This window comes from Pan troglodytes, chromosome 18, assembly GCF_028858775.2.
Source record: "Pan troglodytes isolate AG18354 chromosome 18, NHGRI_mPanTro3-v2.0_pri, whole genome shotgun sequence".
Classification (NCBI taxonomy): Eukaryota; Metazoa; Chordata; class Mammalia; order Primates; family Hominidae; genus Pan; species Pan troglodytes.
This window is the reverse complement of record NC_072416.2, coordinates 11,174,602-11,235,549: the sequence shown is the minus strand read 5'-3', so window position 1 is coordinate 11,235,549 and position 60,948 is coordinate 11,174,602. Positions and strand designations below refer to the sequence as shown.

The following is a 60,948-nucleotide window of genomic DNA, read 5'->3' as shown; positions in this document are numbered from 1 at the left end:
GACTACACTCGAAGGTGGATTTTGGAGGAAGGGTACTTGGAGCTGGAGGGGCTCTTGGAGATGATTTGCAAATCCTGGCGGGACTGTGAGGCCCGCCACACCCCTCCTTCTTTCTGCCCCAGGTGGTCCCAAGGCCGCCTGCCCTTCCACACCGGCAGCCTCCAGCGCTCCAGGGCTTGGGACCGCCCCCGTCCATGCTGCGTGCGCACTCCGAGCTTTTCCTCGGCGACGAGGAGGGCGCAGAGGGTCAGCTGCGCCCCGGCCAGAGCAGGAGCTGCGGGAAGACCCTGGAGAGCAGGGCTGGGAGTGGGGAACTGGCAGTGTGGGGCCAAGAAAAAGGGCTGGGGCGGAAAGCCAGAGACAGAGGCAGAGAGGGGAGCATCTGGGATCGTGGGGAGGGTTCGTGGAGAGTGAGGCAGGGGAATGGAGGGAGTAGGAGTCTGGGGAAAGTGAGGATTTTGAAGTGAGAGAGTCCGCTTGGGCTGGGCGTGGAGGGCCGAGGGTGGAGTGGGGCTGAGGGACGAGGTGGGTTAAGGTGCTGGTGGGGAAGGACTAGAGCTTCCAGGAGGGTCTGAAGGCGGAGGTGGAGGTCGGACAGCACAAGTGAGAGTGAGGGGGTCTGCAGGTAGAGCTGGCATTGGAGGGCTGGGAACGTGGACGGCGGCTGAGCGGGGCGCGCGTGCAGGTCGGAGCCGGCAGGTGAGGAGCCAGGGTCTAAGCTAGGGCCCGGGGTCCAAAGGAAAGGGTTTCAGATCTGAGCTCCGCGGCTCCGGCGGTGGAGCTGGGAGCCCGCGGTGGCCGGCTGGGGACGGGGGCAGGAGCAGAGGGGTCGCGCCTCGGCCACTGGAACCCGCGGCTGTTGGTCCTGGGCTCGGCGATGCGGGTGCACCTGGGCGGGCTGGCCGGCGCGGCTGCGCTGACCGGGGCGCTCAGCTTTGTGCTCCTGGCGGCCGCCATCGGCACGGACTTCTGGTATATCATTGACACCGAGCGGCTGGAGAGGATTGGCCCGGGGGCGCAGGACCTGCTGGGGTCCATCAATCGCAGCCAGCCCGAGCCTCTGAGCTCCCACTCCGGCCTCTGGCGGACCTGCCGGGGTAAGGGTGCACCCCGTGGCTGGGAGCTGTGGCTGCGAACGCCCCCTGCGCGGTGCCCTGCTCGCTTGGGACCTGTTGCTTGGCGCGCACTCCTCCCCCAAGTCCCTAAAATACAATGTCTAGAGACTCGGGGGGAAGGTGAGCAGAAGGCCGGGGCTGCGAAAACCCTTCCGAGAGGCACCCGGCTGCGATCCCAACTGCTCTAGCTCTCCCCGCGCCCTCCCCGGGTGGGGCACTTAGGGTGAGCTTGGGGGCAAAGCCGCAGACGAGGGTGCTGCACAGAACTCCGGGGTCCTGCGCCCATGGATTCCTCCGTCCTATCCAGTGCAGAGCCCGTGCACACCGCTGATGAACCCCTTCAGGCTGGAGAACGTGACAGTCAGCGAATCGAGCCGGCAACTTCTCAGTGAGTCCGGGGAGGGTGAGGATGGAGGGAGCGCCCCGGTTCTAGCCGTGGGTTCTGGAGCCTTTCCCAAAACAGCCGGGCTTCGGGGCCTGCGGAGGGGGTGGCTGGGGTGGCCTCTGACAGCCCAGCCTGAGAATGGAGTGGGCTTAAGACCGGGGGGCAGGGTCTCTCCTGATCCACCTGTAACATTTTGTGGTTTAGGATTCATTCAGCTCACGTTGACTAATGGCTTTCTTTGCACCGTTTTGATTGATGGTTAAGACACAGGCCATCCCCTCAAGGAGCTCACAGTGGTGATGGGACAAATGTGGAGACGCGCAGTTAGAGTCCAGCAGCGTGAGGAAGGGAAGGTGGGAAGCCCCTGCAGGGACCTAAATTAGCCTCGGGAGGTGAATGGTGAAAGAGAGGTCTCATTCCACAGATTCCATGCCAGCGTTGTTTGTATTCACATTGCCTAGAACAAGGGCTTTGCAGTAGTGGGGTGCGATGAAAATTTGCATATAAATATATGATTGGAGCCAGGCAATTAGGAGGTGGGAACAGCCCCTCCTCTCAGGTCCACTGTGTCCCTCTTATTCCTGGTTGGTTCTTAGTACCCAGCTCAGTGCCTGGAACTCAGTAAAAGTTGTGAGGACTGAAAGCAAGAAAGGAAATGGGATGAATGAGCATTTGTGGAGGGAGGGAAGTAAACCTAAGAGTTCAATTCATTGATGCTTGAGATAAGCCAGACATGGAGCGAACTGCTTTTCATCTGTGTCTTCATTTGATTCCCACAGCCACACCCTATGAAGTTATTAGTATCGTCATTTCTGCCTTCATTTTTCCAATGAGGAGGCCCAGAGAGGTTCTGTAGGAGGATCTGATGAGGAAATGAAGACTGAGTTTCATAGACTTTGAAAATGTGGGCAGGTTTTTTTTTTTGAGACAGGGTCTTGCTCTGTTGCCCAGGCTGGAGTACAGTGGCACAGTCTTGGCTCACTGCAACCTCCTCCTCCCAGGTTCAAGCGATTCTCCTGTCTCAGCCTCCTGAGTAGCTGAAACTACAGGTGCCTGCCTCCACGTCGGGCTAATTTTTCATATTTCTAGTACAAATGGAGTTTCACAATGTTAGCCAGGCTGGTCTCGAACTCCTGACCTCAAGTGATCTGCCCATCTCAGCCTTCCAAAGTGCTGGGATTACAGGTGTGAGCCACTGCATTGGTATCAGTTTTTTTTTTAATAGTGATAGGAAACATAGTTACTATGTTTCCCAGGCTGGTCTTGAACTCCTGGGTCAAGTGATGTTCCTGCCTTGGCCTCCCAAAGTCTTGGGATTTCAGGTGTGAGCCACTGTGCCTGGCCTTCTCCCTCCACTCAACCCTACCCAGAGACAGGGTCTTGTTCTGTTGCCCAGGCTGGAATGCAGTGGCACGGTCTTAGCTCACTGCAGCCTCAAACTCCTAAGCTCAAGCGATCTTCCTGCCTTAGTCTCTCAAAAGTGCTGAGATTATAGGCATGAGCAGTTTTTGATAGACTTACTGAGGCCTGGGGATAAAAAAATAAAGACAAGTGCCTAGCATGGCCCACAAGGCTTGGTAGGGTCCCTCTCCAGCCCCATTCTCCGCTTTACTCCTTTCTTTCCAGCTGTGCTGGCCTTGGCCAGTTCTTGGAACATGCCAAGTTTCCTCCTGCCACAAATATTTTGCACATGCTGTTCCCTCTACCTGGAATCTCCCTGCTTTTATCCCACCAACTTGACTTGGCTAACTCCTAAGTGCAAATTGTATGACTTTTTTGGGGGGGGGGGGTTTAAATCTGACTCCCTCATTAGATTGAAAGCTCCATGGGGACAAGGACCATGTCTATCTTGCCACTGCTGAATTCCCAATATTTAGCATAGAACCTGGCACATAGTAGCCCATGAGTCAAAGTTTGCTGAACAAACATGTTAGTGAATGCAAATTATATTATATTGTAGGTGGAGCTCAATATATGTATTTATTGTATGAATATATGGGTTTATGGTGAACCAGAACTGTTTCTCTAAAGTCCAGAGGCATGCTGGGAAATATTGAACAACTGGATCTCTGCAAAATTAAAAGAAAAAAAAAAGCCCTGGTTTGTAGCATTTGCCTATTTCTGTGGTGCAAATACTTCCACCATGGCCAATTTCAAGATACTAACATGATGTTACCTGGCTCACAAAATTCTCAAAAGCTTAACTGGCTCTTGTGAGTTGATATGAGTCAGCTCCAGCACACCACTGAGTTAAGTTCCACCAAAGGAGACATACCCTAGACACCTGGAATGTGTGGGAGTTGAGGAAAGGTGGAGGTACCGTGTGCTCTGTTCTGAGCCCCAAACTGCACAAGGGGAAACTGTGAGTGTCTCTGAAGCACTGTTTCCAGAATTATAAGAATTCAGCCAGGCGTGGTGGCTCATGTCTGTAATCCCAGCACTTTGGGAGGCTGAGGCAGGCAGATCACCTGAGGTCAGGAGTTTGAGACCAGCCTGGCCAACATGGTGAAACCCCATCTCTACTAAAAATACAAAAATTAGCCCGGTGTGGTGCCACCTGCCTGTAGTCCCAGCTACTCAGGAGGCTGAGTTCTGAGAATCGCTTGAACCTGGGAGGCAGAGGTTGCAGTGAGCTGAGATTGCACCACTGCACTCCAGTCTGGGCAACAGAGTGAGACTCTCTCAAAAAAAAAAAAAAAAAAAAAAAAGAATGATAAGAATTCTGGTCATGGAAGTGAGGGAGAAGAGGGTCATGTCCCAGGTAAAACCCCTACAAAACAGAGGCCTTCCGTGATCCTGGGATAGGTGTCTTAACCTCTCTGAGCCTCAATGTTCACATCCATCAAAATGAGATATGGACACCATCAAGGGATATGGTTAGACTTCCATGAGAGGGAATAAAAATGGATGAACAAAAAAGGACCTTGCCTAGGACCAGTCACAAAGGAATGACCAGACTTGTCAGAAAGGAATGACTTGACATCGAGTTTCCAGACATACGGTAAGTGCTCAGTAAGCATGAGCTCTCCCTTTGCCCTTCCTTCCAGCCTCCTTCTAGAGGTAGTAACATCTATGGACTGCTGATCCTTTGCCAAGCAGGGTGTGCACATTCAGCCGACTTATCACATCCATGGGTCAATTGGATGGCTAACCACAGTAGGCACTGGGCTGGCTTCCTCTTCAATCTTGACAGTGCAACAACCATGCTTGTTTCAGGATTTTGAGAAAGAGCAGAACTCACATCCACAGTCTATTTACTCATTCACCCTCAGTCCTAGGGCTAACCCGCAGTTTCACCACCAAGTAGGCACATGGCCATGGGCCTTTCCTTATTTCCTTATACCTCTCTGAGCCTCAGTTCCCTCCTGTGCAAAATGAGGATAATTGTCATCTCTTTTTCTAAGGTTATTGTGAGGCTAAAACAGGACAGTGTATTTAAAGAGCCTAATGTGGTGTCTGGCCTCCGTAAGTGTGCTGTAAGTGGTAGCTGCTATTATTCCCATTATATCCTCCATGAAAAAGGACAAGCTGCCCCTTCATACCATGTACTCCTTGCAAATCACCCCGAGAAAGAGCTTTTTTTTTTTTCTCCGCATAATCTCTTTTTCTTCCAAAATGAATTTTGAGTTTGGTCCAAGCTCTTCTATTATATGAAGATGTTTCATTCCTTTAAGGACCTGCTGCAGAAGCCATAGAGGAGAAGCTAGCTGACAAGCAGCACGTTCGACAAGCAGCATGTTCTCTAAGTTCAGCCTCCTAGATAAATCCTGGTGGGGGTGTATGGGAAGAAACCTTGATTTTTCCTCTAAGAAAACCCTCACAGAGAGACCACTTCAGTGCCAAGTAATTTGCTGTAATCACCTGGCAGATGGAGGACTGTTAGGGAAGTCCCATGATCTAACTTGCCTCCTGATGTGATTTGGCTGTGCCCCCACCCAAATCTCATCTTGAATTGTAGCTTCCTTAATTCCCATGTGTTGTGGGAGGGATCTGGTGGGAGGTAATTGAATCATTGGGGCGGGTCTTTCCCATACTGTTCTTGTGATAGTGAAGAAGTCTCCCGAGATCTGATGGTTTTATAAAGGGGGTTCCCCTGCGCAAACCCTCCTGCCTGCCGCCATGTAAGACGTGACTTTGCTCCTCATTCACCTTCAGCCAGGATTGTGAGGCCTCCCCAGCCATGTGGAACTGTGAGTCCATTAAACCTCTTTCCTTTATAAATTACCCAGTCTCAGGTGTGTCTTTTTGTTTTTCTTTTCTTTTCTTCTTCTTCTGTTTTTTTTTTTTTTTTTTTTTGAGACGGCGTTTCACTCTTGTAGCCCAGGCTGGAGTGCAATGGCGCGATCTCGGCTCACTGCAACCTCCGCCTCCTGGATTTAAGCAATTCTTCTGCCTCAGTCTCCCAAGTAGGTGGGATTACAGGTGCCCACAACCACACCCGGCTAATTTTTGTATTTTTAGTAGACATGGGGTTTCACCACGTTGGCCAGGCTGATCTCAAACTCCTGACCTCAGGTGATCTGCCTGCCTCGGCCTCCCAAAATGCTGGGATTACAGGGTGGGCCATTACGCCCAGCCAGGTATGTCTTTATTAGCAGCATGAAAACAGACTAACACACCTCCTTAATTCTGCTTAGCTACCTTGGGAGAGTGGAGTTGAGCAGAAATATCAGGTCCTTAAACAGGTACATCCCAATAACCTCCACTCTTTCAGCCACAGAGAGAAGTTTTCAATGAAACAGGTTCCTTGACAGCAAAATCCACTTTGCTGAAGTGTTTCATCTTCCAGGTTAGCTCTGGGGAAGTCGTGGGTTTGTTTCTTGGGCTAGGGACTGGAATTATTTTTGGTGGAAAGGAGGTCTTCGAATTCAGCACAGTGTAGATTAAAGAGCTATGGTCTACAATGATCCAGTCTAGCTGTATCAGCCAGGAACTTTTTGGTGGCAAGTGACAGAAACTCAAATCTTACTGGCTTCAATAAAAAAAGAAATTACTGGTTCATGTAACTGAAAAGCTCATGTCTGCTGGAATCCACTGTTAAACTCAATTTCTTTCCTCTTCTTTTTGGGCTTTGCTTTCTTCTGTTTGGGTTCTGCTTTCAGCTAAATCCTCTCCCACCTTAGCAACCCTAAAAAGGGAGACGTTCTGTTTCTCATGAATTCCACCAAACTTGCAGCTAGGTTTTCCACTGGACCACATTGGGTGACATGCTCAGTCCTGAGCCAATCCCTCCAGCCAAGGGGATGGAATATGCTGGTTGGCCGGGCTGAGTCATGTGCCCACTTGTAACTGGAGTGGGTTGGGATCAGCTCCACAGATAAGGGTGGGAAGGTGGGGAGGATTGGTCACATGATCACAGGCAGCTCAAGGTGCTGTCGTCAGGTGTAGGGGCAGGCAAAACCCACATGTGCCTACATCACTGGGGTTCAAACCCTGGCCTTCTTGCTAGCTGTGTGACTTTTTTTTTTTTTGAGACAAGGTCTTGCTCTGTTGCCCAGGCTGCAGTGTAGTAGCACAATCATAGCTCACTGCAGCCTCGAACTCCCAGGCTCAAGCAATTCTCCTGCCTCAGCCTCCCAAGTAGCTGGGACCACAGATGTGCACCATTACACCCGACTAATTTTGTATTATTTTTTGTAGAGATGGGGGTCTTACTATTCTGCCCAGGCTGGTCTGAAACTCCTGGGCTCCAGCGACCCTCCTGCCTTGGCCTCCCAAAGTGCTGGGATAACAGGCCTGAACCACTGTGCTCGGCCAGCTGTGTGACTTCTGATGAGTCACCTGCATCCACAAATGGGCTGTTCTAAGATGAAATGAGATCACATAAACAAAGCAGCCAGCCCTGGACTCTGCGCATAGTAGGAACTCACTTATTGCCTCCTCTTCCTGCTCTAATTCACATTGACTTCCTGAGCCTCAAGCTTTTCATCTGTGAAATAGAGCTAATCATCGCTGACCCACCAGATGCACTTATTTGCTCAGTACATATTGATTTCATCCCCAGTACTGGGCCAGCTGCCTGGTGTAGAACATGATGAGACAGTTGCTGTGTGCTGGACACCATTCTGAGCTCTTGACTTGTATCTACTCATTTAATCTTCACAACAGCCCAAGAGGCACTATTATTATCATCCTCACTTTGCAGATGAGGCAATGGAGACATAGAGAAGTCAGGTATGATATCTAAGTTTGCACAGTAACTAGAACTTCTAGGATTTGAACCCTAGCAGTTTCCTTTCCTTTCCCTTCCTTTCCCTTCCTTTCCCTGCCTTTCCCTGCCCTTCCCTGCCCTTCCCTGCTCTTCCCTGCCCTTCCTTTCTCTTTTCTTGTCTCACTCTGTTGCCCAGGCTGGAGTGCAGTGCTGAGATCTGAGATCACTGCAGCTTCCACCTCCTGGGTTCAAGCAATTCTCCTGAGCCTCCTGCCTCAGCCTTCTGAGTAGCTGGGACTACAGATGTGCACCACCATGCCCAGATCATTTTTGTATTTTTAGTAGAGATGGGGATTCACCATGTTGGCCAGGCTGGTCTCGAACTCTTGACCTCAAGTGATCCACCCGCCTTGGCCTCCCAAAGTGCTGGGATTACAGGCATGAACCACTGCACCCAGCCTACTCAGCAGTTTGTTTCTACTCCATTGAAGCAATGCAACTCTGGGTATAGTTTCAGTGTGATGTGTGTATATTAAGATTAGAGGACATGGTAGACCAGAGGAGCTCCTAGCCTGTTTCTGGGTTCAGAGTCCTGCTATCCAACATTGCCTCTTTCAGGCAGGAAACCAGAGACCTGCATTACGAGACGGAATAGCAGGTTCAGAGCCATGAGGCAGGAGTGAGCTTGGTATGTTCCAGAAATAGCAGGAAGGCTGGTGTTTCTGGAGGGTGCTGTGGAAAATGCTTCTTCAGGGCACTTCCTGTTTTTTTTTTCTATGTCTTACCTCAGCTGTGTCTCCTAAGAGCCCATGAGAGAGGCCAGGCTGGTCAGATGAGGACACCAGACCCAGAGAGGTCAAATGCCTTGTCCAACACAGCATGCCCGCAGTGGAAGCTGAACTGAGAGGAAGTGGTCTGGCCACGCTGTCCTCTGAGGAGGCGAGGTTGGAAAAATCACAAGATTGGATTTCCAGTTTTTCTGGGTGCTGGGCTGTTGCAGTGACATGGAAAATTAAAACCAGCCATGATGCCTGGTGCAAATTGCAAGAGTGGAGGAGGTGAGGGACAGAGCAAGGATTGGGGACATAAATGCTTGAAGAGGCTGCCTGAGCCCAGGAGGGAGGAACTCTCAGTGTGATTTATGCATAGCTGTGCTGCAGGCAGTCAGGGAAGGAGCAGGTGCCTGTGGATCTTCACTCCTCTGGGCACAAGGGCCTGGGCTTCAGGCTGCCTTTCTGAGGTGCCCATTAAAAAATAAAGGCCACATTTTAAACTAACAAAAGTTCATATTTAAAGTAAGTCCACTTCTGGCTGGGCGCAGTGGCTCACACCTGTAATCCCAGCAATTTGGGAGGCCAAGGTGGGCGGATCACTTGAGGTCAGGAGTTTGAGAGCAGCCTGGCCAACATGGCAAATCCCTGTCTCTACTAAAAATACAAAAATTAGCCAGGTGTGGTGGCATGCGCCTGTAGTCCCAGCTACTTGGGAGGCTGAGGCACGAGAATTGCTTGAGCTCAAGAGGCAGAGGTTTCAGTGGGCCGAGATCACACCATTGCACTCCAGCCTGGGCAATAGAGTGGGACCCTGTCTCTCACACACACACAAGTCCACTTCTTAGTATCGGCCATGTGAGTCTTCTAAAAAGTTCACCATACCAGTTTGAAACAGTGAAAAACAAGGTCTGTATAGCCTCACTGCCCACAGATGGAGAGATGGCTAGACATTGATAGGTGTATATTCATGTTGTGGAATATTATATAGCCTGTAAAAAGAATATACTAATGCATATTAGTGTTAATATTACATAGCCTATAAAAAGAATATATTAAGATGTACTGTGGAATGAAGAAAGCAAGTTACAGAGTGTTATGGGCAGCAGGATGTCATTTATTATCCCCCCTCAAAGAAACTCCCCAGTATTACACCTTTTCTGTGGGTATATAACAAAATTTTAAGATGCACGTTTACCTTATGTGCCATTAAGATAGACAAATATACTGCCAATTATGATTGTGAGGTGCTGTGGATGGTCAAACATACTCTATTTTCAGATCTGTTAAAGTATGATAAAGGCTGGGCATGGTGGCTCACGCCTGTAATCCCAGCACTTTGGGAGGCTGAGGCAGGTGGATCACTTGAGCTCAGGAGTTCTACACTGGTCTGGGCAACATGGTGAAACCCTGTCTCTACCAAGAATACAAAAAATTAGCTGGACATGATGGCATGCGCCTGTGGTCCCAGCTACTTGGGAGGCTGAAGTCGGGGGTTGCTTGAGCCTGGGAGATGGAGGTTGCAGTGAGCCGAGATAAGGCCCATGGCACTTCAGCCTGGGTGTCAGAGTGAGACCCTATCTCAAAAACAAACAACAAAAAAAGTATAATCGAGTGTGCATTGTAGAATTTGAGGAATATGTGAATATATAGAAAAATTATAAATATATGGACAAAAACTGGGAAGATGCATACTGAGTCATTTACAGAGGGTCACTCTGGAAAGGAGAAGAAGACACAGGGCTTGGGGTGGTCAAGAGGGTCTTGTTTCCTTTTTTTTTCTTTTTTTTACCTCTTTTGAGATGGAGTAACTCTCTGTCGCCCAGGCTGGAGTGCCGTGGTGTGATCTCGCCTCACTGCAGCCTCTGCCTCCCAGGTTCAAGTGATTCTCCTGCCTCAGCCTCCCGAGTAGCTGGGATTACAGGTGCACATCACCACGTCCAGCTAATTTTTGTATTTTTAGTAGAGATGGGTTTTCGCCATGTTGGCCACGCTGATCTCAAACTCCTGGCCTCAAGTGATCTGCCTGCCTTGGCCTCCCTAAGTGCTGGGATTACAGGCATGCATCGTGCCGGGCCTTGTTTTAATTTTTTTCTAAGAAGAATGTTATCATGTGTTGATGTAAAGCAAGCTCCAAGAGGGCTGCCTCTGTGGTTGGATTTCTCATTAGTGTGGCTTGTAGGGCTATTTGTGACCCTGGCTCACCTCTCCAGCTGCAAGAGCTGAGATATTGCTACTTTGGGTGTCTCCTACTTCTGGATGTTGGCATTTTCTGTCCCCACTTTTGGAAATCCCTCTCCTACTTCTCAGCCCAGTTAACGCCTCACTGTCTTGCCTCCAGGTCTCAGCTGAGACCTCTCCCCACTCAGGAAGGCTTTAACTTCTCAAGCTGGAGTACGTGTCCATGTCTGCAGTCCCACGACCCCTTTGTCCACTTCTTTTGTAATCTCATTCCAGCTCTGACACTTCATGGCCATTGGCTCTTGGGGTAGTTGATTTGATATAAGTTCCTTGAACCTCAATTTTCCCACCTGTGAAATGGGAATTAAAAACTCCCACCTGGTACGGTCTAAGTTGATGATGAGAAAGAGACAAGTACTCTCATATTCAGTGCCCACAGCTCTGCAAGGTCAGAGTCCAATTGACAGGTGACGAAAACGAGGCTTTTGAGCGATGATGTGGTTTGCTTGGGTAAGAGGCGGAGTCAGGATTTGAACCCACGTCTTTGCTCGGAGATTCCTGCTCTTTCCATATCCTAACAATACCTCTTGGAGACCATGAAGAGGCAGCCCCCATCCTCCAGGACAGACTCAAGGACACACACACACACACACACACACACACACACACACACACACACACATATATATATATATATAAAATTTTAAAAGCTACTGCCTTATCAGGCATAACAGGACTGCATAGCTCTGAGTTCTTCCAGAAGTCTCAAAGTCACACTGACAAGGTTAGGAAATAAAGGTGGTGAAATTTCTTCCTTGTAGTAAGTGGATCCTGAGACCTTCTTCTTTTGCCAGAGCTTTTGATATTCCTGGGGTAACAGACATCCCCTGCTCTGCGTAAGAGCATTGACCGCTCGGGGCTTCCTGACCTCACAAGCATCATGGAAGACTGCTTTCCCCACTGAGCAGCTCTTTGAACAGCATGATAATGGAGCAGTCACAAACACTTTTTCGGTTTGTTTTTGGTGTGAACATCTTTGCTTCTTTCTGGGGTTGCTTTTCCCTTGACTTGTAGCAAAGCATTTTTGCGTCTAAAATATCTCTGCACTTGGGCACACACGTTTACCATTGATGAAACAATGGCCTGCCAATATTTTATTTTATTTTATTTTTTTGAGATGGAGTCTCACCCTGTCACCCAGGCTAGAGTGCAGTGGCACAATCTCAGCTCACTGTGACCTCCGCCTCCCAGGTTCAAGCGATTCTCCTGCCTCAGCCTCCCAAGTAGCAGGGATTAGAGGCCTGTGCCACCAAGCCCAGCTAATTTTTGTGTTTTTAGTAGAGACGGGGTTTCACCATGTTGCCCAGGCTAGTTTTGAACTTCTAACCTCAGGTGATCCACCTGTCTCAGCCTCTCAAAGTGCTGGGATTACAGGTGTGGGCCACTACACCCAGCCAACATTTTAATATTACTAGTAATTCCATGTATTAATCACAGGTATCATCTATTGAGTTCCTACTGTATGCCATCCAAGACGTGGTACTGTGTGGATGGTGTCACTCCTAAAAAGATATGCTCATGTACTAAGCCCCAGTACCTGCGAATGTGACTTATTCGGAAAGAGCATCTTTGCAGGGATAATTCAGACTCTCGAGGTGAGATAATCTTGGACTAACTTGGTGGGCCCTAAATCCTATGACAAGTGTCCTTATGAAAGAGGAGAAGGTGGCCACGTGTGGATGGAGGTAGGGATTGGAGTGACATAGCCACAAGCCAGGGAGCATCACAGATTGCCAACGGCTCCCAGGACATAAGAGAGGTGGGGAAGGATTCTCCCCTAGAACCATCAAAGGGAACACAGTCCTGTTGATATCTTGATTTTGTACTTCTGGCCTGCAGAACTGTAAGAGACTAAATTCCTGTTGCTTGGAAGCCACCCAGTTTGCCTTCATGTGTTACAGTGGCCACAGGAAACACATACCACCACCTGATCTAAGAACAAGGCCCCCCCCCCACCACTGCCCACCTATTTTTCTGCATCATCACACTTATTTCCTTGGTGACACGTCACAGCCTGCAATGATCTTTGTTTCCTTGCTTCCTGGCTACTCGGTCTCCTGTGCCTGTCTGTGAACTCCATGAGGGCAGTGGCCTTATTCAATGAGGTGTCCCCAGGCCCTAGGACAGGGCTTGGCCCTCACTGGGGACCCCAAGGCATTTGTTTCTGAATGAATGCATGCTCAGGATTGAGTTCAGTGCTTTTGAAAACAATGCCGGTGGCATGCCTGTAATCTCAGCACTTTGGGAGTCCAGGGTGGGTGGATCACTTGAGGTCAGGAGTTCAAGAGCAGCCTGACCAATATGGTGAAATGCCGTCTCCACTAAAAAAAATACAAAAATTCGCCAGGATTGATGGTGGGCGCCTATAGTCCCAGCTCCTCAGGAGGCTGAGACAGGAGAATTGCTGGAACCCAGGAAGTGGAGGTTGCAGTGATCTGAGATGGCACCATTGCATTCCAGCCTGGGTGACAGAGCGAGACTCCATCTCAAAAAAAACCAAAAAACAAAAAACAAAATCAAAAAAGAAAAAAGAAAATATTGCCAATCAGGAAAACAACCCTGCAGGGAGGTCTTAGGTCTTAAATATTTTTTACAAATGAGGAAATGAGGGCTCACAGAGGTGAAGGGACTTACCTGAGGTCACATGGTGAATAAGAGTATCTGGCTGGCCTCAGACCCAAGATCCTTCTCTCCCAAGAACATCAACAGGGAATGACAGAACTGAGGTGGAAATCCAAGGTTCAGGAAGTTTGCTTTTGAGTCCAATGCAGTAGCTGTCCCCACATCATCCCTCTCTAGCTGTTAAAGGCAGACACCTTTAACAGCTTCAGGGGCTGTGGGAGAAAGAAAGGGCCAATTAGATCTGCAGAGTAGAGGGAAGGGAAGTGGCTTTCGTTGAGGGCTTGAGCCCAAGTCATCTGCTATGGTCCTCATGTCAAGATGAATATGGTCCATTTCCATTTTTCAAATGAGAAAATTGAAGCTCAGTGAGGCAGCTCCTCTGAAGTCATATGGCTAGTAAGAACCATGCTCAGGTCTGACTCTAAATACTCCATGCTTTCCTTTAAAATTTACTGCCTCAAATGGAAGGTCTATGATCATGTGGACTTAGCCTGGCATCTCTGAATTGACACATGGCTGTCTGAGTCTCTTAAGGCACCACTTTCACCTGACATTACAGCAATTTATGTCTACATGTGAACTTCCTTTCTGAATTATAAGTTCCAAGGAGGTGGGATTTATGTCTGATCCAACTTTGTACCTCTACAATACCCATCCCAAAATAATGCACCTATTATATGCTCAGTAAATGCTCAATTTCCTTCCTTCCTTCCTTCCTTCCTTCCTTCCTTCCTTCCTTCCTTCCTTCCTTCCTGCTCTCATTCATTAACTCAGCCATCCATTGCACAGGGAGCATGTACTACATTCTAGGTTCTGTGTTGCAAGTTATTGGGCATTCAGGGATGTGTAAGAATACATCACAAGAAAGAAGAAATTTTCTAGGTCCTGCTGGCCTTTGATTCCTGCCACCTCTGTCCTGCTCCATCATATCCTTTCCCGCTTGCCAGTGCCTGGGAGAACCCCTGGCCCATGCCAATTCCCTCCAGCCAGAGACCAGTGGGGACACCCCTGCAGTTCAAGTTGGGGTTTATTACTCATTGCAGCAAAGGAGAACACACTCCACGGGGAGCTGTGGGGTGTCTCAGCAAGAGGTTGCTAGGAAGGACTTATGGGATTCGGGCTTTGATGGGGTGTCTTTGGAGGGTCTGAGGATGTGGAGGTTTGTTCTGGACTGGGTAATATCAGGAAGTGGAGACAATTCGGTTACCAAATATCTCCATCTTATCTACAGGGAGGCAGACTGGCTGTGATTGAGAAAGTAGGGACAGTCATATGAGCTGGGAGAAGGAGGCGTTTGATATTTTGTGGGTGGCACAGAGACCTTGTTTACATCTCTGCTTGGGCAGCCTGTGAGGTGCCCTTGCTGGGTCTCATTGTATTGTGATCTCAGATGACCTCGTCTGATATCGGAGTTCCAAGAGATTATATCCAGCAGAACACCGCAGTCTAGCTATGAGCGCCATGCCAGTTCCCAGAAGCTGGAAACTGTTTCTTTCTTTCTCTCCATCACAGGAGTTCATTAGAGGCTTGTTGATGAATGGGAATCAGGTCTCCTGGCCTGAGATATCTGTGTTTGGTTGTAACAGGCTTTCCACATTACCAAAAGGTTTACAAGATTTCATGCATATTATTTCACTTAGATAGCCCAATACCAAGCTGAGAAACAATAACAATGAACACTTGTATTAGGTTTATGATGTGACAAGCACCATTCTAAGAAGTTTGTCCATTTTACCTCTTCCTCAGTACACAATCCTGTAAAGTGCATACTCTTAGTATTCCCATTTAGCTGATGAGAAAACTGAGGCTTGAAGGTTATAAAGTAACTTGCCTACAGACCCTCAGCTGGAAGTGATAGGGCTGACATTGGAACCCTGGTGAGCATAGGTGGCAGGTGTTGCATCATTGTTTACTGAAACAATAAACGGAGAAGTGTGGTGACCAGTTGTCCTGGTTTATCCTGCCTGGTCCCTGTAGACACCTATGGTCATGGTAGATAATTTAATACAGTTGATGATTGTTTGATTCTCAAAAGTGTGATTTGGATGGTCAATCATACGGGTACTCTGTCAACATGCGTGCAAGAGAGGAATTGTCTGCGACTTATTTATTTTTGTCTTCATACCAGTGCTCCGTGTGGAGCTAGACTCACAGCAGACACTCTTAATATGTTTGCTGAATTTAATAAGTTCTAGATCAGTGGGCAGGTGTTTTTACTCTTATTTTGCCAATGAGGCTCAGAGTGGTCCAGTCATTTGTCCAAAGTCACACAGCTTGTATGTCACAGACTCTTTTTCAGTGGTCTTTTGACTGTAACCCCTCACTCTGAAACTACATATCCACCACGTCCCAAGTAACCCAGCCCCCACAAAATTGATGATGATGATTATTTTTATCATATCCACATTCCAAAGGGGACTATCTTCCCCAAGTGCATTCAGAGATGTGGCTAGCGATGGGAACATTTCTAAGTAGAACAGAACTTGGAATCAATATTCATGTTCCAAAACCACAATCCTGGGAAAAAAATGTAGCAAAGAATAGGGCACACACACAAAGAAAGCTAAACCAAATTTCAGCAGGAGATTTTATAGCTCTCTCCTGGGTGGCTTGCTCTTACCCAGGCGTTTAATCGAATGTGGACATCAAGGCAGCTTGCAGCACGACTGGGAAACTCACATGGGGCTGCCACGGCTGCACCAACTCTGGGAAACCTCATTAATTTCTGAACGAGAAATGATTTCCTTTCTCGGCCACAGTCTGAGATGATGGTGTGCGGGGGATGGATTTTAAAGGACTAGGTTTTTGCATGAGCTGTGGTACTTCCCTGCCCAAGACTTTTCCCTGAAAAAGAAAGAAAGAAAGAAAGAAAGAAGGAAGGAAAAAAAGAAAGAAAGAAAGAAGGAAAGACCACAGGTCTCCTCCTCTGTAATCACATTTTATCCCAGGACAGCCTTGGGAGGAAGTTCAGTCTTGTTTTCTTGACTCACCAAAGTTAGTGCCAATTGAGGGACTGAAGGCAAAACATTTTGGTCAGAGTGGAGGTCACGGACCAAGTTATGATTATCACCATCATCTTTATTATTGATAGAGTTATGATTTATTTAGTGCCTGCTCTACGGGACGCAACACTGCACATCTTACTACATTGCCCCGTGTTGCCCAATGATCTTTACAAGTATTATTCTCATGATAATTCTGTGAGCCGTATACTTTTACCTCCATTTCATAAGAAGTGGAAATGGAGGTTCTGAGTAATTAAATGACATGCCCAGGACCCCACAGTCAGCCTGAATTAGAGTGCAAATAATCCGGCTCTGACGTCTATATTTTTCATCGCCATGAGGTCATCTCTTGGGCTCCCTCAGTTTTTTTCTTATTTCCTAGAAACTGACATATTTTCCTGCCTGAGAGCCACACTGTCTAGCTCAAAATTCACTCATTCACTCACTCATTCATTCACTACATTGTCAACACATATCTCTTCAGCACTTACCATGTCCCAGAACAGAACCTCTGCTAGAAACTCAGGGATACAATTGTGCACAGGGAAATAAGATCCTCTTTGCCAAAGAGCTCATGTTCTGTCAGGTGAGACATAAAAGTGACTCAGATGCCCTCAACACTAGGTAATAAATGCCTGTCCCTATGGGGTGCTGAGGGGGCACAGAGGAAGGGCACTTGACTGGGTGGACAGTGGTGAATGCAGTGTAAGGAAAGACTTCCCAGAACAAATGATGCTTAGCCTGCACTGAAGGATAGGAAAGTATTTATTTTCATACCTATCCTATTGCCAAAAGGATTTAAAGATGCTTGGCACCCAGCTCATAGTAAACAACCAATACACATTTGGTAAATGAAGGATGGATAAAAAAATAACTTTGCACTTGTTTCCCTTTTTTCTTTGGCTGCTGGGAAGCTCAGAGTCAAATAGTGACAGAGGTATAGACCCTGAAACCTTAGACTTCCTCCTCCTCCATTCACCCCTCATCATGGGTCTTGACTTTCTTGTCATTTGTCTTTTCCACTTGCTGATTTTACAGGTTGTATTATTATTTATCTTTGACTGTTTGGGCTTGGGAGTTCTCTAGAAATGGCCCCAGATCCTACTAGAGAGGAGGCAAGAGAAATACATTCAATGCAGGACTGTTCTCCAGGTGGATCCGTTTGGCTCTGCAACCCGGGGGCAGCATCTCTCCCTTCACTTTGGTTATCACACACATCACGTGGTCTTCAAGCCCTGAGATTAACAGTGTCCCCGTTAGTTCTCTCAATGCCCAAAGCCCTTCATCCACACAGTCCCTGCTCCCCCAAAAAGCTTTTTCCCATCCAAAAAGCTTGCATGATGCAATCAAGGTGCTGGCAAAAACTTTAAACAAAACAAAACACAGAAAGCTTGCATGAGGCTCCTCCTTGTGGTGACAAATATGTTCTTGTAGAGAATGGGGCCGGCACTCCAATCAGTGAAGCCAGCCTTGGGAGAAGGATAACTTCCAAATGATCAGCAAGTGCTGTCCCCAAAATGCCATGCTAAGGACCACAGGGGTTTTTAGATCTCTTAAGGTCCCACGGCTCTGGAGGCAGAGCCAAGGCCCAAACCACTGCCAGCCATCCCCCAATCCCAAGTTCTTCCTAACACCCCAGCTCTTGTAATGAATAATTAATGATGCGTGTGATCATCTGCATTGCGGCTTCTCTCTTGTTAGAAACCAGCTCTGGCCAGGCACAGTGGCTCACACCTGTAATGCCAGCACTTTGGGAGGCCAAGGCAGGAGGATCGCTTGGGCCCAGGAGTTTCAGACCAGTCTGGGCAACATATCAAGACTTCATCTTTACCAAAAATAAAAAAATTAGCTGGGTGTGGTTGTGCACACCTGCAGTACCAGCTACTCGGGCAGCTTAAGTGAAAGGTTTCCTTAAGCCCAGGAGGTTGAGGCTGCAGTGAGCCATGGCCGTGCCACTGTACTTCAGCCTGGGTGACAGAGCAAGACCCTGTCTCAAAAACAAAACAAACAACAAGAACAAAGCACATAGCCTTGCACGAGATGAGCCTCAACCACTGTTGTCATGGTCATCATCATCATCAGAAACAGTAGAAGTAATCGTCATACGGGCAGTGACAGTGTGGATTTTCCCCAGCTCTAGTAGGTGCTCGGGAAGTGTTTGTTGATTGAATGAAGGATGTTAGTAACTGTCCTCTGCCTGGTATCCTCTCTGTCTCTTCTAAGCCATGCATGGGACATTTGTGATTCTGCTGCCGCTCAGCCTGATCCTGATGGTTTTTGGGGGGATGATGGGGTTTCTGAGCTTCCTCCTCCGAGCCTACCTCCTCCTCCTGCTCACTGGAATTCTCTTCCTCTTTGGAGGTAGGTGCCCACCCTGCCTAGGGCTCTGGCTTGTGGTCTGGGGGTTGGGCAATGGGTACTGTGTATGAACCCTCAGCAAACAAGGGGGATCCCAGGGCCTCGTGGGGTTCAGTTTCCCCTTCTGGGATATCAGTTGGAAGAGATGAGTGGTTTCCAGCCCAGAATCACTTAGTCTCTGGTTCCAAGACAGGAGCAGTGCAGAGGGAGCAGCTTCCAAGAATCCTTTTCATTACTTCACCAAAGAAGCCGCATGTATTACCTTTGCCCAAACTCGTGATAGCTTCAAGCTTTAGGGCTGTGAGCTGGCAGGACACCCTCGCTCCAGCCACCCTCGCTCTATCCTGCTGATCAGCCATTCTGATAGATACTGCTTTGATCGACTAAAAAACGGGCATGACCAGGCACAGAAAGACAAACACCTCATGATCTCCTTTCTATGTAGAATCTGGAAGAGTCAAATTCACAGAAAGAGAGAATGGAACAGGCTGGGGGTGGGGGCAGGGGAGGGTGGGGAGATGTTGGTCAAAGAACACACAATTTCAGCTCAAAAGAAGGAAGTTCAGTGATCTATTGGGCGTCATGGTGACAGCAGTTAACAACAGCCTATTGTGTTCTTGAAAATCGCTGAGAGTAGATTTTAGTTCTCACCACACACAAAAGAAATGCTAAGTATGTGAGGCCGTGCCTGTGTTGAATAGTTTGACTGAGCCACTCCACAGTGTACACACACATATCAAACCCTCATGCTGTGTACCATAAATACATACAATTTTTACTTGTCAATTAAACAGCAGCACACACAAAAACAAGATGAAACAAAACAACAGGTGGACAGACAATGGCTAGGTTAACACCACTGGTTGGTTTAGTGGACCAGAGGTTTTGAAAAATGGGACCTGGCACGTGGCTGGCTGCCTTACAGCCGTCTGTATCCCTGTGTATTTGAAATGTTCCTTTAAAAAAAAAAAAAAAAGCAGTGATGACATGCTCCCTTGGAATCCACAGAGGGAAAAAAACAAAAGGGATGTCTGGAGGTGAAAATATTGCAAAGTTCTCATCTCCTCTAACCACTCACTATTATTATTAATATTAGCATTAATAGTTCACCCAATGACAAATTCTCGAAACCAGCACTGCCTGGTAGAAGTTTCTGTGATGGTGGAGAAGTTCCGTAATCCATGCCGAGCATCGGGAGCTGCAAACCAGGCCAGGGCAGTGAGTGCTGATGGGGGACTGAGCTGTTAACTTTATTTAGATTAGTTAACTTAAATTTAAATAGCCATGTGTAACTGGTCAGTGGCTATCGTACTGGACCATGTGGCTCAAATCTAATATCTGTGGAGAACCACCGTGGGCCAGGCACCGTTCTGGGTGCTGGGGAATTGAAAATGAGCAAAACCAACAGGAGCATGTCTGCCCTCTGGACACTCACAGGCCACTGGGGGAGACAGATGTTAGTTAAATAATTACACAAACATGCCTGCAATCCCAACACGTTAGGAGGCAGAGACAGGCGGATCACTTGAGGTCAGGAGTTTGAGACCAGTCTGGCCAATATGGTGAAACCCTGTCTCTACTAAAAATACAAACATTAGCCGGGCGCGGTGGTGGGCATCTGTAGTCCCAGCTACTCAGGAGGCTGAGGCAGGAGAATAGCTTGAACCCGGGAGGCGGAGGTTGCAGCAAGCTGAGATCGCAGCAAGCTGAGATCGCACCGCTGCACTCCAGCCTGGGCGACAGAGCGAGACTCTGTCTAAAAAAAAATTACACAAAAGAATGCAAAGTTGCAATTGTGACCTGGGCAGTGATGGGCAGCTGTATGGTGCTGTGGAATCACTGCTCAGGCAAGTCCAGGAATCGAAGCGTGAGCTGCCATGTGTGGGAAGGGTAGGAGTTGCCGATGACAGGCAGAGAAGCAGGGGTGAATGCACCCAGCGGGGAGACCAGCACGCGCAAAGGTCCCGCAGCAGGAAGGAGCAAGGACGCTGGACGCTGGGCAGCGTGGCTGGGCAGGGCGAGGAGGAGGAGGGGAGTGCTGGGGCGGGGTGGGGGATTGATCTGCTCTCCCTTTGCCCTCCCTGCAGCCATGGTGACCCTCGCTGGGATCAGCGTCTACATAGCGTATTCAGCCGCCGCCTTCCGGGAGGCGCTGTGTCTCCTGGAGGAGAAGGCCCTTCTGGACCAGGTGGACATCAGCTTCGGCTGGTCCCTGGCCCTGGGCTGGATCAGCTTCATCGCCGAGCTGCTCACCGGGGCAGCCTTCCTGGCAGCAGCCCGCGAGCTCAGCCTGAGACGGAGGCAGGACCAGGCCATATGAGCCTGGGCGCTGGGTCGTGGAGGGGAGGGAGGGGCTTGGCCCCGGAGCTTCACCGACCCATCTCCATCGGCTGCGGCCTCTTCTTCCTCAAAGGCCACTCGGGGAGGCCAGGCACCCCCTCTCCTTCCCCCACAAATCCCCGCGGACTAAGCTTGGGGCCCGGCTGTTATCCTAGTACCTGTGTGCTTATGTCCGTGTGTGTCCGTGTGGCCTGGAGGAGCCTGAGGGAGTGCCAAACCGCTTCGCGAGAAATAAAAACGATCCTTTAATCACACACAGAGCTTTACAGATTGCAAAGTCCTCACGCCCCCTCCGACTTCATTTCCTCCTCACCCGTGTCCCTTGGATCAGCTCCTTGGTGGGTTTGGGAAAGGGAGAGGGTGCCCTACCTCCTGGGCCCTGTAATGCGTTCAGCTCTCTCTGGGGAGCTCTGGCCTGGAGTTCCTTTTGCTCTAAAATAACTCTGGCATGACATTGGCTTTCTACGGGGTCAGGTTAGGTCTACAATATGAAGCTGCGAGACTCCCAAGGGGTTGGCCAATTGATAGAGTACTCTTCAAGACTAATCATACCTTTTCCGTCCTCCCCCAGAAAAATCCATCCCTCCTTTCATCCTGGTGTTCTGCCCCTGGGAATGGGCTCCCCATCCGGGTCCCCTGGGGCAGTGCTGTTCACATTTAGTGGGCCCCAGACTCTATGGGCTTGTTGATACTCTCGGGCTGATGCCACCCCCAGGGTGTCTGAGCCAGGAGGCCTGGGTGAAGCCCAAGAACTCACATTTCTAAGTGGCTTCCAGGCGATGCCGAGGCTTCTGGCCCGGAGCCACTGTTTGCATAAATGCCGAGGTGGGGCGTTTATTAAGTGACAGAGAACAGTTGTCATCTTGCTGCTCTTAGAATCACCTGGGTATCTTCCAAAAATCCTGCTGCTGTCTACATCCTTGATCTGAGATTCTCTAGGGCTGGTGTCCAGGCATCAGTGTTTTTTTAAGAGCTCTCCAGCCTATTCTAACCCAAAACCATGGCTGAGATTCTGTTCCTGTAAGATTCCAAGTCCTGAGATGTAGGGGAGGGCCCGAGGAGCCTTTGGCTTAGGAAACTCTGGGAGGTGCTGATGGTTTGGGGAATACTGGTGTGGATTAAAAGATGACAACACGATTATCAACAATATGGCATCATCGTCTTCATCATGACATCATCATCACCATGACGTCAACACTGTCAGCATCATAGCTGACCCCCACTGAGTACTTTCTATGCACCTGTGCTGTTCTCCATGCCAGTCGGTCAGTCAGTCATTCAACAAACATCATGACATCATCACCACCATGCCATGACATCACCACCACAACGACATGACACCACCACGACATCAGCATTGTCATCATTATAGCTGACATCCACATCTATGCACCTGTGCTATTCTCCACGCCAGTCGGTCAGTCAGTCATTCAACAAACACTCGAAGGCCAGTACACACCAGCAACTGGGGGGGCAATGACTCCTCCAGACCCAGACCTTGCTCTCTGGGGTGCCACGTGATTGAGGAGAGAGAGGCATATGAAATACGTAGCCCGTGGTGAGGACTAGCAGATAAGCAAAGCAGGATACAGATGAGGAAACTGAGGCACTGGCAGGTTAACATAACTGGACTAAGGGCATAAGGAGAGAAAGGGACGCAACTGGGAGTAAACTTCAGAGCTGCCTGATCCCAAGATGGTCCTCCCCCTACTTCCACCAACGCTTGCACTTCTTTACTGGCTGTCTGCTCCTTTCAGGACGTTGCTGCGACGTCCCTGTCTAATCCGGAAAGGCGCAAAAGGAGTGGGTTACTCACACGGCCACATGGGGCTAAATGAGCGCTGTTGGAAAATCAGTTACTATGCTGGGGAAAACAAAGTTTTTGCAAAGTGAGGGCAACCATGCTACCGAAAGGGCGGTCTCTGCTTCCACCTGCTGGTCATACTGTGGAACTGCTCCAGAGGCAGGATTTGATCTCCAAATTCGTCAAAAGACACGTTTTCAGCCCTCCTAGCGCCCAAGTGCTGGATTAAATACTGCAGGGCCAGAGTTCTCAGCTGGGGTGATTCTCTCCCCCACCTGACATTTGGCAGTGTTTGGAGACAGTTTTGGTTGTTCTTAGTGCGTGTGGGGAGTGGTATCACCGGCAGCTCCAGTGGGAAGAGGCCAGGGATGCTCCTCGCATCCTATGATGCTCAGGACATCTGGTCCCACACGTCCACCTTGGGACATGCTGAGACACTCTGCTAAGCGAGCAATAATGGACAATAACACACCAAAACATGTGTGCACCTCAGGAACTGACAACACAGAATGAGCTCATTCATTCGCCCATCCATTCATGCATTTGATAAATGCTTGCCAGATACCTACTGTGTCAGAGACTGTTCCAGGGCCTGGGGACACATTAATGGGGGTGGCCAAGAAAATCTCCACCCTTCCTAGCTCACATGGGAACAGATGATAAACACATGAACCAATAATCTATCTGAGAGATTCAGACAGTGATTAGTGTTATGAAGAAAACAAAACAGGGTGATGAGGCTAGGCGCCATGGCTCATGCCTGTAAACCCAGCACTTTGGGATGCCAAGACAGGCAGGTCACCTGAGGTCAGGAGTTCGAAACTAGCCTGGCCAACATGGTGAAACCCCATCTCTACTAAAAATACAAAAAAAAAAAAAAAATTAGCCAGCTGTGGTAACACACGCCTGTAATCCCAGCTACTTGGGAGGCTAAGGCAGGAGAATCACTTGAACCCAGGAGGTGGAGGTTACAGTGAGCTGAGATCGCACCATTGCGCTCCAGCCTGGGTGACAGAGTGAGACTCCATCTCAAAAAAATAAATAAAAAAAAAAAACGGTGATGGGATGAAAGGTGTCTGGTAGAGATGTGACTCCAGGAAGGACAATTAGAAAGGGCTTCTTGGAGGAGGTGACATTGTGCTGAGACCCGCATGAAGAACCTGTAGGTAGGGAAACTGCAGACCAGGCAGGTGACAGCAGACGCAAAGGCCCTGAGGTGGGAAGAAGCTTCTGTGTTAGAGGGAAATGAAGAGGGAGGGTTGATGGAGAGAAATAGGAGGTGAAGGTAGAGGCAGGGAGAGAGAAGGCAGTGGGCGATGCCCATGGCCCGTGGTAAGGAGGTGCTGACGATTAAGTGGGGTTGGGATGCTGTTCTATTCTGTTCTGTTCTGTTCTATCCTGATCCATTCTGATCTGTTCTATTCTGATCCATTCTGTTGTGTTCTGATCCATTCTGATCTGTTCTCTTCTATTCTGATCCATCATTCTATTCTGACCTGTTCTGTTGTATTCTGATTTTTTTTTTTTTTTTTGAGACTGAGTCTAGCTCTGTCACCCAGGCTGGGGTGCAGTGGCTCAATCTCGGCTCACTGCAACCTCTGCCTCCCAGGTGCAAGTGATTCTCCTGCCTCAGCCTCCCCAGTAGCTGGGACTACAGGCACGCACCACCATGCACCATGCCTGGCTAATTTTTTGTATTTTTAGTAGAGATGGGGTTTTACAGTGTTAGCCAGGATGGTCTCAATCTCCTGAGCTCATGATCCACCTACCTTGGCCTCCCAAACTGCTGGGATTACAGGCGTGAGCCACCTTGCCCGGCCCGATCCATTCTGTTTCGATCTGTCCTGCTGTATTTTAATCCATTTGGATCGGTTCTGTTCTATTCTGATCCATTTTGTTCTGATCTGTTCTGTTCCATTCTGTCTTGTCCTCTCCTCTTCTATTTTCTTATTCCACTTGGACTCTCTCTTGAGAGTGATATGCCTTTAAGACAGTGGTTCTCAACCCTGGCTCTACATTAGCATCACGTGGGGGTCCTATTTAAAAAACAACCAGTTGCTAGTACTGGGGCCCCAATGGAGCCAAATGCAATCAGACCCTCGAGGGCGGACCTGGGCATTGTTATTTTCACAAAGTTCCCCAGGTGATTCTGCTGTGCAGGGGAGGTAAGAACCGCTGCTCTAAGACCCTTAGGTCTGTTGTGTGAACCGACCGGCCTGCAGGGGTGGAGTGGTTGCAGGAAGTACAGGGAGGGGCCTCCCAGGGCCAGATGAGAGGAGAAAGAACTCGGAGCAGGTGGAGGTGTGGTCAGATCCAGGTGTGCTGGACTAACCGGGGGTTAGAGGAGGGGATTTATACTCATGAGAAGGTAAACAGGAGGAGGAATGGGACTACGGTGCCTGTCCCTTTGCTGGGGAGGCTCAGCCAGGATTTGTCCCCTCAGGTCCAGACCTGGCTGGAACCCCTGGCAAACAACTGGCCGCTCTCTTTCTCTCAGAGAAGGCGCACTATCTGGCAAAGAAGATCCATTCATTTGTTCACTCATTCATTTATTCACTTGCCATACACCCATCTATTCATTTACTCACTCATTTCTTCACTTATTTATATATTCATGCATACACTCAGTCTTTGTTCATTCATAAGTTCACTTGCTTATACCTGTCCCATGCTTCATTCATTCACTCACTTATTCATTCATTTATTCATACATTTTCCCATTAATCAATTCACTCATCCATCCATGCATCCATCCACCCATCCATCATCAGCCATCCATTTGATTACCCACTCATTCACTCACTCACTTATTCACTCAGTCATTAATTTACTCATTCACTCACTCCCTCACTCATTCACTCACTCATGTATTCACTCAGTCACTCATTTACTCATTCACTCACTCATTCACTCCCTCACTCACTCACTCATTCACTCCCTCACTCATTCACTCACCCATTCCCTCACTCACTCATTCACTCACCCATTCCCTCACTCACTCATTCCCTCACTCAGTCACTCATTCACTCATTCACTCCCTCACTCACTCATTCACTCCCTCCCTCACTCATTCATTCACTCACTCACTCATTCACTCACTCATTCCCTCCGTCACTCACTCACTCATTCACTCACTCATTTACTCACTAATTCACTCACTCACTCATTTACTCATTCACTCACTCATTTACTCACTAATTCACTCACTCACTCATTTACTCATTCACTCACTCGTTCACTCATTCCCTCCCTCCCTCACTCACTCATTTACTCACTCATTCACTCACTCATTCCCTCCCTCCCTCTCTCACTCATTTCCTCACTCACTCATTCCCTCCCTCCCTCACTCACTCATTTACTCACTCACTCATTCACTCACTCACTCATTCCCTCACTCATTCTCTGACTCATTCATTCACTCACTGACTCATTCATTCACTCACTGACTCATTCATTCACTCACTCATTCGCTAACTACTCATTCCCTCACTCATTCACTGACTCATTCATTCACTCACTGACTCATTCATTCACTCACTGACTCATTCATTCACTCACTCATTCACTAACTCACTCCTTCCCTCACTCATTCACTGACTCATTCATTCACTCACTGACTCATTCATTTGCTCACTGACTCTTTCGCTCACTCACTCATTCACTAACTCACTCATTCCCTCACTCATTCACTAACTCATTCATTCCCTCACTGACTCATTCATTCACTCACTCACTCATTCACTCACTCACTCATTCACTTACTTATTTCCTCACTCATTCACTCACTCATTCAGTCACTCATTTACTCATTCACATACTCATTCACTCACATATTCCCTCCCTCCCTCCCTCACTGATTCACTCATTCCCTCACTCATTCACTTACTCATTCACTCACTCATTTACTCATTCACTCACTCACTCATTCCCTCCCTCCCTCACTCATTTACTCACTCATTCACTCACTCACTCATTCCCTCCCTCCCTCACTCATTTACTCACTCACTCATTCCCTCACTCATTCACTGACTCATTCATTCCCTCACTGACTCATTCATTCACTCACTCACTTATTCACTAACTCACTCATTCACTCACTCATTCACTTACTTATTAGCTCACTCGTTCACTCACTCACTCATTTACTCACTCATTCACTCACTCATTCAGTCACTCATTTAATCATTCACACACTCACTCATTCACTCACTCATTCCCTCCCTCCCTCACTCACTCATTCACTTACTCACTCATTCACTTACTCATTCACTCACTCATTTAGTCATTCCCTCACTCATTCCCTCACTCACTCATTCATTCACTCACTAATTCACTCACTCATTTACTCATTCACTCACTCATTCACTCATTCCCTCCCTCCCTCACTCATTTACTCACTCATTCCTCACTCACTCATTCACTCACTCATTCCCTCCCTCCCTCACTCATTTATTCACTCACTCATTCCCTCACTCATTCACTGACTCATTCATTCACTCACTGACTCATTCATTCACTCACTCACTCATTCACTCACTCATTCACTCACTCATTCACTCACTCATTCACTCACTCATTCACTCATTCAGTCACACATTTACTCATTCACACACTCACTCATTCGCTCATTCCCTCCCTCCCTCACTCATTCACTCATTCACTTACTCATTCACTCACTCATTTACTCATTCACTCACTCATTCCCTCACTCACTCATTCATTCACTCACTCATTCACTCTCTCCTTCACTCACTCATTCACTATTCACTGATTCACTCATTACCTCACTCACTCATTCATTCATTCCCCCACTCATTGCCTTCCTCCCTCATTCATTCACTAATTCATTTATTCACTCACTCACTCATTCATTTATTCACTCGTTCATTCACCTACTCACTCACTTGTTCATATAGTTATTCATTCATTCACTTACTCATTCATATGCTTATCGACTCATTCATTCAACAGTGACTTATCTGATGCCTGATGTGCCAGGTGCTGTTTGAAACACCAAGGATTTAGCAGTGAACAAAAGTGACTCAAAACCTGCCTTTTGAAGCTGACATTCTGGGGTCTGTGCACATCTGTGTATGAGTGCACGGGTATGACAGACAGTAAACATGGCTGGTGGAATGCAGGGTATGCTTCCTGGTAAGAAGTTCTCTAAAGCAGATGGGGAGAAGGTGGCAGGGAAGAGTGTGTTGTACAATGAAAATAATGTCCTGTCCAGTCTTTTGAGAGACCAGCAACTCTTCCGTCTAATTTTGCCTTGATTAACTAGCTCAATAAGTGTTGCCCAAGACTGTGCTGTAGGCAAGGGAAGGGGAATCTCCCTAGGGCTGGACAGACAGGAGTAGATTGAAAACCCAGTGTTATGGTTTGGCTGTGTCCCCACCCAAATCTCATCTTGAGTTGCAGTTCCCAGAATTCCAGGAGGGACCCTGTGCGAGATAATCGAATCATGGGAGCAGTTTCCCCCATACTGTTCTCATGGTAGCGAATAACTCTTAAGAAACCTGATGGTTTTTAAGAGGTTTCCCTCTTTTGCTTGGTTCTCATTCCCTGTCTCACCTGCTGTGATATAAGACGTGTCTTTTGCCTTCTGCCATGATTGTGAGGCCTCCCCAGCCACGTGGAACTGTGAGTCCATTAAATCTCTTTTTCTTTATAATTTACCCAGTCTCAGGTATGTCTTTACCAACAGTGTGAGAACAGACTAATACACCCAGCCTCAGTCCCCAATGCTGACTTTGGTGCCTTCTCCTGGAGGTGAACGTTGGGGCTGATGGGGGATCCTAGACATAGTGAGGGCCCCCTGGAAACTTGCCAAGCATGTTCTCATGCCCTGAATGACAGACAGGAGCCTGAGGCCCAAAGAAGGAGAAGAGTTGCTCTGGTAGAGGCTGATAGTGAAAGAAACCAGGGTGAGACTCGAACTCCAGCCTCAGAATCTCCCTTTGACATCCCGGGCTACCTCCCTCCCTTTCTTCCTTGAGAATAAACAACCCGCCTTTTGGAGCCAGCAGGAAGTGCCTCCTCTGTGCCCAGCCCCTAGTCGCTGAGGATGGGCCACGCTGGCATGCAAACTTTTGTTAACATGGCCAAGCACTTTAGAGTTTCCAGGGCAAGTTCCAAGGCTCATCTGACCCTTGCCACTGTCCAAGGAGAGGATGCCCACCCTCGCTCCCACTGATGGACAAGCCAACAGAAACTCAGGAAGGTCAAGGATGCATCCAATATCACTGGGCAGGCCGGGCACAGTGCCTTACACCTGTAATCCCAACAATTTGGAAGGCCAAGACAGGAGGATCGCTTGAGCCCAGGAGTTTGAGCCCAGCCTAAGCAACATAGCAAGACCCCATCTCTACAAAAAAAAAAAAAACAATAAAAAATAGCCGGGTATGGTGGTGTGCACCTGTAGTCCCAGCTACTCAGGAGGCTGAGGTGGGGGAATTGAGCCTAGGAGGTCGAGGCTGCAATGAGCTGTGATGGCACCACTGCACTCCAGCCTGGGTAACAGAGTGAGACCCTATCTCAAACAACAACAACCACAACAACATCGTTAGCCAGAAGTTTGCAGAACGGAGACTCAAAGCCCGGTCTTCTGAGTGCCCAGCTAAGCCGCCCACTTCTGCCTCCCATTCAGCCACCCCAGGCTCCCGATTTCTCACCTTTGGGGTCTAAAGAGCCCCATGGGGAGCTCAGTCCTTGTCCTGGGGCTGCAGCTTCTGTCATGGAAACCTGGGCTTCACGCACACACAGCTCCTCCATCATCAGCAGCACGAAGTCGGCAGCATCGCAACTGCAGGGCTCAGCCACCTTCTCCTTGTGAGGGTGGCATGGGGATTCTGTTAGAACATCGACGTCTGTCCCACATTCATTTCTATTTCCTCAATGAAATGCTTCTTTTAACAGAGTACTCAGAGCCCACAAGAGAAACAATGCTTTGATGACTGATAAAATATTCATGCATTGAAAAAGCCGACTCCCCTATCCCCTTCCACCTTTGTTCCTTGGTGGAGTTTGCTCCCTCCTGCACCCACTGGATTGCTGGGTCCTTGCTTGGAAGTAGCAGCTCAGGGAGCCCATGGCGGGCCGAGGATTCACCTGTAATGCTAGAAGCAGCCATTGTTTTTTCTCCACAGCTGAGACGTTGGTCCTGATCTGTGCGATGGAAGCAGCTAGTCTCAGAACTGGGTGGAATTAAGGCAGGGTCCGGCGGCTCACGCCTATAATCCCAGCGTTTTGGGAGGCTGAGGTGGGCGGATCACTTGAGGTTATGAGTTGGAGACCAGCCTGGCCAACACGGTGAAACCCCGTCTCTACTAAAAATACAAAAATCATCCGGGCGTAGTGGCGCATGCGTATAGTCCCAGCTACCCAGGAGGCCGAGGCAGGACAATTACTTGAACCTGGGAGGAAGAGGCTGCAGTGAGCCGAGATCATGCCACTGCACTCCAGCCTGGGTGACGGAGCGAACTCCATCTCAAAAAGACAAATAAAAAGAAGCCGGGTGCAGTGGCTCACGCCTTTAATCCCAGCACTTTGGGAGGCTGAGGCGGGTGGATTAGAAGGTCAGGAGATCGAGACCATCCTGGGTAACATGGTGAAACCCCGTCTCTACTAAAAATACAAAAAAAAAAATTAGCTGGGCATGGTGGCACGTGCCTGCAGTCCCAGCTACTCGGGAGGCTGAGACAGGAGAATTGCTTGAACCCAGGAGGCAGGGGTTGCAGTGAGCCGAGATCACGCCATTGCACTCCAGCCTGGGTGACAGAGTAAACTCCATCTCGAAAAAAAAAAGAACTGGGTGCAATCATACTGGCATCTGATCTTCCACCTTCTGTCAATGGGGCCCTGAGAGGTGGGGTGAAATGCTCAGGGTGGGTGTTGTAGTTGCCTGCCTAAATAGGGGACTGTTGGAGGTTCAAGCATGTGCCCCAAAAAGATCATGTTGAAATTGTAACTTCATTACCTATAAATGTGAACTTAGTTAGGAAAAGGGGTCTTTACCGGTGTAATTACTATAGTTAAGATGAAGTTATATTGGATTAGGGTGGGCCCTAAAACCAATGACTGGTGTCTTTCTAAGAAGACCATGTGAGGATGGAGAGATACACAGAGAGAAGGCCACATGAAGACAGAGGCAGGGGTTGGAGTGATGCTGCCACAAGCCAAGATGCACCTGGAGCCACCAGGAGCTGGAATAGGCAAAGAAGGATCCTCCACTGGAGTCCTCAGAGGGTGCATGGCCCACCTGACACCTTGATTTTGAACTTTCTTTTTTTTCTTTTTCTTTTTGAGACAGACTCTCATTCTGTTGCCTAGGCTGGAGTGAAGTGGCGTGTGCTCACTGCAACATCTGCTTCTCAGGTTCAAGTGATTCTCCTGCCTCAGCCTCCCTAGTAGCTGGGATTACAGGCGTGCACCACACACCCAGCTAATTTCTGTATTTTTAGTAGAGATGGGGTTTCACCATGTTGGTCAAGCTGGTGTCGAGCTCCTGACCTCAGGTGATCCGCCTGCCTCAGCCTCCCAAAGTGCTGGGATTACAGGTGTGAGCCAGTGCGCCTGCCTGGACTGATTTTGAAATTTGGACCTTCAGAATTGTGAGAGAATACATTTCAGTTGTTTTAAGCCACCTAATTTGTGGTGGTTTGTTAGGGCAGCTCTAAGAAGTTACTAAAGTCACTATATCACAAGATTATTTTAAAGATCAAAGTGTTAATAACAGCTCACGTTACCAGATGATGATGGCGCTTTATCTTCTTCAGTCTTCCCACGATGTCTGTGAAGTAGGTGCTGTTATTATCTTTCCCAAAATGAGGAAATTGAGGCTCAGAGGCAGGAAATAATTACCTGAGTTCATGCCCTGGGTAAGTTGGTTCTGGAAAAGGGACCAAGGCTGCTGACAGCACCTGTGTTCTTAAGGGCCACATACATTTCTTCGTAGCTGCCTAACAAATTACCCAAGATGTAGTGGCTAAAACTAGAGACCCTTGTATATTGCTTGTGGTCTCTGAGAGTTGGGAATTGCATAAGGACTCAGCTGGGCGATTGTGGTTTGGCCTCTCTCATGCAGTAGCTGGAGCTGGAACAGCAGGCAGTGGAGCAGCTAGGGGCAGGCTGAGCACTTCTCTCTTTACATCATCTCGGGGCCTTTCCATATGGCTCTCCCCATGGGCTAGACTGGGCTTCCTGACAATGTGGTAGTATCAGGGCTGTTGGGAGGCTTATATGGCAGTTCCTGGGCCCAGGGCTAGTGCTCCCATGGGCAAGGTGGAAGTTGTGTTACCTTTTGTGACCTAGTCTCAGAAGTCATATAGCATCCCTTCTGCCACAGTTCCAGCCTGTTCTGATTCACAAGGAGGGAACATAGACCTCAACCTCCCTGGGAGAAGTATCAAGGTCATATTCTAAAAAGGGCGTGGGGGATTGGAGAGCTGCTAGAGCCACGTTTAGAAAGTACAATCTGCTACCCTCTCTGAGTGTATCCTGTTTCCTCAATCCTCACCGACTCATTATTTCTTCCATGGGATCTCAGACACCTCCAGCTCTGGTCCCCAGCAAAATCCAACTATTTATTTGCATCCTTAGCAAGAACAGAGGCTGGAGCGGTCAGCAGGGGCCACATTACGGAAGGCCACAGGGAGGGTCATTGAGATCAATGTGAAGGGTGTTAAAAAATTGTGATAAAATACACATGACATAAAATTTACATTTCAATCATTTTAAAGTGCACACGGGTCAGGCGCGGTGGCTCACGCCTATAATCCTGGCACTTTGGGAGGCTGAGGCGGGTGGATCACCTGAGGTCAGGAGTTCGAGACCAGCCTGGCCAACATGGTGAAACCCCATCTCTACTAAAAATACAAAAAATTAGCCATGTGTGATGGCGGGCACCTGTAATCCCAGCTATTTAGGAGGCTGGGGCAGGAGAATTGCTTGATCTCGGGAGACGGAGGTTGCAGTGAGCCAAGATCATGCCACTGCACTCCAGCCTGGGCAACAAGAGCCAAACTCCATCTCAAAACAACAACAACAACAACAACAACAACAACAACAACAACAACAACAAATAAAGTGCACACAACTCAGTGGCATTCAGTACATGCACAATGTCATGCAACCATTGCCACCATCTAGTTCTAGAACATTTTCATCCCCAAAGGATGAAAAGGATGAATGTTTTCACCCCTTTTCAACCCAAAAGGAAACCCAGTGGGGAGTTTTATGGAGGAGGCGATACTTTTGTGCCCTAGAAGGATCTCTGTCTATAGCTTGAGTGATGGGCTGGAGCAGCGGGGGCTGGTATAACTGCAGGGACAAAGGCCGGCAGAGGGGCTGATACTTGTGTAGATGAGAGAATGTGGGCAGAGCTGGTGGGAAGGAGAGAAGAATTCAGACTTGGCATTTACAAGGTAGAATTGATGGACTGGGTGAGTGATGGATGCAGGAAGAAGAGACCGGGTTCTCAGATGAAATATGAGTATGGATGGTATTATGATTCACAGAGCTGGAAAATGCCAGGAGGCATGCCAACAGGTGGTGTTGAAGGAGGGGAGTAGATAGTAAATTCATGCTGGAAGACAGCGCTTCAGACACTGTGGGGACATCCAAGAGGGACACGTCCAAGAGGCAGTTGGAGATACTTCTTACGGTTAGGTCAACCAGGCTTTCCCAACCTTGGTACTAGTGACATTTGAGGCCAGATATTCTTTGTTCTTGGGAGCTTCCTTCTGTATTGTAGGCTGTTTGGCAGAATCCCTGGATTCCACCCAGTAGATGCCAACTGCATCCCCCCTTTGCAATTATGACAACCAAAAACATCTCCAGATATTGCCAGGTGTCCCCTGGAAGACACGATTGTCCTGGTTGAGAATTACCTGGTCAGATGCATGGGGAGTCATCAACGTGAAAACAATAGCGAGATAGGCAGCAGATGCAACTGGACCCCGGACCAAATTGAAGACTGGTGGAAGCTGGGAGGAGGAACCAAAAGACGCATCTACCAGTGCCATGACAGTTTACCATTGCCGTGACAACACCTGGAAGTTACTGCCCCTTGCCTTGCCATGGCAACACCTCCCCACCACCCGGAAGTTACTGCTCATTTTCTAGCTGATTCTGAAAGGCTGCTCCTTAATTAGTATATCATTAAAAGTGGGTATAAAGACGACTGCAAAACTGCCCTGAGCTGCAACTCTTAGCACATTGCCTGTGCGGTAGCCCTGCTCTTGCAGGAGCAGTCACGGAGCTGCAACCCTGCCACCTCCTCAATACAGCTGTTTTCTTCTAACACAGGCTTGCTCTTGAATTCCTTCCTGGGCTAAGCCAAGAACCTACCCTGCATCAGTAGTGCATACCTTTGGGATGTATGAGGTGCTCAGAAAGTCAGCATCACATGTGAAGAGAGAAGAGCTCAGGAAATGTGCATGATAAACACCAACTCACATGGGCAAAACCAGAGAAAACCACAAATGTTACTGTGAAGGAGAGACCTGGGAGGAGAGGGGAGGGAAACCCCATGAGTGGGCAGGCCCTGGTACTGAAGGCTGCCTCACCTTCTGACTTCCAGCCATCTATGAGACCATATTTCCACGTTTACTTCTGGGGGTCTGCAGAGCATAGGGGCTCAAGGCACAGGCTCTATAGGCATTCGAACACCCAGCTGTGGTACGAAGGACAAACCGCTTAAGCTCTTCGTCCCTCAACTTCTTCATCCTTAAGACAGCACTAACATCGGTGGCTACCCTCAGGGTTGTTGTGGCCATTGCATAAGTTACAGCAGGCAAAGTATGTAGAACAGGACTTCTCATCTGTGAGTGCTAAGCCAGTGTCAGCTGCTTTTAGGATTCTTATTTGACTCTTTTCCAGGCTTTTTAAACCTGGCCTCACTCCTTGGGCTTAATTAACTCCATCATTCTTACATTCAGCAAATATTGTGGAAGACTTAGTATGCATCAGCAGACACTGTCCGTGGGGAGCGAAAGAGAAGCAGAGCCAACCCCACAGAAAGCATGGCTGGGGGCGGAGGATCAATCAAGTGTCACATGTATGATTCCAAACGGAGGTAAGTGCTATGAAGGGGCTATGAGAGGTCAAGAAGGAGACTCTCTCTCTCTGGTCAGCAATGGTGCCTCATTATTATTATTATTATTATTATTAGAGACAGAGTTTGGTGCAATCATAGATCACTGCAGTCTCGAACTCCTGGTCTCAAGCGATGCTCCTGCCTCGGCCTCCCAAAGGGCTGGAATTGCAGGCTTGAGCCACGCTGTCCGCCCCTACCCCTTTTTTTCCCTGAAATCACATGACCTCATCTGTTTGCAGGGCCCAGGCAGTCAATAAAGGGGAAAATTAAAGAACAGAAGCCCTTTCAAATGCATCTCTTATTGTTCTGTTACAGTGAAGTAGTCTTAGGGAGGCCAAGTCGGGTGGATCACCTGAGCTCAGGAGTTCAAGATCAGCCTGGGCAACATGGTGAAACCCTGTCTCTACAAAAAACACAAAAATTAACTGGGTGTGGTGGCGCATGCCTGTAATCCCAGCTATACAGGAGGCTGAGGCATGAGAATCGCTTGAACCTGGGAGCCAGATGTTGCAGTGAGCTGAGATTGCACCACTGTACTCTAGCCTGGGTGACTGAGAGAGACCCTGTCTCAAAAGAAAAAAAAAAAAAGAAAAGGAAAAAATTAGCAGCCATAGTGGTGTGAGCCTGTAATTCCAGCTACTTGGGAGGCTGAGGTGGGAAGATAATGAACTTGAAAAGCTGAGATTGGCCAGGCGCAGTGGCTCACGCCTGTAATCCCAGCACTTTGGGAGGCCGAGGTGGGCGGACCATGAGGTCAGGAGATCAACACCATCCTGGCTAACACAGTGAAGCCCCATCTCTACTAAAAATACAAAATAGGAGACGTCATGGCAGATGCCGGCAGTCCCAGCTACTTGGGAGGCTGAGGCAGGAGAATGGCGTGAACCCAGGAGATGGAGCTTGCAGTGAGTCGAGATCGTGCCACTGCACTACAGCCTGGGTGACACAGCGAGACTCCGTCTCAAAAAAAAAGAAAAGCTGAGACTGCAGTGAGCCTAGATAGTGCCACTGCACTCCAGCCTGGGCAACAGAGTGAGACTCAGTCCCCCCAAAAAAAGATTCAAGTCCTTGAATCTCCATCTCCTGATTCTTTGGACTCTACAGCTATTTTCGTTCTCCTGAAAGACTTTTCTGGCCACAGACACCCACAGGGACCACCTGTGGCCAGATTTTCCAGAACCTCAATTTCAAACTGATATGAAAGAATGCCCCTTAAATCACAGGTCTTGATTCTTGGTCTGGAAAGCAGGGGCACTGAGCTGATGCCCCAGGGCCAGCTGAGTGTTTCTCAGACCAGAGGAATGAAACGGCTGTGATCGGCACTCCTGTGCTCTCCTGTCATCTCCATCCTGGCCTCTTCCCCAAGCAAAGGGTGAGCAACAAAGGGGAGGATGAGAAGTCGGAAGAAAAACCTGGCAGGAAGCAAGAACCTCGGCTGGATTAGCAAGTGACCAGAGCCAAGCCATCAAAGGACCTGGATAAAAGGATGGAGATCACTCGGGGAAAGTTTAAATACAGGCAGCTTAAGTGGTAAGAGACCTAAAGTGAGTGATCAAAGACAACTTCAGAATCACAGCTCGGTGGGCCCTGGGAGCTGTTAAGCCCAAGGATCAAGGGCTGCTGGGAGGGGAGGGGAGGGGTTTGTGCAGAAACAGCAAGGTTTCACCTTCAGGGCGGAAGGCCAGGGTCCCTGAGTTAGAGAATTCAGGAGCAGGTAGGACCTTAGAGCACAGTCATTGTCTTTTTTTTTTTTTCCTATTTATTTTGAAATAATTATAGGCTCGCAGGAAGTGGCAAAAATAGTACATAGAGTACCTTGAACCCTTCACTTATCTTTCCCCAGTGGTGACATCCTACATAACTGCAGTGCAATATCAAAGCTAGAAAATCCACATTGCAATACTGTTAGTTAAACTACAGATCTTATCTTTGTGTGTGTGTGTGTGTGTGTGTACAGTTTTGTGCAAATTTCTGCTATGTGTAGATTTTTGCACAGCACAATCATGAAGCAGACCTTTTCAATCACCTCAAAGGAGCTCTATGTAGCTACCCTTTGTAGTATTTTTTTTTTCTTTTAAAGAAATAGAGTCTCACTCTGTGGTTCAGGCTGGAGAACAGTGGAGTGAATATAGCTCACTACAGCCTCAACCTCCTGGGTTCAAGTGATGCTCCCACCTTAGCCCCCGTGGTAGCTGGGACTATAGGCACACACAACCATGCCTGGCTAATATTAAATTTTTTTTTTTTTTTGCAGAGATAGGGTCTTGCTGTGTTGCCCAGGCTGGTCTCAAATTCCTGGCTTCAAGTGATCCTCTTGCTTCAGCCTCCCAAAGTGCTGGGATTACAGGTGTGAGCCACTGTGCCTGGTCCCCCTTACAGTCCTTGCTTCACCCCTGGCAATCACTCCTCTGTCCTCTAGCTTTGGAGCTCTGTAATTTTGAGAATGTTATATAAATGGAACCACACAATATAGAATCTTTGGAGACTGGCTTTTCTTCACTCAGCATAATACCTTTGAGATCCATCCACTTTGTTGCATTTGTTCCTTTTCATTGCTGAGTAGTATTCCATGGTTCTGATGTTGTATAGTTTGTGTATCCAATAACCTAGTGAAGGACATTTGGGTGGCTCTCAGTTTTGCACAATTATGACCATGGGTTTTACATTTGGTACATGAGCTTGAATGGAGAAGTTTAATAAAACACCCCTAGAAACACACTGTTAAATTTTATTTCAGAGTATTGTTTGAGATGCTCTCATAATATCAATTGCGCTACTCTAAGAAAGATTTTGAAAAGATGAATTTTTGTCCTGCCTCACAGACAGAAAGTCAATGTTTCTTGTCAAACTTTAGTATGGTTAAATCTGAGGATACTGGGAATGTTGTCACTGATGGACTTTCTCTCTTTGCTTTGGCCACAGGAAGTTGAGTTTGGGGCCAACTGTTTATTTGTGGAATTCTCTTCTTATGCAATGCTCACCTAATTTGGCCTTGACATTTTCATCTTTGTTTTTTTACCTTAAATATTATTTTTAACTATAACAGTGTAGAGAAGGCTACACAGTGTAGGCTAAGCCACTTTCTCAGTCAGGGCCCCACCGTTACTAGGGGCTGGAGCTTGGATTCAAACACATGGTGTCTGACTAACTTATGTGAAGAACAGGCTTTTCAGAGGGTCTTGCTTGCAGCCATTCCAGGAGCGTGAAACTTGCATTTCCCCTGCCTCATGAAATTAACAAAGTCTGGCCAAATGTTTTGGCCAGAGTCTTGTTCCTGGTTCTTGGTTCTGGTAAAAACCAGAATTCTAGGGGATCCTTTCTTTGGAGAAAAAAATCCTCCAGTGCCAGAGACCGCAGCACGTTTCCTGGGAGACCCATAGCTCAGTAGAACAAGGAAGAGTGAGCGAACAGGATGGCGGGTGACCTCTGTCACCTTTGCTAGACTTTGAACTCCTTTAGGGTTAGAACTATGTATCATTCATCTTTGTAGTTCTGCAAATCAAGTACAAGGTGAGGTGCAGAATAGCTGTGCCCAGGAATGTCTTGCTCAGTCTTCTACTGCGGTTCTCTCAGGAGGAGAGCAGTGGACGTTCTATCCTGTGGGTTCAGCGAGGACCACAGGGTGAGTAAGGGGATGAATCTCTCTAGCAGCCACAAGCATGTGTGGATATTGGAGTGGGCAGGAGGTGAACCTTCAGAGCCCCAAGAGCTGGAGTGTTAGGAGGGACCAGTGTTTGTTTGTTTGCTTGTTTTTTTTTTTAGACGAAGTTTCCCTCTCGTTGCTCAGGCTGGAGAGCAATGGTGCGATCTCGGCTCACTGCAACCTCTGCCTCCGAGGTTCAAGCAATTCTTCTGCCTCAGCCTCCAGAGTAGCTGGGATTACAGGCATGCACCACCACACCAGGCTAATTTTGTATTTTTAGTAGAGATGGGGCTTCACCACGTTGGTCAGGCTGCTCTCAAACTCCTGACCTCATGATCCGCCCGCCTTGGCCTCCCAAAGTCCTGGGATTGCAGGCGTGAGCCACTGCACTCGGCCAGGAGGGAATAGATTTTAGATTCCAGAGAACACAAACAAAATTCTAGGGTACTGTAATGGTTAATATTAAGTGTCAGCTTGATTGGCTTGAAGGATGCAAAGTATTGTTTCTGGATGTATCTGGGTATTTCTGGCTATTGCCAGAAGAGATTATCATTTGAGTCAGTGGACTGGGAGAGGAAGACCCACCCACAACGTGGGTAAACACCATCCAATTGGCTGCCCGCATGGCTAGAAAAAGCAGGCAGAAGATGGTGGAAGAAGCTGACTTGCTGAGTCTTCTGGCCTTTATCTTTCTCCCATGATGGATGCTTCCTGCCCTGGAACATCAGATTCCAAGTTCTTTGGCTTTTGGACTCTGGGGCTTACACCAGTGGTTTGCCAGGGGCTCTTGGGCCTTTGGCTACAGACTGAAGGCTGCACGTTGGCTTCCCTGGTTTTGAGGTTTTGGGACTTGGACTGAGCCACTACTGGCTTCCTTACCCCTCAGCTTGCAGATGGACTGTGGTGGGACTTCACCTTGTGATCATGTGAGCCAATTCTCCTGAATAAATTCCCTTTTATATATATCTACATCTATCCTATTACTTCAGCCCTCTAGAGAACCCTGACTAATACAGGTAGAAGTTCTGTTATTTACTCTTCATCATGGCAAGTAAGTCTATCAATTCAGCCACCACCTGAGCACACAGACACAGAACCCGGCATACAAAAAGATAATCACTACCATTTCCTATTACAACTATCTTTCACACACATACACACACACACGAAGGAAAATATGATATCTTGGAATAAAAGGTCAAACTTTAAACAGAATGTATGTGAACTTTCTTATTTTTCTCAGTTCACACAGATCTCACTTTGAGATCATGCATTCTTTTTTTTTTTTTTTTTTTTGAGACGGAGTTTTGCTCTTGTTGCCCAGGCTCCAGTGAAGTGGCTCAATCGTGGCTCACTGCAACCTCTGCCCCCTGGGTTCAAGCCATTCTCCTGCCTCAGCCTCCCGAGTAGCTGGGACTACAGGTGCCCACCACCACTTCGGGCTAATTTTTGTATTTTTAGTAGAGACGGGGTTTTGCCATGTTGGCCAGGCTGGTCTCGAACTCCTGACCTCAGGTGATCCACCCACCTTGGCCTCCCAAAGTGCTGGGATTATAGGCATGAGCCACTGCGCCCGGCGAGATCATGCATTCTTAAGCCAGGCAACAACTGGATCTCTCTCTCTTACTCTCTTTATTAAATTGGAAGATGCTTTATTTCTTTTTAACACTAGCTCCTCCACCGACTACGTAAAGTTGAAATATTTCACATGGTCATTTCTGTCAGTTAAAGTAAAACAAAGTATTTTCCATATATGGGTGTATTTTTTTTTCTATATATATATATATATATATATATATATACATGGCAATTTTTAGCCCACTTCTCTATGGGCAAGAAAACGACAAAAAATGCATATAAGATTTCATCTCTGCTCAGATAATTTGCTCTTAGGGGGTGAAAAAGGTCTAGGATACTACAATGTTTCGTGGCCCTGCAAAAGGTCACAGTACAGAAACAGATACACAGTGCACCTGTGCTATTATTTCAAGGGTGTGTGTGGGGTGACGATTAGGAAAAAAAGTTTAAAAGACTCATCAGGGAGGTAATAGTAATAAAAGGTTGTAAAGCCATGCTGTACATGGCTAGTATCTGAGAATCATTGACCTTGACTGTAGGAAACTGTAGAGGTGCCACCCGGCACTCAAGAAACATGCGTTATAATTGCCAGAGTTTGCTATGGGTCAGGCACACTGCCAAACCCTTCAAATGCATCATTTCACAGCAACCCTGAGAGGCAGGAACTCATATTATGTCCTTTTCACAAATGAGAAAATCCGGGGGTGGAGAGGCTAACTAAGCCCCTTGCTCAGTCAGGGTCCCACCGTTACTAGGGGCTGGAGCTTAGATTCAAACTCATGGTGTCTAAGTAACTTATTTGAAGAACAGGCTTTTCAGAGGGTCTTGCTTGCAGCCGTTCCAGGAGCGTGAAACTTGCATTTCCCCTTTCTCATGAAATTAACAAAGTCTGGCCAAATGTTTTGGCCAGAGTCTTGTTCCTGACGTTTCATCACCTGGACTGGGAATCATTTCCACAGCCCCAGCAAATCCAGATGTTGGAGGTCAAAAGAGCAAGCCACAGGCCCATCAAAGGAATGATGGGCCTCCCAAGCCCAGCAATTAAGAGGGGTTTCTCAGCTGTGAACTTGCCTGTTGGCATCCTGATGAGAGTCTCTCATGGTAATTAAATAACCATGACTGTGGTCCGCACTTCCCCGAGACTTCACTCAGAGGCCACGCAAGGACCTCCTCCTGCCTGAGAAGACAACCTTGCCAACCTTTGTGTTCAGTAAAGAAAGCATGCTGGCTGGGTGCGGTGGCTCATGCCTGTAATCCCAGCACTTTGGGAGGCCGAGGCGGGTGGATCACAAGGTCAGGAGTTCAAGACCAGTCTGGCCAAGATGGTGAAATCCTGTCTCTACTAAAAATACAAAAATTAGCCGGGCGTAGTGGTGGGTGCCTGTAATCCCAGCCACTCAGGAGTCTGAGGCAAGAGAATAGCTTGAACCCAGGAGGCAGAGGTTGTAGTGAGCTGAAATTGCACCACTGCACTCCAGCCTGGGAGACAGAGCGAGACTCCGTCTCAAAAAAAAAAAAAAAAAAAAAAAGAAAGAAAGAAAGCGCGTCTCTTCAGGGGCAATGGGAATGCATTTCAGGACAAGGAAGGGCCTCCATGGAGACAGAATCTGGTCTAGAGTTCTTGCTTAACCCCTTTGGAGAAATCCTGGTTCATGCATTCTGCCCTTCCTTACTCCTCATCCTCCACACAGCTGCTGGGATGGTGTCTTTAATGCAAAAATCATGACAACTTTCAGCTCAAAAATTCCTTGACGACTCCCCCATTCCCCCAGCCATATTTGTTGTCAATGAGACCACACGATACCTCAACAGAATTCCGGAAAAGAGCCTGAGAACACTTACCTGCAGCAACTATTATATGCAGACTGGATAAACATTCTAATGGGTCTTGTACATACAGGTATTTTATGTAATGCTTAGATACATTTACCCAAGGCTCAGTTGGCTGTGGCTTTCCCCTGTCCTCCCAGCTGGCTTTAGAAATAAACGCAGCCCAACCAAATAAGAACAAGCAAAAGCTATTTATTCAGAGCTTGCCATAGCAAGGGAATCAGCCAGCATCACTTGCGTTTTGGCAGACACTCAAAGGTAGATAGAGGAGAGCGAAACCTTTATTGCAGAAGAAAAAGAAGACTTGGTGTGCTCTGATTGGAGCTGTTGTCATGGGGAACCTGAAGGTGGGATAATTACAAGTGGTCATCTGCTGTGATCTGGTAGGGGTATCTGGTTAGCTTTCTTGGGTTTATACCCAGTTGGATGCAGGGATAAAAATTTTAGGGAAGCTGTCAGTTATTATTTGAACCCTGGGCATTTGGGACTGGTTGTTACTGGGGTTGTTGCTTGGCTTCCTGAACCAGTTGCTAGAGATAGTGGCCGGACTTTCTACAAGTCTGACTTACAGAGAGCAGGCTGGCACCCTGGGATGGTTCCTGTAGATAATGTCCAGGCTGGTCGCTGCAGATTTTTGGGTCAGGGTTCCTCTTTATATAGAGTCTGGCCACTGTCGGTACATTCAGTCTCTCAGGTAAACATGTAAACCTAAAGAGATCACATGAAAGTCTTGGCTCCTCATTTATACATGTTTACAATTACTGACAGGGGACAATTAGAAGGAATGCAAATTATATGTGTTGATTTACTTACCAGTTTGAAATGAGTTAAGAAATTCTATAATGTATACACAATCAGTCTGAAACATTGTGGTGCATGTAAAAGTGTTCTTCAGGATTGTATGTATTTATGAACATTTATACTCTTAATATAATTGTTTTATTCATTTTGAACATTTCTTTTTTGTTTTGAGACATGGTCTTGCTCTGTTCCCAGGCTGGAGTGCAGTGACATGATCATAGCTCACTATAGCTTCCATCTTCTGGGCTCAAGTGATCCTCCCACTTCAGCCTCCAAGGCAGCTGGGACTACAGGCACACACCACCACACTCAGCTAATTTTTAAATTTTCTGTAGAGATAGGGTCTTGCTATGTTGCCCAGGCTGGTTTCAAACTCTTGGGCTCAAGCAATCCTTCTCCCTCAACCTCCCAAAGTGCTGGGATTACAGGCATGAGCCACCATGCCTGGCTGAGCATTTATTTATGAAATCAAAGGTTTGAGAATTTTAAGAAGGGTAAAATATGTAAGAAACCAATGAAACCATAAATGAAATGGTAATATAGTTGGAGAAGGGAGATAAGATAGCTCACTGATTCTCAAAGTGTGGTCCCCGGATCAGCAGCATCAGCCTCATTTGGGAATTTGTTAGAAAAGCAAATTCTCAGACCCCACTAATGATCTACTGAATTAGAAACCCTGGGAATGACGCCCAGCAATCTGTATTTGAGTAGCCCTCTGGGTGGTTCTGATACACGTGAATATTTAAGGACCACAAAATTAGATTAACACATCACAATGTAACTTGATAGCAATAGGTGATGATGATGGTGATGATGATGATGATGATGTTGATTATTTTCTGAGACAGAGTATAACTGTTGCACAGGGTGAGTGCAGTGGTATGATTACAGCTCACTGCAACCTCAACCTCCTGGGCTCAAGCAAACCTCCTGCCTCAGCCTCCCGAGTAGCTGGGACTGCAGGCATGTGCCACTATGCCTGGTTATTTTTTATTTTTTGTAGATAAGGGCTCTTGCTATGTTGCCCAGGTTGGTCTTGGACTCCTGGATGCAAGTGATCATCCTACCTTGGCCTCCCAAAGTGTTGGGATTACAGGTGTGAGCCACTGAGCCTGGCCAACAATAGACTAGTGATCAAGAACATAAGAGAAAGAAGAGAACAAGTAGAAAGAAAAGAGAAAGGGTGCAATATAGGCCTGGTTAAAAAAAAGACAGGAGCATCTGATAAAACAGGTCCACAAGTTATAACCACACTGGAAACATGCACTGTGGAAACTGCATTTTATTGCCAAGCCTCACAAGATAAGATATTACGGGTTGGGGGTTGGGGGTGGGGGGAGGGAGAGAGAGAGAGAGAAAGATGTTGTGGAGAAGAGTAACCACTTGGAATAGACACATTCATATTTTATTTATATCTCTGAGGGGAGCAGTGTATGTTTTGCTGGGTGCAGCTATTTTTCAAATGTCTGTAAATTTGATTGGGTTGAACAAAATACAAATTAATTTAAACGCATCACTGAACTTACTATGACTTTTGCTGTCATGTGTTTTCTCAGTCAATTTGCACTGAGACTACTGCCATGAAATCTCTGAACACTGAAAAGGGGTACCCCTATGTAAAACAGTTATAGACCAGTGGCCTGTAGAGTAAAGTCTAAACTTATCAGCAACGTCTGTTCCTAAGAGTCTTATGAGCTATCCTTCCTCATTTCAACAGGTTGGTCGTCTACCGACTGCTCATTCATATGTATCCTGTAGCAATATCAAGTCACTTGACGTTCTTAAAATTCAGCAGGTTTTGTTTCTTCTACTGGTGAACCCCTACATATCCATTAAGACCCTGCTCAAATATCACCCCCTTTACTTCCCAGTAAACAAGGCACTCCTTGAATGAGGAGACCGTGTGTTTTCTTCTCTATATGCACAGGACCCAGCTTGATGCCTGGCTCAGTTAATGCTCAACAAATATTTGTTGAGTATTCGTTTACCACTTAGACAAATTATACTTGTTATTTATCCAAAAGCTGTGCTTATCTGTTAAGCAAGACATAAAGCAAACATGAGAGGGCTTGCATATATCCTTTACTTGGTCTTTGCAGCTTGCCTATATAAAGTTGCTTGCTACTGATGAGTCAGTAAATGGGAAACAGAAAACGAAAACAGCAACAAAATCACAGTGAAGGAAAAAGAAAATCAATCAACAAAAACAAAACCTAGGCTAATGCTGTTGTTATTATTTATCATGGCATTTAGCGTTGAGCTTCCTGGCAGTCTAGGCAAAAAGGAAAATATTGGATTACATAAGCCAGTTTGACCAATGAATCACAGTGGTTTATGAAGAGAGATGCATGGTTTTTTACACAAGGAATTTACTGTGTAGGTTCCTATGTTATGGACTTTGACAAAGCGTTAGGTTACTCTAGTAGCTATAGAGAATATTTATTTGTTCATTCTTCAAATATTCTTTCAGCACATTTTCTATCCTAGACATTGTGTGGAATTTGGGCTATAGAAATGAATGATACATTCACATTCTACAGGAGGAGAGAGACAGGTGGGTTCATGTAATATAGGGTGATACAGTCCGTGTTAGAAGAAAGGTCAGGTGGCTCTAGGAGCCCAAGGCAGAAACCTTGGCTGTCATTGAGAAAGGAAGGCTCTGGGGAGGAGATGACATCTGAGCTGAGTTTTAAAGAATGAGTTGGGTTGGCCAGATGAAGTTTCGGTGGGAGGGGTGTCCTAGTAGATAGAACATCAAGTGCAAAGTTTTGGAGGAATGAAGCATGGTGCAAGGTGCACCATTGCATGATGCAAGTGACTCAGTCACACTAGGGCACTTGGTGGGTAGGGGAAGCAGGTGAAATTGACAAGGTAACAAGCAAGTGCCACACCATGAATTATCCCCAGTGACACCAAAGAACCTTGGTCTTTGGGTTCTGCAGGGCAGGGCAAGGGGGAACTATAAAATAATTTAAATAGAAAAGTGACATAGTCTAAATTATGTGTTTAAAAATGAACAAATGCTCCTCATGCCGTCTCTCCTTAGTCCCCCATTGGGGCCCAGCTTTGCTCTGTAGTCAATCTGCCTGATCCTAAGTTTCTTTGCTACGAGGCCAAACACTTCAGAAACACCGAAGCCTGAACTGACATCAATTATGCTGAAAGGGGGAAAAATTAATTAAAAGTTTTCGAAGGCCTGTGTTCTGTATTCTTGTCTATTTTCGTGTTATCAGCAACACTGCCTTTTCTCCTAGCCAGGAGTTATTACAGTATAACATTTTCATGTTGCTTGTAGGGTAATTATGTCAAATATATGGGAGATGATAAGCGGCAGTTTGTATTATTCTGTGATTAATCTCCATACATTCTGGCATTTCAATCTGGCCTAAGAAGACTACGTTTGCTAAACTCTGGTGCAGAGGGAGGATGTGGGGAAGAGCTGGGAGGATTGGGGAGTTGAGACTGAGGAGATTCTGGTTGGAAATATCCCAGTTCCCTCAGATAACCCACTAACCCCAGGCTCCAATTCACCTGTTCCTTCCAAGGCTCATTTAGTGTAGTGCTTCTGAATAGTGCACCTCGGTTTCTTATTTACAAAGGACACTCCTACCCCCGTTGCTGGCCTCCCCCACCTCAAACCCACAGAATCAATATTTAGAACGTTATAAAGCCAAGGAATTTGCATTTCCAACCACTCCCTGCCAAATCGTTCTTACATATTTAGAATTTTTGAAAAGCAGGTCTAGCTCAATCAGGCCCAATCCTTTGCAAACCTGAAATCAGATATGAAAGTTTTCCAAGATGGTGCTGGAGGAGCAGACTTGGGAATTTAAAATGACCTGGGATGACCAAGGGAGACCCTCGCATCTTCTTATTTGGGTTTCTTTAAAAATGTGAAATAGATGGAATTGGTTTACTGCTACCCAGAGGTAGGATAAAACATCTCTTGTAAGATGTTAAAACAGGGAAAAGAACATTTCAGTAGAGGTTCTAGACACAAAGTTTGGGAATGAGCCCTACAGGTGGAACAGAGTCTGAAGCAGGAGAAATCTTGGCAGAGGAAGTAGAGGGGTACCTGGTTTCACATCCTCCTTGGTCAAGGGACCCCCTGCCCTGAATCATCCTCAACATCTCAACCAGGGAGGGTGATGGGGGATGACTTCTCCAGCCAGCACAATGGTATGCTTCTGCTGCATTTCAACCTAATGTTGGGGTGCTTTTTCTTGATCACCATGCTGTCCTGGTGAAAGCTGCCTCGCAGGGTGGTGGATCCCTTAGAGGTAAAGTTCATATGGGGCCACTGTGCTACATCTCTCTAAGCCCTTTGTTCTTGGAAAGAACAGGGGAATTGGAGCCTGTGCTACGTCTTTCTAAGCCAGACCCCTTTGATCCTCACCAGCCTGAACTCTTGGGCCCTGCAGAATTCTAGAATCTTCCCAGTTCCCAAGTGGAACCCTCTGCCAAGTAACCCCATACACAGACAGGCAAGGAATATAGTGGCTTATGTTGGATTCTCTTTAGTTTATGATTTATTGATGGAGATTATGAAATTTTCATTAAAACAGACTGCTGTTTCTCACTCATTTGTCACATTTTTAATTTGTATTTTAAAACATTAATAAAACTGACACAATTAATTATTTTTCAAAATGTCAAATATATTGAAGATGTGGGACTGGAATGAAGCTTCATGTTGTAGCAGAATGAGGCATTGGTTCAAGAAAATGATCTCCTGGTTACACTGAGATCTTTCCCCTTCCTGAACCTTATGGTCAGATGAATTGTCTCTGATCTCTTAGTAGATATCACTGTTTACCAAGTGCTTTCATTTTTTTTTATCCTGAGATATTATCCAGTAGTGCTTGGGGAGGTCCTGGTTTATGTCTGTGGTCTTAGTATTATTAATAATGTAACCCTGGACTGTCCTCATTTGTATGACAAATTGTATGATGCTCTGAGTCCAAGACTGTGAGGGCTCTTGAGTTAGACATAAGTGGTTCACGTCCTTGGTAGCCACATGACCTCAAGCCTGTTTCCCTATTAGTAAAACGCAGAAAATAATAGCACCAACTTCATGGTATTGTCATGAGTTTAGATGATATGATATAATATGCCTGGCATATAGCAAGAGCTCAATATATGATTGCTGCCACTCTATTTGTGGTCATTATTATCATTAGACCCTGCATGGGGCTGGTCCAGACTTCGCTCTCAGCCTCACCTCACTCTACACTCCCCGTTGTAGCCTCTCTCTGGCAACTCTGGACTTCTTTCAGTTCCATGCGTATGTCTTTGCCACAGGGACTTTGCACCTGCTGCTTAGTCTTTTAACCTGAGTTCCATCTCAGCTCAAACTTTACTCTCCAGGGAAGCCTGCCCTGATATCTCTCATTAGATCAAGTCCTCCTGTTGTCAGGTCTTGAAACATCCTACATCTGTCCTCTGTAACAATTGTCATTGTCAAAATTTAGCAGTTATTCGTGTGATTCTTTGGTTTATGTCCATCTCTCCCACCAGTCTGTAAGCTCCAAGAAGATAGGAACTATGTCTGTCTTTGCTTACCACTGGTTCCCAGTACCTAGTGGAATGCTGAGCTATAGTGAGTGGTCAATAAAAATTGGTTCAGTTAGTGAATTGAATTCTACTTCACCTGTTCTACTTCACCTGTTCTTATCAACTCCCAAGTCTCCCTGTCTTTTTCTGTATCTTTCATTGACTATCCAACCTTGGATAAAATGGGTACTATTATAACAGTAATAATAGCTGAGATTTTTGGAGTGCTTGCTATATACCAGATATTTTACTTGCATTATTTCATTGAAGACTTATGACAATCTGATGAATTCAATGCAATCGTCATCACTCTTATTTCACAGATGAGCTAACTGAGGTTGATATAATGATACCCAGCAGCCGAGTGACCAGCTGGGATTCCTGCTCAGGTGGCTGGACTCCAGAGCTCCTACCTCTATCGGAGACTGTTCTATTCCTCCTATAAACTATTTTATGAAAAAGTAGTTCATCACTGTATCCTTGATCTCTAGCCAAGTGCTATATATATATTTATAGCAATTTGATAAATATGCACTCAATAACCTGATGTTTGAATGAATAAATACATTCTTATTATTAAATACCATATTTGTGGTCCGGCGCAGCAGTTCAAGCCTGTAATCCCAGCACTTTGGGAGGCTGAGGCAGGTGGATCACCTTAGGCTGAGGTCGAGAGTTCAAGACCAGCCTGGCCAACATGGTGAAACCCCATCTCTACTAAAAATACAAAAATCAGCCAGGCATGGTGGCACGTGCCTGTAATCCCAGCTACTCCAGAGGCTGAGGCAGGAGAATCGCTTGAATCTGGGAGGTGGAGGTTGCAGTGAGGAGAGATTGTTTCACTGCATTCCAGCCTGGGTGGCAGAGCGAGACTCTGTGTAAAAAAATAAAATAATAAAAAAAATAGCATATTTGTGAGTTGTAATTTTTTTAAGTTACTTCCATTTTTTTTTCTTTTTTAGTTTAGGTTTTCTGTTACAATCTGGATATTGCTATGGGACATGTGATCTATATGAACAACATCTGTCTTGCTTGTGGTGGTGAATAAAGTGCCAGGATTACAGGTGTAAGTCACCGCGCCCAGTCTCAGGGCAAAAATGTTTAAATATTGCCCCCCACCCACCCCTGCCATGACACCTTTCCTTTTTCTCTTCTCTCTTGTTTTACACAAATAGGAGCAAAGTAAACAGCGTTCTAACCTTGCCTTCTATGCTTATACATATCTTGGAGGTGGTTCATACCAGTACACAATAAGCTTTCTTGTTCTTTTTTACAGCTGCTTTTTGATAGCTCCATGGATGTCAATGGTGAATTATTAACAGTAAATCAATAGAATGGAAAACTTCTGCAGGGCTTTGCTGACACGGAAAGAAGTTCCTGGTATAAAACAGAATGGGGGATAAAACCAGATTGTAGTTTCACACCATATGATATCATATGATATTATCATGGTTATGAAAAATAGAATCTATATGTATATGTGAATAGCTATATGAATTGGGAAGAATGTTTATTAAAATATTAGCATCAGTTATATACTGGTGGCAGATTTATTATCATATATAAATATATATTTGTTTTTTTGTTTGTTTGTCTTTTTTTGAGATGGAGTCTCGCTCTGTCACCCAGGCTGGGGTGTAATAGTGAGGTCTTGGCTCACTGCAACCTCTGCCTCCCGGGTTCAAGCCATTCTCCTGCCTCAGCTTCCCAAGTAGCTGAGACTACAGGCATGTGCCATCACGCATGGCTAATTTTTGTATTTTTAGTAGAGACGGGGTTTCATGATGTTGGCCAGGCTGGTCTTGACTTCCTGATCTCAGGTCATCTGCCGGCCTTGGCCCCCCAAAGTGCTGGGATTACAGGTGTGAGCCACCATGCCTGGCCTGTTTTTGTTTTTTGAGACAGGATCTCACTCTGCTGCCCAGGATGGACTGCAGTGATGCAATCACAGCTCTCTGCAGCTTCAACTTCTGAGCTCATGCGATCTTCCAGCCTCAGCATCCCAAGAAGCTGGGACTACAGGTATGCACCACCAAGTCCAGCTAATTCTTAAATTTTTTGTAGACATAGGGTTTCATCTTGTTGCCCAGGCTGGTCTCCAACTCCTGGGCTCAAATGATCCTCCCACTTTGGCTCACACGTGATGGAATTACAAGTGTGAGCCACTGCACCTGGCCTGTATTTTTAATAAAAGTAAAAATGTGTGATTCCTACAGCCATGACAAAGGAAATATTATCTTTATTTTGAAACAAACAAGTGTCCTTCACACCTGCTCTGCCTTTTACTACTGACTAAGGGTGGATAATTAGACTATGAACAGTGGTGATTCCCAGTGCCTCAACTGGGAGTCCTCCCCTTTTCCTGAGCTAAATGCCTGGTACATGATTAAAACATGGAAGCAAAAAACCCAAAACGAACAAACAAACAAACAAACAAAAACACACCAAAATAAAAAAAAAAAAAGAAAAAGAATAAGCATCTGAACTTAAGTGTGCAAGAATGGCTTTGTCAGAGGGAACTTTGAATCCACTTTAATTTGTTTAAGCAATTTATTGAAGACTTCATTAATTGAGCTGATTTTAGTAATAAATTAGTTGTGACTCTCCCCATTGCTAGTCATTATTCCCTAATGTTGAGCTACCGAGGTTATAAGCCTTCACTCAAGTCAACCTTCTCATTTTAGAGACAAGGATGTTCAGTCCCTCAAAGTTCCTGAAGAAGACGTCAAGGTGTGGTGAAGTTAGCTATGTACAAATTATTATACGAAGAGCTTTCAAAACATGCAAGTACCTGGGGGCTAAAAATAATAAAATGGGTTGTTAGAGATGAAAGAGTTGGGATTCAGGACGTGTTTCAACCCCTGCATTTTTTTTTTTTTTTTTGAGACAGAGTTTCGCTCTGTCACCCAGGCTGGAGTGCAGTGGTGCTATCTCGGTTCACTGCAACCTCCGCCTCCCAGGTTCAAGTGATTCTCCTGCCTCAGCCTCCCGAGTAGCTGGGATTACAGGTGCACGTCACCACACCCAGCTGATTTTGTATTTTTAGTAGAGAGGGGGTTTCACCACGTTGGCCAGGCTGGTCTCCAACTCCTCACCTCAGGTGATCTGCCCGCCTCGACCTCTCAAAGTACTGGGATTACAGGCGTAAGCCACCGCGCCCTCCCCACTCCCTTCATTTTTGAAGCTTTTATCTTTCATTTTGACCATGAGGACTTAATAAGACACTTGCTCAGGATCGAACCAAAGAGCCGGGGCTAAAACATGGGCATTGTGATTCTCAGCCCTTAGTGTTCCACACACCCCAGGCAGCACATGGAACATGGCAGGGCTCCCTACGCAGTGAGTCTTCCATACCATCACCTTTATTTGACTTGATGAGAATTATGCAGGAACCAAAATTTGCAGGTGACATTCCCACGATGAAGGATTTGCTGCAATGCCACATTCATCACAGAACTCATAAGATCAGTGCCCACAGTTTGGAAATCCTTTTTCCTTGACAAATGATATATTTCATTTATTTCCCATGATCTTCTTGCATTATTTCAATATTATTAATACTTGGCAAATGTATTAAAAAAGTAATAAACTGGCAATTATGATTGTGCTATGGACCCCAAACTGCAATTATTCATTACGTTTCAATTATTAACTTCCCTTCAAATGTCTTTCAGTGAAGATTGTAAGAAGAAAAAAAAATCCCGATGAAGCTCTGTACCCTGGTTCCTGGAGATCTATGTTTCACTCTGACTTGACATTTTTCTGATTTATCTGCTGTCTCAGGGCTAGAGGAATCAAAATAATAATAAAAAAGTCCTTGCTACTTAATAAACAATAACCATCAACATCTTATATTTATATAGAGCTTTTTAACCCTTCCTAGTACCTTAGTATCTATGACTGCATTTTATTTCAAAACAAGGCTTATGAAGTATGTGGTTCCAATATGTGCCCCTGTTTATTGATGGGGGACACAGAGACTCAGAGACTAGGCACAGAGGACACTCAGATGGTGAGACTTCCCACCACTCACACCCCTCCACCACCACTCCCCACCATAGCATCTCAGCACCAGCCCCAGTTCCAAAGCGAGTCTTGACCTTAGGAGAAAGTCAGTCACTGAGACCGATGGAGAAGGTGATGATGACAGGAGTAGCTGTTCTCTGAACTTGCACAGGGACCTAAGTGCTGGGCACATGTTACTCTGTCTAATCTTCCCAAGATCCCAATGGGGAAGACACAGTAATAATTCCGCTTTATGAAAATCTTAAGAGATTTGCCCAAAGGCCCACAGCCAGTATCTAGGCGTAAAACCATAGCGATGATAACTCTGATGATAGTTGCATGAATTCAATGTTGACCATGTGCCAAGTACATTTGTAGATTTTGTAAGTGAGAGTCCTGAGGATCAAAGGACTTGCTCAAAGTCAGTAACAACCACCATGTTGCTCACCTATCCACCAGCACCTCTGCCTTCAGCACCCCCACCAAGGACTTGCGTGTGTCATCCCATCTGATGTACCACCCCATTACTATTTTTGCTTTCACTGCCAAAGGAAAAGTAGTGATGGGAACAGGAGAGACGGATGTCTACGGATGTAGTTGCATTGGAGAGACCCTCCCACCAGAATTTGGCTCATGATTAGACCTCAAAGCAATTCTACACCCTCCACCTGCTCCCACTTCTCACATTATCCCTGTAGGAGTACGACAAGTGATAGCTATTAAGGACACAAAGAATTCCTTTTTTTTTTTTCAAATAAGCAAATTGCATTAAATTTTAATGATGGTCATTATGGACTGGTTTGTCTCTGGTGCTTAAGCCAGTCCTCCGGTCCCCTTTGAAGAATTACATTTGCACAGATTAATTGTCGGCAATTTTGTCCGGCACATCCTTACCCCAGTCATCACACTGCGAAACCTTGTCCCCATCTGGGCAGAGCTCACTGATGTAGCACTTTGGCCTTTAAAATATGCACAATAAATATTTCAGATTTTCTGATGAATGACTTGCTCTCATGGCAAGGCTGCAGGGATAGAGTTTTGCAGGGACAGAAGGAGGGAGAAGTGAAGCAAATCTCAAAATGAGAGCCACTTTCAGACTTCACAAAGAGGTACTGGGTGCCAGGCAGAAGGGGTGGCTTTCGTGGTCAGATGTCACAGCAGCAGGAGTCACACTGGAGTTGCTTTCTAAAATGCCTGACTCCGTCCTTCTCCTGGACAGGTGTCACTTTCCCGGGATGACTCTCTTCCAAGGAGCACATTTAACCTTCCCAATCTCAGGAACCCCATCTGAGACCAAAGTTCCTGCTGAAAGAGATGTGTGATTTTCAGTAAGCTGGTCTATGGAAAACTCAATGAAGTAACCAATGTAACATTCAAGGTAACAAGTCAATAGTTCATGGGACACTCAGTTGAATAGTCTGTGGAACCCTCAGTGAAATAATCAATGTAACATTCAATTGGTACTTCATACACCATTCATTCAACAATTCAATTTTCCATGAAGCATCCACTTGGTTGTATAAAGCTCTGGACCAGATCATGCCATTTACCTTTTAAAAATATTCAGTGGTTTCCTATTACACTTAGAATAATATACTAACCCGTGACCATGTATCAAAGGCTCTGACATGAACCATAACCACCTCGCCCATTCATCGCCCCTCACAATACTCCATCCACACAGGCCTTGGCCCATCTTCCATGAACTCACAGAGCATGTTTCTGCTCCAGGACCTTGACACTTGCTCCTCTCTCTTCCCAGAATACTCTGCCTTGGGATCTTCCCACAGATGGCTTCTTGATGTCATCCAGGTCTCAACTCAAATGTTCTATCAAATGTCTGAGGATATATTCTTGAACTAAGGGAAAGTAATCCCTTCATCTCAACAATTCTCCATCAATTACTTAATTTTATCAGCTCTCATCACTATTCAAACTTGTTTGCTTTGTTTATGTGTGCTTTATTTGTTGGTTATGTGTCTCTTCCAGTCCAATGTAAGCTTTGGACTTTTACTACCTTTTGGACTTTTACTACCCTACCTTTATGGTAGGGACTTTATTTATGTTGTTCATCATGATATCCCTACTGCTTAGAATGCAGCTCATCACAGTGTCAGTGCACAGAAAACATCTGTTGAATGAATGAATATTTCTTTTCTTTCTTTTTTTTCCTTTTTTTGAGATGGAATCTCGCACTGTCACCCAGGCTGGAGTGCAGTGGCGTGATCTTGGCTCACTGCAAGCTCCGCCTCCTGGGTTCATGCCATTCTCCTGCCTCAGCCTCCTGAGTAGCTGGGATTACAGGCGCCCGCCACTATGCCTGGCTAATTATTGGTATTTTTAGTAGAGATGGGGTTTCACCATGTTGGCCAGGATGGTCTCGATCTCCTGACCTCGTGAGTCGCCCGCCTTGGCCTCCCAAAGTGCTGGGATTACAGGCGTGAGCCACTGTGCCTGGCCTGAATGATTATTTCTTGAGCACTAACGATATTCAGGTTGTATGTTGAGCATCTGGAATACAGCACTAAATGAGACACGTCGTTCTCTTTAATGGACCCCTAGAATGTAATTTTAGTAAGGTGTTTGGCCTTTCACCTTTCATGGCCTTGGATAGCAGCTCTGGGAGGCAAGCACACCCAGACAGGAGTGACTGGTGTCCAATTTCGATCATGATACTAGGGTCAGACTCAGAAGTCCTAGAAGTTTTAGTGTTGAAAGAGTTTTTAGAGATCACGACATCCAAACTTCCCTATTTATAAGTCCCAGAGAGAGGATGTGGCTTGGACAAGTTTACACAGAGGGCTAGAGGCAGAGTGAAAATTAAAATGCAGGACTTTTGACTCTAGGAGTTACGTTCATTTAATTTTATTGTCTCAATACTAGGATCTGGGTTCTGAGCAGCCTACGCATTGTTTCAAAAGAAAAATTTATATTAGCACATTCTAATTAAAACCCATCAAATCAAGATTGGTGTGTTGGAGCTGAACCCTACGTAGTACCACAAAAGACGTTACTAGGGGCACCTGAGCCAGGTAAGCATTCCCACTGGCTCTTCCATAAGCAATCCACCTCTCCGTTCTTTCTTCCAACAGATTTTCAGTGCCTCACTTATACTAGGAAACAAAAACAGCTAGAGCTCTTATGAATTCAACTTTACTTCTCATCTACATGAGGTAGGTTCCCTATCTCATAACAGAGCTATCTGCCAAGGGAATGTTCCTCATTTCTAGTTCACAAAGAATTCTACATCCCTTTCCATTAAATATCTAATTGACAATCCCTCTGAGTGCTTCACAGACTATTCAATTTTCTCATGGACTATTCCGTTGACTGTTACATTGATCATTTCATTGAGGATTCCACAGACTATTCAACTGAGTGTCCCATGAATTATTCAATTGTTACTTTGAATGTTACACTGGTCACTTCATTGAGTTTTCTATGGATGAGTTCACCGAAAATCACACATCTCTTTCAGCAGGAACTTTGGTCTCAGATGGGGTTCCTGAGATTGGGAAGGTTAAATAAACTTCTGCATGGGTGCAAGAGGCCCTTCTACCTCTGCTGTCTTGCTGTGGCAGAATCCTTCAGTGCCCACTCCTTGAAGAAAACCAACATGGCTTCCCTTGTGATAACTCTCACAGCAGTTTCAAACGTGGCCATAAAAAGCAGTATTTGATTTCCCAGCTGAAACACTTCTTTTTCCAGTGTTCCAAGGAGGGGGTTGGAATGGGATAAGTTATGTGTTGTGGTTTTAGGCATTAATGAATATGAGAAACTAAATTATTGAATTTTGCAATGCAAATTATATTTTGAACAGAAATTCTTCATTTCTGAATGCTAAGGACTCATAAAGAATGTCAATGGTTTATGAATTAGGCCATTAGCATGCAATTTGTGATTCAAACAGCACACTAGCACTGTGTAATAAGTAACTATATAAAGAGTAGTGTTGTTGTCTACATTTTCAAAATATTTTGCTTAATGCATTAGAAAGTTTTCAAAAGGCTGCAATGGGCCTCCCTTTTTTTCCTCACTCCTCCCTCCCTCCCTTCCTTCTTCCCTCCGTCCTGTTTTTTGAGACAGAGTCTCACTCTGCTGCTCGGACTGCAGTGAAGTGGCATGGTCTCGGCTCACTGCAAACTCCGCCTCCCAGTTCAAGCCATTCTCTTGCCTCAGCCTACTGAGTAGCTGGGATTATATGCGTATGCCACCACACCCTGCTAATTTTTGCATTTTTAGTAGATATGGGGGTTTCTCTGTGTTGGCCAGGCTGGTCTCAAACTCCTGGCCTCAAGCAATTCGTCTGACTCGGCCTCCCAAAGTGCTGGGGTTATGAGCATGAGCCACAATGCCCGGCCCCTCCTTCTTTTCCAAACTTCCTCCCCAATCCCAATTCTCTCCCTCCCTCCCATCCTCCTCTATTGGTTAACTACATTCCCTTCCCTCCCTTCATCCGTCCCCCCTTACCTCCCTTCATCCGTCCCACCTTCCCTTCTTCCTTCCTTCCTGCTTTCTTTCTCTCCTCTCTCTCCCTCGCTGTCTTCCTTTCTCTCTCCTTCCCTGTCTCCTTCTTTCCTTTCTTCTCTCTCATTCTCTTTCCATTGGCTACATTAGCTATTGCTCCTATGCTTCCCAGTCTAGTCCTTCCCAGATTAGATTATGGGAGCTGAAAGAGTTTTAAGAACTAATCTAGACTAGTCCTACTAGCTCTAGAGATGGGAACTCTGAGACCCAGAGAGTGAAAAGGTCATGTCCAAGGTCCCACAGGGATACAGCCATGTGGAGCCAGGTCTCTGCAATACTCACCCCCTCAATTGACTCGATCATGCCAGTGAGCAATCAGCTCATCTCAGATACTTTGCTGAGAGTGAGTTTTCATGGAGGCAGAGAGATTAGGGCACTGGCTATCAGGTGAGATTAGAGGGTGGGAAGGAGATGAGAAATTGGAGGCAAAAAAAGGATGTGGCAGGAAAAAGCTAATGCAAATTTCAACTGTACAGTTTGTTAACTGGGATGACTTGATCTCAAGGCAACTGGGACCAGGAAATAGAATTGGTATGGAGTAAAATTTCAGTTCAGTTGAAAAAATTACATTTCACAATTAGAACCATCAGTCAAAGAAGGAACTACCTGGTGAAGTGATGTGCGTTCCATCACTTAGAGAATTTCAGGTTGAGTGCAAATACTGATTCAAAGAAATCCAAGAGCCTAAAATTCTTCTAGCTTAGGGGTGGTCAACCTTGGCTGCACCTCAGAATCACCTAGGGGAGATGTGAAAACTCTCCACATGCCCAAGACACACTGTTTGTCAATGAAATCAGAATTTCTGGGGGTAAGACTGGAGACATCAGGACTTTTTTTTCTTTTTTTAAGTTTTCTTATAAGAATTCCAGTGTCCAGCTAGGATTCAGAACTACTAGTAAGCCCAATGGTTCTCAAATTTTAGTGTGCATGAGAAACACCAATGAAGCTAATTATCAATGTAGGTTCCTGGGTGCCTCTGCCTACCTATTCCAATTCAGTTCATCTGAAGGGGGTTCTGGGAATCAGCATTTGAACAAACAACCCAGATGACACTGATGCTGCTGATCTGAGGACCACAGTCGTAGAAACACTCCCTGTCCACTTCTCCATGTGATATTCAATTCTCTTCAACAAATGTCCCTGCTAGTTATCCAGCTGCCACTTTGCTGCTTCCAGCGACAAGGAAGAGCCAATTCCACTAATGGGTTAACTGCACGTGAGAGAGGTCTGACTCTAGGCCAACGGTCTCAGATGGCTTTGGGGAGTCCTGGTCAGAATCATTTTGGAATAGCTGTACTCAACTTTTAGCTCCAGGGATGCACACATAATCCTAGCCTTGAGTGGAAAGCTAGTGATAAGAGAGAAATAACCTTCATCCAAGTCTAGCTGTCCTTCTCTTCCCATAATGATGGAGGATTTTTGGTCATCCTTGCTTCTCACCCTAGCCAGCTGCAATCTCTTCCAGGTAGCCAAGATGCTGAGGATTTTGCTGTCCTCTCCGAACGATTCTCTAAAGCCCTCTTCTGAGAGTGCCTTTCCCACCTTGCAGGAAGGACCTTCAAAGTCAATAGTCCTGTGCTCAGTAATGAAATAGACAAGATCTAGAGTCTGCCAGGGATTCCTGCAGCAGCCATTTTCTAGGAGGATGGCAAACAATAGCATTACTCAAATGACCAGAGGCAAAATATCCCCCCTACCAAGAATGCCTTGCAAATTCACACATCCTGTAATGGAGTGTCTTCAGAAGCACACACAGAGCTTGTGCTCAGTGAGTGATGGCCAGAAGGCAAAGAGCTCACCTTGGGCTATGAAATATTTAGAAGTTAACTTAGCACCTTCATGCTTTATAAAGAAGAAAGTTCATGCATTTTTAAATTATTTTGTAAATCATGTTGAAGGCTGACAATGCAGATTTACCACCACGGCTGCGATTTAAATACCGGGTTATCCCCTCATTATGTTAACAGAGTGAAGAGAGAGAGAGAGTCATTCCCTCTGATCTGTCAAAAGCCTGTTGCGCTCCTCTTGGTGAAAGCATGCCCCCCTCCTCCACTCTGGCTTCCAGGAGATGCTCCCCCTTGGTGTGAGAGGTTGAGGAAGGGTGTGATTGGATGCTTTGAGACAGCTGTCTGTGTTTGGGGGAGCAGGTCAGAAGGGGCAGCAGAGTGTTGATGCCTATTAACTAGAACAGCATGGTGCATGAGCCAGGTACATCTTCTGCAGCAGAATGGGAGAGTGGGGTGACGTGAGATGCATCTTCCTCATTTATCAGAACTTACGAATTCCTTCAAAAGAGAAAGAGTGTGTGCGTGTGTGTGTGTGTGTGTGCATTTTGGGTGAACAAATTCATATCAGAAACTATCAGGAAACTAGTTCTGGCATGGTGGCTCAAACCTGTAGTTCTAGCACTTTGGGAGGCCGAGGCAGGCAGATCACTTGAGCCCAGGAATTCAAGGCCAGCCTGGGCAGCATGGCGAAATCCCATCTCTACCAAAACTTAGCCGGGCATGTTGGCACATGCCTGTGATCCCAGCTACTCAGGAAGCTGATGCGGGAGAATAAATTTGAGCCTGGGAGGTAGAGGTTGCAGTGAGCTGAGATCACACCACTGCACTCCAGCCTGGGCAGCACAGGGAGACTTTGTCTAAAACAAACAAACAAACAAACAAAAAAAGAAGAAACTGTCAGGAAACTAGAGACCCAGTCTAGGTGATGAGGACGGGGAAATAATAACTTGCAAATAGCTCACAGACCCAAACTCCGCACCCCGTATTGGGGGGAGACAGAGTCATGGTGTGGATTTAGAATCGGATCCTGTTTAGTAGCTGTTTGCAGCTGTGTGGCTTTGGACAAGTTACTAAACCTCCCCGAGCATAGTTTCCTTTTCTGTAAAGTGGGGCCCAAAACTACCACCCTCTATGGTCCCATGTGAGAATAAAAAGACACAGCACAAGAAAGGGGCTTAGTACAGGCACAGAATACAGTTTCAACGCAGTCTGGCTAAAAACACGCAAAATTCCATGATTAGAAAAAAAATCTTACTACAGACTAGAAATCTTGCTTGGGCTTTACAGTTGTTATCTTATTTTGTGCTCACAGCAAATCCACGGGGAAGTGTCCATTTTATGCTCATCTCACAGACAAGAGGACTGAGGTTCAGATAAACAATGAGCCTCAAAGCACACAGACACTAACAGGCAGAGGCAGGATTTGAATTTGGGTGTCCCTGACACCAAAGCTGGGGCTTTTCCACTTTCCCCTGCTGTCTCCCTTCCCTGGACAGAAGATCTCATGGCTTCATGAGCTTAGTTGCTGTAAGGGCCCATGAGTTGAGCAGTGAGGGAATAGTTATTTATTTATTTATTAATTGAGACACAGTTTCACTCTGTTGCCCAGGCTGGATGGAGTGCAGTGGCATGATCTTGGCTCACTGCAACCCCCACCTTCCGGGTTCAAGCAATTCTCCTGCCTCAGCCTCCTGAGTAGCTGGGACTACAGGTGTGCCCACCATACTGGGCTAATTTTGCTATGTTTAGCAGAGCTGGGGTTTCCCCATGTTGGCCAGGCTGGTCTTGAACTCCTGACCTCAGGTGATCCACCTGTCTTGGCCTCCGAAAGTGCTGGGATTACAGGCACGAGCCACCGTGCCCCACCTACTCAGCATGTTTTCATGTTCAAAGTTTAAAGTGTTGGTAGCAGGAAAATGTTGATGGGTTGTTGGGAAAGCACCAACTTAACTCATATTCATTAACTTTTCTTGTAGACCAGGGGATGGGTGGGAATTATTTTGGTGTGGCTAGATTGGAGGGTGTATTCATCTGCTCTTGCATTGCTATAAAGAAATACTTGAGACTGGGTAATTTATTAAAAAAAGACGTTTAATTGTCTCACTGTTCTGCAGGCTGTACAAGAAGCACAGCAGCTTCTGCTTCTGGGGAGGCCTCAGGAAACTTACAATCATGGCGGAAGGTGAAAGCCCGAACTCTCATCTTGATCGTGATACAAAATAAATATTGGCTCTATCAGAACAATCGGATTGTCTTGTTTTGTTTTTGTCAGTCACAACATGGTAGGCTCAACCCCCGTGTCAATTTCTGAGATGGCAAAATCAGCAGTAACTGAG

The 60,948-nt window shown here is 46.5% G+C and overlaps 1 protein-coding gene across 2 annotated transcripts; it reads left to right on the top strand.

Moving 5' to 3' along the window:
- Positions 1-201: 201 nt before the first annotated feature.
- On the top strand, positions 202-49,827 carry TMEM114 (transmembrane protein 114). Of its 2 annotated transcripts, XM_016929373.3 has the most exons (4): positions 202-1,097; positions 1,423-1,503; positions 18,513-18,650; positions 20,735-21,257. In XM_016929373.3, the coding sequence occupies exons 1-4, from the start codon at positions 878-880 to the stop codon at positions 20,965-20,967; spliced, it is 672 nt and encodes a 223-aa protein (XP_016784862.3). In that variant the 5' UTR covers positions 202-877; the 3' UTR covers positions 20,968-21,257. The 2 variants fall into 2 exon arrangements, with proteins under 2 accessions (XP_016784862.3, XP_016784863.3); XM_016929374.3 differs by lacking the exons at positions 18,513-18,650; positions 20,735-21,257 and adding an exon at positions 49,570-49,827.
- Positions 49,828-60,948: the final 11,121 nt, after the last annotated feature.

Excerpts from the sequence above, each read along its gene's own strand:
- TMEM114 (XM_016929373.3), top strand. The coding sequence starts at position 878 with ATGCGGGTGCACCTGGGCGGGCTGGCCGGCGCGGCTGCGCTGACCGGG. Across the intron at positions 1,098-1,422 it reads CCTCTGGCGGACCTGCCGGG|TGCAGAGCCCGTGCACACCG; the intron begins GTAAGGGTGCAC and ends CGTCCTATCCAG. Across the intron at positions 18,651-20,734 it reads AATTCTCTTCCTCTTTGGAG|CCATGGTGACCCTCGCTGGG; the intron begins GTAGGTGCCCAC and ends CCCTCCCTGCAG.